Source organism: Xenopus laevis, chromosome 2S, assembly GCF_017654675.1.
Source record: "Xenopus laevis strain J_2021 chromosome 2S, Xenopus_laevis_v10.1, whole genome shotgun sequence".
Classification (NCBI taxonomy): domain Eukaryota; kingdom Metazoa; phylum Chordata; class Amphibia; order Anura; family Pipidae; genus Xenopus; species Xenopus laevis.
Window position 1 is genome coordinate 89,315,316 of NC_054374.1, and position 72,089 is coordinate 89,387,404.

Sequence of the window (72,089 nt, forward strand, 5' to 3'; positions counted from 1 at the left end):
AAATCTATTTTCCAATCAACAAATATAATTCATTATGGTGTGCTTTGTTCTGTTCATTCATATCATTCACATTATCACCCTCAATTCCTCACTCAAGTGCTACATATGTCTAGCTGCTTTCTTTCACACAAGGAAATGGTTCAGGTTTAGGACTTTTTATCCAAAATGCTTGTACTTACTACAGCCTGTTCGGGCAAATGCCCAATGACCTGCTCTATTTACTGTTAAGTTTGCCAGGGAAGCTTGCAGAATGGGAACCAAAGCTGCAGCCACGGAATGGAAGCCAAATCTGTCGAACTGGAACAGAAACCGAAGCTGCCAAAAAGAGCCAAAACCACTGAAAGGAGCCGAAGAAGCCAAAAGGACAACGAAGAAACTGGAAAGCTTTCCTTTAAAACTTGGCGTAAAACTTCAGTTACCCTCCATTAAAGGAACAGACTAACTCAGTTAGAGAGCTGAAAAGTAGGAAGTAGTGTTCTGGCTATTATGTTTGACATCCAGTCACTCCAGCCTTTATACATTACATTTTTGGATAACTAACTATATTAGAAACATTTTTTTTTTTTGCACAGCCTATCTATTTACCTAGTTTTTATTTTTACACCAAACTGTTCCATTAATGGAGGGCCACACAATGTCTGTTGACCATTACACTTGCAAAACCGATACCTGCACAAGTTTTCAACATGGTTTAAGATAGGCGAGGGGCTGGGGAGGGAGTACTATGATACAGTAGACCCAGATGCCTCCTGTTGCTTGCCTCCCTCCTTGCCAAGATATCTGTTAGGAAGGCTGCTGGAAAGAGCCCATACATGGCCAGGGATACTGTCAACTCAGTCTCAAGGGACCAAATCAGCGGCTTAAATCTGCCAATGTATGAGCAGTTTTCACTCCGCATATAAACATAGCATAAAAAGACTCATAGCATAAATATCATAAAAAGACTCATAGTCAACCAGAACGGTTTCACTCCAATGTTATACTTGTATTTTGATTTCACATCTTGTAAAAATAATCATTAAAAACATATAGTGAGACTCAAGCAAGTGGCAGCCATTTCCTCATTGACAGAACACTGGGGGCATTATAAGAATGCTCAAGCCTTCGGGGGGGGACCCCGCTCGGCAGGAAGGTGAAATATTTAAATGAAGAAAGCATGCAAAATTTTAGGAACTTATATGTGTTTTTGGACCCAAAAGCTCAAGCATTCTTAAGCTAGGCCCTATGTTAGATTTGTCACTGCAAGAGTGACCCTGCAGGAGCAACTGGTGCTGGTGAAGCTTCCTTATATAGTTATATTTATTGAGATTTGTTTGCTTTTTCTTACTATCCATTACTTTCCACCTGTGCTTGATCTATTAATATAATACACTATCATCTATGACAGGGTTGCCCAAAAGGTAGATCGGAATTTACCAGTAGACCTTTAGTTGGTGATCTCAAGATACTGTCCACAAACAGCTTGTCTAAATCACCCTTGGGAGGTCAAACAAAAGCTGTGATTGGCTATTTGGTAGGAGGCTCTACCTGGAAATGTACTTTGTGTTTATGCAATTAAAACTTTCCTCCACATCACTGAGAACAACATTTAAGGGGCTGGTGAACAACATGTTGCTTGCGAGCCACTGGTTTGGGATCATTGGTTCGGAAAGTCTAAACCATTTATTGTGCCTAATTGCTGGTAGTTAGCTGAACAATTGTCTAAATTAGATCTCTCTAGCACTGTAAAGCAAAGCTTTTAAACTAATGCCTCATGCCCCATGGCATGAACTGTGTACATTATATGTTTTTCCAAGTACAATATTTATGTACATGAGGCAGAAGTTCTGCTGCACAGAATTTGCACTGAGGGGGTAAGTAATGAGGTAGGGTCTTTATAATTAAGGGTTTGGTTTTCCTTTAATGACTGCCTATGCTTAATCTGTTGCAAGGTGCAGAGTGCAGCATACACAGCCTACTAAAGCAAGAGAAAATGATATATTAGCATCACAAACTATGAAAAAAACAAATAGAACATAGCACAATATTGCTAATATTCAATGCAATCACCAAGGTGTTGCAACACAAATTTGTTTGTCTTGAACCATAGAAAGTCTATATACAAATTTTTCTTATGTGATCTAAAGTGCTATAGTGATTTTTGCAAAGTGCTATCTCCGAAATAAAATTATAATTAAATAAAAAAGGTGCTTATAGTGCTTTATTCGAAATGTAGAATACATTAAAGCAAGGTGCGATGGTGTTTTCTTCAAACAATAAAACTCAGCATGTGGACTGTATGGTGGGATTAGCCATTTACAAGATTCCGGATTTCAAAACAGTATAGCAGTCTCGCCTTCTATTTTGTATTTCTTTTTCTGTAAAGACATTAAAAAGCATGGACAGTGCCCATAGTGAAATTTGCCTTTATTTTTATTTTTTAAAGGTTTTAAAACTTATGTGTACAGAAGTGTGACTTATGTAAGTGCAATATCAAACAACAATATTCTCCAGTGTTATGTTACAGATTGTGGAGGGGAAATTTGGCAATCCAAAGAGATACAAAGAGCAATACCAAGAGCCACATGCTGAGTTTTATTGTTTGAAGACCATTGCACCTTGCTTTAATTTGTTCTACCTTCATTTAAAATCACTATCACTTTAGAACGCACAAGAAAAATATGTACATAGACATTGTATGGTTCAAGACAAACACAGATTTGTGTTGCAACACCCTGGTGATTGCACTAAATATTAACAATATTGAGCTAGGTTCTGTTATTTGTTTTTTTTTTCCATAGCCTGTGGGACCGATCTATAATTTTTTTCTTGATTTGCTGATCCAGTAGAGGAAATTCTAAGGGTTTACTTTACATTTGTAATTTTAATTCTGTTATATATAGACTACTGTCGTTGGTGCAAACACGAAGGTCATAAAACATCTGTAATTACACTCTTTTGCGATCTAAAAATCAAAGGTTTACATTTTGTGACACAATTAAAAAATACCCCATAAAACCAAAAAAAGGATTTAAAAAATAGAATAAAATAGCCACACAAATAAAAAAAAAATTAAATTACCCTAAAAATGATTGTTTGCAGCAGTTTGATACTGAAAAAATTGTCCGTTTCAATTAAAAAAAAATCTCTCTGAAAAAGTTCTTAAAAATTAATATATGGGTAAATAATATTCTGCAGTTTTAAAGGAATACTTCTTCTAAGATTTCTCTTATTAGAGCAAGAGTGGACTTGTTCGCAAGATGCAGGCTATTTTTTTTTATTCACTGGGGACATTTGCATAATCTAAAGAGAATGGCTTTTTTTTTCTGGTGTGCTTTTGATAAATAGTTCTATTATACTGTAGCTCAAGGACTGTCTCTTCATCATTAATGGGAGGGTCATAAAGGGTGCAGTGCAGTTCATAAGCTCTTTTACAATGCTAAAATATGCACCTATGTTTTTCAGAAATTAAAGCATCTTTTAAGCAGTGAATGAAACAAATTCGATTAATGTGCTTTTATAGAGCATTAAATGACATGTTCCTAAGCTCTCACCTCCTAGTATTCTGTACTATATTGTATGTTTCTCAGATTTAATATATATGTTAATGCCCCAAGTGGACGCATGATTGCACAATCTGCTAATATATGTGAAAACTATGTCAACACACATACAATGACCTTCTATGGAGGGTGAACACTATAATAAGGACAATAGTGGTGGCCACACTTAACACGAGAAAGAGCTGGGCAATGATTAATTGATACTGCAGTCTAAAATTCAATTATGGTTGTCACTGTGTGCAACCATAATCCTCGCTTCTGTTGTGGACCCTCTTTACTGCACTTGCCTGTTTGGAAGCCAATACTATTTATCCTGGCTCTGGCTGCCTATGCCACCCGACTTGTGTTTAATTGTTTTATATATTTTTTTCTTTATATTTATGCTCTTGCACATTTAAATCTCATGTATGTGCGAACGCTGGCGCGCATCGCTCACCATTTTTTTAAGGGTTCAGCAGATTAGGGGAATTGGGCCAGTGGGGCCCCCCGGGATTTTTCCACGTGTCCTGCTGGCCCAGTCTGACCCTGAGTATTCAGTATATTGTACGTCGGTCACTAAGATCAGTAACTGACAGTTGCACAGAAAGAAAAGAAGATGGGTTGCACAGATTCCCTTCCTTTGGCTGGTACCAAAACATATTGTACAAATGTCTAGCTTCTACTTCTTTTGTTAAGATTTTATTCTTCTATAAAATTTTTACAACCTGTCCGATCACCCAAACGACCGATCTCCGCCGGAAGAAAAATGTCGGGACTCTTCTTCTGAAAATCATACGAGTCTTCGATTCATACGATCAGATCTTTGTGTCTATGGCCAACTTAAGGGTGTTGTGAGTTTGAACAATGTGGGCTTATTTTTTCAGGCACTTTATAAGCATGCAACATTTTTTCAAATCTGTACCAAACCTTCAGCCCTTATATTTATTGTACAGGTATGGTACCTGCAATCCAGAATGCTCTGTACCTGGAGTTTTCCAGATAAGGGATCTTTCGTTAATTTGTACCAGTGGTGTAACTAATGTGTGCTAGACCCTGAGGGGACCAGCAAACTGCAATCCCTACTCTTCTAAAAAGCAAAAATGTATTATAATGCAAAGGTTTCATGGTTCATACAATAGAGACAGCTATGAAATCTTTGGAGTCAATTTAAGAGCAGTTGTTTGGATAACTGGAATACAAAGCTGAGCAATACATCCATTACTATGCAACACATGCATATGGTTTGCATTAACTGATGCATGCACATGATTTATACATCTTTTTGTCAGGCCAAAGTTTAATTCAGGACATCTTGAACACAACAGTGACCCGTGTTTGCTGTTTGGTTATACATTGCTGCAAGTTTATATTTAAATACCATAAACTAGGCTTGGGTTCTTTCAACAACAAAGAGTTCCCTATTTATATAATGTTGTGTTTCATTTCTATATAACATTTAATTGGCGAGTTTTGATACAACTTCATATAAATATGAAATCCTTTTAAAGATCTCAGTGTCTTATTGCTATGAGAGCTTAATGGTTTTTATGGTGAGAGTCTTATTTAAACATGTCTCTGAAACTATTTGTCCACAAAACCAGTGTCCTCCCTCCAGCAACAGCCATCCCCTCACAGAAAGGGGGTTTGTGCTTGATGAGGTTTGCCTGGTCACATTGTCCCTTGGCCTTGTCCCTTAAGACAATTGGCTGCATTCCTGGAAGGATTTGCCTGCAGAGCCTGTACTGCCATCCTCCATTTGAAAGTTCTATTGTTTGCCCTCCATGTGATGGTTCTGACATGGGGCAAATTCACTAAACGGCGAAATGTCGCCAGCGAACGCTTCACCACACTTTGTGCAGTGTGAGCTTTTCAAAGAGAAATGACGCGAGATTGCTTCTGCCTAGCGAAACATCGTTAGTCCTCTAATGTACCCGCCCTATTCAAATTGAACTAAGCATTAAAGTGGTATGGACGTCTCTATTAGAGATGTTGATGCAAATGATTGAAGTGGCCACTTTTTATTATAAATGTCCAAGGAACCTGAATAAAGACAAAATAGATCTAATGCTCTACACATGAGCCCACCCTAAAACATATGTTCCATGCCCCTCAAATGTCTTGGGGAAAAATATTTAAACAAAAAAGTTTAATAGTTAAGACTTTTGCAGGCAATCCCGCTTAAAAAAAGGACAAGTCATCAGCGTGTTTACAACGTTATGTATTTCTGGCAGACAGGATATGATGTAACTGACATAAGATTGAGGCTTCATTTTAGCAGTTTGCCTGGTCTGAGGTGGCGAAGGAAACTCTGGCAAAAGAGGCAATGTTCAATAAAATTTTACTGAATTTGTGGAATAATGATCGTTTAACAGAGCGAAAAGTCGCCTGGCGATAGAGTTCGAACAAACGTTAATGACGGTCTTGTTTGCTAGCAAATTGTCCTCTATGCCTATTAGTGAATTGCCGATGTCCCTGCAGATGGGATTTCTGGCAAAATATTGATAGCGTTAAGCCACTTCACCCTTTAGTTAATCTGCCCCATGGACTGCACATTTGCTATAACTAGGGGAGGTATGTAGCAGAGTGAGGTGCTACAGGGTCTGATTAGCTTCAGGTGGCTAACCAAATGGGGGCTCTACCTGAGAGAGGTCTGGGATCCTGACGCAAAGGAACAAATGTGCCTTTGCAAATAAAGCCACACAGTGTGGAGGTCTGTAACTATGCTGCCTTCAAGCTGTTGTTTAAACAAAAATGGCTTTCGGAAGCAATAAGAGTTAAACTGTTTTTGTAAGAAAACTGCCTTTATTTTCCAACCTGTTTACTGCCAGCTAAATTTAAAGCCATTTTTAAAAAAAAAACAAAAAAAAAAACTTTTGCTCTCCAGACACTAAGGGCTCTTACACACGGTTTAATGAATGTTTAAACATTTTCTATTACTGTATCTGTGGTGCAATATCGGAGTAGGCCTGAAGATGGCAGTACTCTGCAAGAGATTTTTTGTTACAATGTATATGTACAGTATGTGTCTAGCCACATGGGAATGGACACACTTGTTTGTTTTGATGGTTTTAAAAGGGTTTGGGTTACCCACAGCATTTGTACAAGCACCTGAGGAAGGGCCACTGGGCCCGAAACATGTCGTGCACTGGTTTTGAATAAATGAATCACTAATCAGCAATTGGTTCTCCAGAGTTCATTCTTTATATTGTGAAAGTCACTAGGTCTGGCGGTGCCTAACTCTGAAGTTGAACCAAACTAAACAACGGAAGGATTACATCATCCAACAATTCATATCTCTAAAACACAACCGTTTTTGACTGCGCTCCCCTGCGTTGTGCTTTCTTCCATTCAACCGCAGGAGTAGACGCACTAAATTATTCTGAAGGGGGCTATATTCACACAGACACATGTATGCGCCAAATGCAGGTGAAATGCAACATGCTGCATCCCACCTGCGTTTGCCGCTTACATGGGAGTACAGCCCCCTTCAGAATAATCTACTCCTGCGTTTTTTCAAAGTCCACCAATTGACTCCAAATAGGTCATAGGAAGCCCCCCCATAGGCTAAAACAGCAATTCGGCATGTTTTAGATGGCGAATGGTCAAAGTCGAATTTTTAAAGAGACAGTACATGATAAATTTCGACATTCGAATTTTTAACTTTCAAATTCGAATCGTATTTGGACTATTCCCTAGTTGAAGTACACAAAAAAATAGATCGAAATTCAAAATTTTCTTCATTCGAAAAGTCACCTCGACTTTAGCTAAATCTGCTCCTATAGGTTTTTTCTATGTCAAAAACCTTAGCAAAATCATTAACGTTGGACTTGGCAAATAGGTTATGCCTGTATTCTTTTGCAATTCACTCTAAATAATAAATTGAGATCCAGGTGCTGCCATCTGTAATCATAGGACTCAGGTGCTGCCATCTTTAATTATAGGACTCTATATACATAGGAGTCCTAGGACTCTACACCCACTGGTAATCTGGGCCCTCTAACATGTGGCCCCATGATCAAGTAACATAGGGCCCCAATACAAAAAGCCTTGCTCACACAAACAACAAAACCCCTGATCTGCCATGGTCATGCCAAAAACTCCACCTATGAACCCACCTGCCCACTCCCACACACGCTCCATTATTTTAAAGGAACAGTTCAGTGTAAAAATAAAAACTGGATAAATAGGCTGTGCAAAATAAAAAAAAATTCTACTATAGTTAGCCAAAAATGTGATATTTAAAGGCTGGAATGACTGGAAGTCTAACATAACAGATCTTCCTGCTTTTCAGCTCTCTAACGCCGAGTTAGTCACCGACCTGAAGGGGGCCCACATGGGACATAACTGATCAGTGAGTTTGCAAATGATCCTCAGCATTCAGCTCAGATTCAAAAGCAACAGTTATGACCCATGTGCCCCCCCCCCTCATGTCACCAATTGGTTACTGTCTGGTAACTAATCAGTGAAAACCAAGAGAGCTGAAAAGCAGGAAGTAGTGTTCTGTTCGATGTCCAGTCACTCCAGCCTTTAAATATAACATTTAGCTAACTATATTAGAAACATTTTTTATTTTGCACAGCCTATTTACCCAGTTTTTAATGACATGCAAAACATTCTTTCATTTGGGGGGGGGGGCGCTCCCTCTGACAAGGAGCACTTGACTGCAGTAACCCTTATACCTCCCTGTTGTAACCATTTTTGCCTTGAAAAAGCAGATATGTGTTATATGATAAAAATTTGATCTACAGCACTAGAATAGATCACATGCCTAGTAAAAGACTGTAGTCCTTGCGGGTGAATGCAAATAACTGCCTCTCCCCTGTATACATACAATGGCACAAATCAAAACTAGGCTTAACTATATTCATGGTATGACATACCCGTCTGCATTGCTACTACATAAGGTAAGATCACATTTAATGATCAATATTCATGATTGTGTATATTCTATCTTTTCTCCCTTGACTTCCCTTAAGCTTTACCCCCAAAATGAATACTTAAGCAAAAGATAGTTTATATCATATTAGGTGGCATATTAAAGAATCTTACCAAACCGGAATATATATTTTAAATATTGCCCTTTTACATCTCTTGCCTTGAGCCACCATTTCATGATGGTCATCTGACCAGAAACACTACAACTCTTGCTTCCACACTTTCTTGTTACAGTTAAAGACAGAACTATGTCCGTTAATTGGCTCATGTGACCTAACATGTATGGTTTGTTTGTGTGCACCGTGAATCTTATGAACCCAGGGGGTGGCCCTTATTTTTTAAAATGGAAGTTTTATTTATGATTACCCAAAGGCCAGTACTACTAAACAAATGATATCATGAAAATGGTTTATTTACATGAGCTGTTTTATGCAATATATTTTTAAAGACCTACATTGTTTGGGGGTATAGTTTTCCTTTAAAACAAAAAAGAAAATTGTGAGTTATTCTAAAAAACTAGTTTTATAATCTAGTTTATAATCTAGTTTTTTTCCACCCAGTTTATGTTTTGGTACCACAAATACAATGGGCACATTTACCCATGGAATTCCTTGTTTGTGGATTTCTAATACTTTCTATGGATCATTTACCATACAAGTGCTATATGCAAAGTAGTTGGCCATTTTACCCACCTGCAGAATTCCAACAACATTGAGTGCTCCTGCTTAGTAACTTGGTAACAATTTATCCCACAGACACTAAGTTGCACCCCTTGTTAAACTGTGCACACGTATTTCTTTAAATGTATACTTGAATGGTGCCACTTCAGTGCACAGATGCACCACATGTGTAGGCACAACAAAACAGAAGCACCCTTGAAGCAACTACTCCTCAATGAGTTACGTTCAGGTCTCCCTTGCATGGTGGGTCCTAAAAGTTAAATATCTGGATGATTAAAATTATCCATGATTGTCATTTGTCCTATCAAAATTCTGTACCTTGAAGCTCATGCATGTCCAGCTGATCATGACTGCATTACTTAACGCACATTTAAAGAAGATTCCAGTTGTTTTATTTGCAAGTTCAATGAGTGCAGGAGAACACACCATTTAAAGCATTGGACCACACATAACAGCTGATTATAAAAAAAACGGATGGTATATATGGTAGAATAACAAAATAATGACAAAAAAGTAATAAATATTCACTCAAATAAGGAAATTCATTCTTTCTGAAAGTACATTTTAAACACATGAATATAATACAGTGTTTGAGTCTTTAGCTTGTGTATTTATCTCTACTGAGTTTCTTCAGTGGCCATTTCTGCCTGCTCTTTTATTTCCGATTCTGGGTCTCCTGGAAGAATGTTTGTTGTTGTCTGAATCAACTGCTCAATTTGTTCCTCTGTAAGTCTTTCCTCACTCTCTTCCACCATCTGTTTTGTAATAAGAGTTTTGATATTGTGAATTTATAGCAAAATGCAGTAAAGTGTCAAGTGCAGCTCTGCCACAGATATTTCCTATCCAATGACCATACACACTGCAAAGGAAGCTTATTCGACTAAGTGCTATGCTGCAGGACTGTACAATGTCAGTACAAGTATAGGATCAGTTATCCGGAAACCCGTTATCCAGAAAGCTCCGAATTATGGAAAGGCTGCCTTGCATAGACTCCATTTTATCCAAAATGTCCTTTTTCTCTATAATAAAACCGTACCGTGTACATAATCCACACTACGTTAATCCTTAATGGAATTAGAACCAGCCTGTTGGGGTTTTTATTTTTTTTTTTTACACTATTTTCTAGTAGACGTAAGGTATGAAGATCCAAATTACAGAAAGATCCTCTATGCAGAAAACACCAGGTCCTGAGAATTCTGGATAACAAGTCCCATACCTGTAATACATAACATGTCCATTGCAGCTCTGTGGACCGCTATATTTTAAAGACTAGTGTTGACAATTTCCAGCCATCACCATTGTGCTAGAACCACACCCTGCCATCTACCTATGGCAGTATTTCTTAACCTTATCATCTCTGGCAAGTGTTGACAATTGGAAAAAATGTCTAGCATGTGAATACTTCTGTTATAAAAAGGCTTTTACTGCAAGCAGCAAGAAAAGACAACAACAAGCTTGGTATACATCAGGGGTGTCCAAACTTTTTTACAACGAGGGCCAGATTTGGTGAAGTGAAAATGTGTGGGGGCCGACCATTCTAATTGTTCCATTATCTGGGAGCACAAAAGAAAGGGAGGCCCCAAAATGGACAGGGCAACTCTAATGTACAATAGTTTGTTTCAGCTTATACTTGAGGGGATAATAAATAATTATTTACCACAAAAATCAGCCCTGACAAGCTTCCTGCATCTGCACCAGAACGATTACATAACACTGTGCCTAACCATAATGCTCATACAGGCCTGGACTGGCAATCTGTGTACAGGCTACTTGCCTGGGAGTGGCAACCTTCCCCCCTTTCTCCTCCACCCCTCTGTAGCTCACTCTGACAGCCAGAGAGAGAAGTTGTGGAGGAGTGTGTTGTGTGAGTGCAGAAGAACAGAAGTCTCCTGCACAGACTGACTCTGACTGAGTTTTACCTCGTAGTCATGGTGAATGGCAGCACACTGCAGCAGGCAGCCTCTCTCAGTCTCCTGAGACGTCCACACGCTGTCTCCCCAGTCCCCACCCAGTTTCCAGAGGGCAGGCTTACAGTCTGACTCCAGCCAGCCAGCCAGAGTGAAGCCGTGGGGAGGGGGGCGTGCCTGGGCAGCACAGCTCTAGTGACGTCCACACTCTCACACACCCAGTCTCCTCACAGGCCAGCCAGCGAAGTGGGGGGCGGGGCATGCCGGCACAGCAGCAGCAGCAGCAGTCTCTCTCCTCTCCAGGGACTGTAATCAGAGGGAATGAGGTGCCTGCCGTGCTGGACGTGGTGACGTTTACAGCGCTGCGCCGCCTCCCAGTTAGTTAGTTGGTCTGCGGTCGCTGGGAGATTAGGTCTTGGCTTGCTCCCTGTATCTTTTAGGAATTTGATGCGGGCCAATTTAAAATGGATCGCGGGCCGCAGTTGGCCCGCAGTTTGGACACCCCTGGTATACATTTACTAAATATAAGTATCAGAGGTCTTAAAGGAACTGGATAAATAGATAGACTGTGCAAAACAAAAAATGTTTTTAATGTAGTTGGTTAGCCAATAATATAATGTATAAAGGCTGGAGTGACCAGATTTCTAACATAACAACACAACTTCCTGCTTTTCAGCTCTCCAACTAAGTTAGTCAGTGACTTGAAGGGGGGGGGGCATGAGCATATAACAGTTATGACCCATTTATATAACAGTTATGACCCATTTGGCCCCCCTCAAATCAGTGATTGGTTACTGTCTGGTAACCAATCAGTGTAAGCCAAGAGAGCTGCAAAGCAGGAAGTAGTGTTGTGGCTATTATGTTGCACATCAAGTCACTCAGCCTTTATACATTACATTTTTGCCTAACTATATTAGATTTTTTTTTTATTTACCCAGTTTTTATTTTTATACTGAACAATTTCTTTAAGGGAGCAATTATTAAAATAAATGTGAAACCGCTTCTAATCAGTATAGGATTTGTGAAACCGCTTCTAATCAGTATAGGATTTGCTCCAGAGTTTATTTAGTCACATGAAGGGATAAACTTGATTAGGAAATTAAGCCAGGCTCATCTACTCACAGCCAGACTTTAACAGAATAACCAATTGACTGTACAGGGGTTTGCCCTATAGCTTATGAGAAAGTACCCCATCGGGCATGAAACAACTTAGGCTATATGCCCTAATAAACCAAATTTAAATTTTTTTAATAACATTTGTAATTTTATAAATTGCTTGATTTCATTTGAAGTGTTCACACAACCTATGACTACATGGTCTGCATTTTATTCTCATTATAAAGATGTATATACCTACCAGTTGTATTTCAACTGCAGTCATAGGTCTGTGGTTAAGTAGCTGTAACTTTTCAGCTCTGTTGAAAAAAAGTAAAGCAGATTATAATTGCAAAATATGATGTTTTGGTATGTGCCTTGCTTTGCTTTACGTACTCACTGATGCATATTAACATACCACTAACTGTGCCCTGAAGGGAAGCTAAAATGTAGTACAATTGTGCTTCTGCATCACAGCAGTATAATCTAAGCAGATATCACCTAGTACATCACATGCAGCATATTTACAAAAGGTAAAGACATGGTGTAAGAATACACCACACATAACCATTTTAACACCATGCCATATACAGTGGTGTGAAAAACTATTTGCCCCCTTCCTGATTTCTTTTTCTTTTGCATGTTTGTCACACAAAATGTTTCTGATCATCAAACACATTTAACTATTAGTCAAAGATAATACAAGTAAACACAAAATGCAGTTTTTAAATGAGTGTTTTAAATGGGTTTTTATTATTTAGGGAGAAAAGAAATCCAAACCTGTGTGAAAAAGTAATTGCCCCCTGAACCTAATAACTGGTTGGGCCACCCTTAGCAGCAATAACTGCAATCAAGCGTTTGCGATAACTTGCAACGAGTCTTTTACAGCGCTCTGGAGGAATTTTGGCCCACTCATCTTTGCAGAATTGTTGTAATTCAGCTTTGAGGGTTTTCTAGCATGAACCGCCTTTTTAAGGTCATGCCACAACATCTCAATAGGATTCAGGTCAGGACTTTGACTAGGCCACTCCAAAGTCTTCATTTTGTTTTTCTTCAGCCATTCAGAGGTGGATTTGCTGGTGTATTTTGGGTCATTGTCCTGCTGCAGCACCCAAGATCGCTTCAGCTTGAGTTGACGAACAGATGGCCGGACATTCTCCTTCAGGATTTTTTGGTAGACAGTAGAATTCATGGTTCCATCTATCACAGCAAGTCTTCCAGGTCCTGAAGCAGCAAAACAACCCCAGACCATCACACTACCACCACCATATTTTACTGTTGGTATGATGTTCTTTTTCTGAAATGCTGTGTTACTTTTACGCCAGATGTAACGGGACGCGCACCTTCCAAAAAGTTCAACTTTTGTCTCGTCGGTCCACAAGGTATTTTCCCAAAGTCTTGGCAATCATTGAGATGTTTTTTAGCAAAATTGAGACGAGCCATAATGTTCTTTTTGCTTAAAAGTGGTTTGCGCCTTGGAAATCTGCCATGCAGGCCGTTTTTGCCCAGTCTCTTTCTTATGGTGGAGTCGTGAACACTGACCTTAATTGAGGCAAGTGAGGCCTGCAGTTCTTTAGATGTTGTCCTGGGGTCTTTTGTGGCCTCTCGGATGAGTTGTCTCTGCGCTCTTGGGGTCATTTTGGTCGGCCGGCCACTCCTGGGAAGGTTCACCACTGTTCCATGTTTTTGCCATTTGTGGATAATGGCTCTCTCACTGTGGTTTGTGGATAATGGCTCTCTCACTGTGGTTCGCTGGAGTCCCAAAGCTTTAAAAATGGCTTTATAACCTTTGAAATTGAACTCAGGTGTGATAAACCACAGTTAAGTTATTTTTTAACAAGGGGGGCAATCACTTTTTCACACAGGCCCATGTAGATTTGGAGTTTTTTTTCTCCCTTAATAACGTAAACCTTCATTTAAAAACTGCATTTTGTGTTCAATTATGTTATCTTTGACTAATAGTTAACGGTTTTTGATGAGCAGAAACATTTAAGTGTGACAAACATGTAAAAGAATAAGAAATCAGGAAGGGGGCAAATAGTTTTTCACACCACTGTAAATACATGAGTATTTATAATTAGAATTAAAATGTTAAGTAGCATCTCTTTTTTTACTCGACTCTCTTAATGAACTTGCCCCATTGACTTGACTCTCTAGTGAACTTGTCCTAATAGGTAATATGTATACCTCAGTAACAGTGAGCTGAGCATCACGTTAAAATGCACTTGATTAACACTTACTTGGTCAGTTTATGCCCTTTCATTGCCGTTAGAAATTCCTGTAAAATTTCAGGGGTTTGATAGTGGCATGGACTGCTTGACAAGTATTTCAGGGTCTGGAAAAGTATGAGGGTTAAAATTTAACCTGGTTTTTCTAGATAGAACATTTAGCATTTTCTATAGGTCTTACAAAGAACTTACATTTTATTAAATAGCTTTTTTGATTGTCTCTTTAATTGTATCAGTTTGCAGATGACACAACACTATGCAGCCCAATTAATTCTAGCCAGGATGTGGCATCCTTGTAGCAGGATCTTGACAAACTGGGCAGCTAAGTGGCAAATGAGATTAAATGTTGATAAATGTTAAGTCATGCACCTGGGATGCAAAAGTAACCAAGCCACTTATACCCTTAATGGGACTGCACTAGGCAAATCCATTATGGAAAAGGACCTTGGAGTCCTTGTAGACTTGGCTGTAACAAGCAATGCCAGTCAGCAGCATTGAGGGCAAATAAGGTCTTGAGCTGTGTTAAAAGTGGTATTGATTTATGGCAGGAAGTGATCATTCTTCCACTGTATAGAGCACTGTAAGGCCCCATCTAGAATATGCCATACAGTTTTGGTCTCCAGCAAACGGGACATTATTGTATTAGAGAGGGTACAGAGAAAGGCAACTAAGCTGGTAAATCTCAGCTATGAGGAAAGACTGGCCAAGTTGGGGTTTGATTTTAATTCTTTGTTTGGCTAGCCCTGCATGAGAGTGCTAGATTAGCTAATTTCTAGTTACAATGTCTATTTAAAAGAGTGGTTCACCTTTAAAGGAGAAGGAAATGTTAAAACTAAGTAAGCCTTATCAGAAAGGTCCATCTAAATATACCAGTAAACCCCCAAAGTAGTGCTGCTCTGAGTCCCCTGTCAAAAGAAACAATGCATTTCTTTCCTTCTATTGTGTACACATGGACTTCTGTATCAGACTTCCTGCCTTCAGCTTAAACCTCATTGCCCTGGGCAAGAGCATGCTCAGTTTGCTCCTCTTCCCCACCCCCTCCCTTTTCTACTGTAATCTGAGCCCAGAGCAGGGAGAGACAGGAAGTGATGTTACACCATGTTAATACTGCAGCTCCTATCCTAAACAGAGAGTTTTAGAGCTTTTTACTCAGGTATGGTAAAACATTCTAAAGAATAAATATAGCATTCTAGCTTGCACTATTGCAGCTAATCTATTGGCAATAAAATGCCTCCGTAGCTTTCCTTCTCCTTTAAGTTAACGTTTCTTTTTTTTTTTATAGTTTTTGAATGAGTTGCCTTTTACTTCTCTTTCCAGCTTTCAAATAGCAGCCACTGACCCGTCTAAAACAAATGCCCTGTAAGGCTACGAATGTATTGTTATTGCTACTTTATATTCCTCATCTTTCTATTCAGGCCTCTCCTATTCATATTCCAGTCTCTTATTCAAATCAATGCATGGTTGCTAGAAGAATTTGGACCCTAGCTGAATTGCTAGAAGAATTTGGAGCCTAGCTGAATTGCAAACTGCAGAGCTGCTGAATAAAAAAAAAAACAACTTAAAAGCCAAAAATAAAACCAATTGCAGATTGCAAATATAAATTTACATACTAAAAGTTGAACAACCCCTTTAACAAATGTCTACTGATTGATGCAGTTTGCACTGCAATTTTTTTAGGTGTTGCTGAATAAAGGGGCCATATTAATGTATCTGCAAGTGCTTCTTTATATTACTTTACTGTTGACTAGATCTTTGATTGCAGCAGCACACAAGAAAAGTATCAGAACTTACTTCGTACATGATAGTGTTAAGATTTTGTTGTCCGACACTATTCTTGTTTTTTCGTACTTCTCTCTGCTTAGCTTTCAGCTCGGTAAGGAGGTGAAAAACCTTAGAGGTAAAAAAATGACTTTAGTTAACAGAAGGATTCTAAATCAGATTACCTAAAAAACTGCCTTCTGTATAGCCAGCACATTCATCTAATCACAGCAATTGCATTCCAAAGCCCAAAATGCATATTCTAAATGTCAATATATGGAATCATGGCTCTTTCCTCACTCTCCCTATGGTCTGCTAAGTTCTACGGCTCCTGCCACACTAGGCAACAGAACTAAGAAGCATCGGAAAACAATGCCTTTATTACTTACTTAACCTGTCTGAAGGACAGTAAAGAAAGGAGTCCTCCTGTAATAATTTCATGATATTAGCATTGTAAAACTGCTATCATGACAACTACAGAAGAAAAATAATTAATGTAAATTGAAAGGATACTCAAAGGGCACACTGAGCAATTGTAAATTGAGTTGTTTGTTAGCCCCCATTTACTAATTTGTACGCCTTATACACTTATAGCATTCACTCCCACATGCTGAGTGCAGCACACTTTATCATCATGCTCCTTAAAATAATATATACTTGACTCATGGGTGGTACAACTGTTTGTGAGCTTGAAAGCAGACCCCACATTTTAATAGGCCCTAGAGTGAAAAGCGGTATTCTGGGGCAGCTCTGCACACAGCCAACATCTTTAGACCCTAGCTAATGCACTGTGGGTTACATACAAATGAAGCAGGCTCATGGTGGCACACTTATGAATGGGTGCTATGTACATTAAAAGAAAAACAAACTCAACTAAGCCAAAATGAGGCAATGGAATAAAAATTTACTGAAGTATATAGGCAATTCAAACGAATTTGAAAAGTATTTAGTGAGCTACCAATATAGAAAATAAATGTGCATATTGCAGTTTGCACCAGTGAGCAGTGTGTGAAAAATCAGAATGTAAACTGTCCAGTGAACACGCTTACATTGCAAATGCAAACTTTTGTTCCTAATTCGCATTTTTTCCAATTATAGCTTTTAATACATTTATCCATATGCACTGAACTTAAAATGATGAAAACATATTATACCACGAACATGTTTAAATATTCAGTTTTACAAACCTCATAATTGCTCAGGAGTGCAGCATTTGCATCTATTCTGGAAAAAAACCCAAATGTAAATAAAATTATGAAAACAATTCTATACATTGCATACACAAAACAAAGAGAAATCACGAGTGCTAGGTCTAACCCACGCTGTAGTGCTGACCACACAAAAGAAATAAACTTTAAGAACTTCATTTCATCCTATGTAGATCCCTTGAAATACTTTTTATAAAAATTTCGGTGTTGTACCAAATTTTGCCTAAAATATGTAATCTTGCCATGTCAAGTTTCCTCATTTAACGTGTGTCCTACACTGCCTCCTGTTTACTAAATATTAAGTTGCATTTAAAACCCATTAAAGGGGTTGTTCACCTCCCTAACACTTTATTTCTGGGGAACAATCTGAAAAACTGAAGTAAAAAAGGCATTTTTTAAATTACCTTTCTTTCCATTCCTGTCTCTGGTGTTTCAGTCTTGCAGCTCAGTAATTCAGGTTCAGATTCTAAACTGTTAAACATTTTGCAACATTTAGTTGATACATTTCTTAGTAGCATTTCTGGAGTATTAGCAAATAATATATCAATCCTAACAGCTGCCTATAATGAAACCCAGAGATTCTGTTCAGCAGGGACAAATATAAGAAATGTAGCAATTAAATGTATCAAGTAAGAACAGTGACCCCCCTCCCAGAGCTGCTTTAGAAGGTGAAAAATTACACTTCAATATTATAAAAACAGTCACACATAGAAAACAGAAAGTAATTGGAAAAAGTCATTATTTCTGGTGATCTATCTGAAAACAACTAGCTGTTTGAAGGTGAACATCCCCTTTAAAGCTAGGCAGAAATGTGCTTTATTAATGACTATGTGGCAGAATAGAATTGTGTTCACTTACCCTTTGTTCAGAGACTATAGTGAGACCATCAAGGAATTAATTGAGCTAATTAACTGTGCCTGGTCCCTTTTTCTTGGTCTAAATGTGGTACGTGAGCTTACATATTTTGGCTAAAATGTGGTACTAACACCTCAATTTTTAAAACATATTTAAAGGGATTAACACAGACTGAATTTGAACACTGGTTGAACACAAGTTTTACTCTTTTCTATACATCATCTGTTACATCAGTCAATAAAATTCTCAGCAACAGAAAGTAATTCATAGAGCTCATTGATCATTTATAGGTCTATCAACCCCGAGAGCGCTGAATTCAACTGACCAATATAGTTAAGTTTGGTTGAAAAAAGTCCATCAAGTTCAACCCCTTAAAATGAAACCCAGTGGCGCACAAACACACTCTGACCCCTTCATGCACCCACATAAATTATATATACCCAAATCTATATTATGTCTGTCCATGAAATCATCCAAGCCACTCTTAAAAGTATTAACAGAATTGGCCATCACAACATCATCCGGCAGTGCATTCCACAACCTTTCTGTGACGAAACACCTACATTGTTTCTACGGAAAGTTCTTTTCCACTAGTCTAAAGAGGTGGCCTCTGGTTCAGACCTCAAGTAACTAGAGACTGAAAACAGATTTTAAAGGGGGTGAGACCATTTTTCTATAAAGGCAGTTGGTATTTACCAATATTCAACAATGCTGCTGCTGCTGAGAAATGTGTCAAATGTAACAGTACAGAATATGCGCCTGGATTTGAAGAGACTGGAATATGAATAGGAGAGGGGCTTAATAGAAAAAGGAGTAATTAAAAGTAAGATATATTCTTATGGATGATGTGATCCTTTTGTTATTTTATATGGTTCACCTTCAGAGTAAGGCACCGCCAGACCTTTAGACTTTTACAATTCTAATGAATGAATCACTGAATCAGCAACTGGTTCTCCAGAGTCCTATTTAAGAATTGAGCAATTTAAAGTAACAATAACAATACATTTGTAGCCTTAAAGAGCATTTGTTTTTAGGTGGGGCCAGTGACCCTCATTTGAAAGCTGGAGAGAGGCAGAAAAAAGGACAAAAAATATAAAAACCTAATAAAGGCCAATTGAAAAGTTTCTTCGAATCAGCCATTCTATAATATACTAAAAGTTAAAGGAAAACTATACCCCCCAAACAATGTAGGTCTCTATTAAAAGATACTGAGTAAAACAGCTCATATGTAAAACCCTGCTTCATGTAAATGAACCATTATCATAATAATATACTTTTCTAGTAGTATGTGCCATTGGGTAATCATAAATAGAAAATTGCCATTTTAAAAAAATAAGGGCCGCCCCCTGAGATCGTAAGATTCACTGTGCACTCATACAAACCACATGTAAGGTCACATGAGCCAATTAACAGACAGAGTTCTGCCTTTTGCTTCCTCACTTCTTCCTGTTACAGTTAGTGTTGTAGTATTTCTGGTCAGGTGATCTCTGAGGCAGCACAGATACAGTCACGAAATGGTGGCTCAAGGCAAGAGATGTAAAAGGGCAATATTTATGTAAATATATATTCCAGTTTGGTAAGATTCTTTAATATGTCATTCAATTTGATATAAACTATCTGTTGCTTAAGTATTCATTTTGGGGGTATAGTTTTCCTTTAAAGGTGAACCAATCTTTAAATTTAAATTTTGGACAAACTATCATAATAAAATATGGGAAGGAACTGAAAAAAAGTCTTCATTTCTGACGTACAATCTGAAAAAACGGAACCAAAAGGCGGACAACCTTTTTGAAGATAGTGACAGAAACCCAAAAAATTGGAATGTAGTTTTCAAAGGTCAGTTGTTGTGAGTTACTAGCTAACACTACTACATACAGTAGTCACCATATGCAAGATTTTTTTTGTTTTGTTTAAGAAAACATCTTTTGCCCTATAGCAGTTGGTAGTTATAACCCCTGTGCCAAATGAAGTATTTAAGACAACAACAAGGGGGATATTTAACTACTATGGTTAAGTTCCCCTCAAACTTCATTATTTTGTGCTCTATGTAGGTTTTATATTTCAAGGTAAACATTGCTATTATGTTTGAACACATGTTCTAAAGGCACAGTTTACATTGATGCTCCAGTGTATGGGATCATTGTTCCACCATCTATATTACTGTTGCAAAAACCAAGGCTAATGTGTTGTTGGGGCATCCAAGATAGGTAAGTAACGATGGGCTGGGAAAAAACAACTTTTTTACACTCCATATTAGTGCAGATCAGCTACACAACACACAATACTGTAAATATCTATAATATATTAATATCAAGAACCCAATGAGGGAGTTGTTAAGCAAAGTAATAATGAACAGTAATAAAACTCTACATGCCATTTCTACTGGTTGGTACAATAATTCAGCCATATCAACAAAATAGTGGTTAAAAATCCAAATCTAAGAGTTGCAGAAGAAAAATAAATGAAAATAAAAATTGCAAGCAATGGTAAAATATTACTGTCTCTAGGGATGGGCGAATTTTTTCGCCTTGTTTCACCGCAAAAATGATGCCCATAGACTTATATGGAGTTGTGCGTCAAAAAAACAAAAGACGCACGTCAACAAAAATTTCGCCACGCAAGAAAAGTTTTTGACGCCCAAATTTCCAAATTCAAAACGGGTCGAATTCGCCCATCCCTACTGTCTACATGTTTTAATAACATGTCCATAAAAGACAATTTTGACAAATGTATGCTGAATGCATCAAAACATACATTATGCTTATATGCTTTTCATATATATATAATATTCCACAGTACCAGCACTCAGACAGATGTTGCCAGTGGTGCACGATCAATAAATCATATACATTCTTGCGAAGGATCAGCACACACTGTCCTTTTTCAAGGATAAAAGGTCCCCAGGTGGGACCGAAACGTCGGATAAAAATGTGAAAAATGTGGTTTGTTTGAGAATAAACACTATTACTTCACTACAGAACAGTGTGTGCTGATCCTTCGCAAGAATATATATATATATATATATATATATATATATATATATATATATATATAAAAAAAAATCAACCTAGAAAAAAATGCACATACAGGCCTTGTAAGTTGTGCAAACGAAAAAGTGTTTTTATTCCGATGTTTCGGCTCCTAAACTCGAGCCTTCCTCGCGGAGCTACGGCCCTACGGCCGAACGTTCAGTTTACCCCAGATATAGCCATGCCCATTAGTGGCATATCAGGGAAAGATCGGCTCGTTTGGCGATGTCGCCAAACGAGCAGATCTCTGTTTCTATGGCCACCTTTACTCGTCTAAGCTCCTGCACACACTTTTCTCAGAAAGCAAAGAGAGAAAATGCTTCAACTCCCCAGTAAAGAGAATCATGACTGCATATTTCCATGATATAATCCCAGCAGGAAAATTGCAGTAATGTGGCACTGGCTCCACGAGGTGATTTAGGTGGTATCAGCAAGAAAGAAGTAGGGGGTCGCTGACCCCCTCCGTGTGCAGGTGTTAACTTGTATTTTTGTTAATGGCTGCATATTTTGGATGTTTTATAAATATACAATATCTACAAAGAAAGCAGCTTGTGCAAAGGATAACACTCATTTTAAAAATGCTCACATGTAAGTGTCCCCTGTAAAATAATCTGAAATAAAGCCTTGAAGGTATTGTACTACATATGTTATGTACTGTCACTTGGCAAAATGAACGCCACGGGCCCCTATTTTTCTGAAGGTGGCAATCCTAAACGATTACAATTCTACTACTGCTGCCTACCCAGCTAGCACGTACAGTGCGTGTTCTTTAGCAGCTGGAAAGCAAGTGGCAGACAATCTCTTACAAAAACAAAATAAAATGACACATGTACAAACAATATTCCTTACACTTCCATGCTGTTTTTTCACTGCGGTGAAGAAAAAGACGAGCAGAAACTCAAAACAGCGGACGTCAGACCACGTGACACCTTCCGGAAATAAATTCAGAGAAGACGCTGAAACCGGAAACGGAAGTCTATTCTCATAGACCCATGTAGCATGTGTAATTACTGTTCGCAGGTGTTAATTGTAGTTGAGTATCTGATGCTACACTGGGTCCCTTCGCCGTCCCAAACGACAGCTTTGCGACTTGCTTTACACTCACACACGCTCCCCCGCCAATAAAACATCACCAGGCTGAAGATAGGCATAAATGATGTGGCTCAAACCTTTTCACGCCCATTAAAATGTCTTCGCTCATATTTTAGGAGCATTGCAGCGCTAGTACATACGTCTTGTATACGATCCTGGCACAGGGACACAGTAAAACTCATAGAACTCCAGAGATGTCCTCTGGACAGCAGTTTCTAGCTGTCTTGACATGATGCAGGACATAGTCCCAGTCTGTATGACTTTTGAGATGTTCTGCTTGGAAATATTTCTCCCAAAAACTGTCATTTGGAGCAACAGTCATGCAGTTTTCCCATGTATGCTATCTGGGTAATCAGTAGTATTTAGGATAATTTAGGATTGCCACCTTCAGAGAAGTAGGGGCAGGACTGACCGTCGGGGACCTAAAGCATACCTCCCAACGTTTTGGAAATAAAACGAGGGACAAAAAGATGTGCCAATTTTTTGACCATGCCCGTTTTGTGGACACCCCCCCTAATTAACATATTCATTTTACAACATTTGGCAGGTTATGAAAGTTTGAACATATTTCTGTTTTTTTTTTTTTTCAGTTTTGTTAATGAACGTGAATTGCCGTTTAAGAAGTGAGTCTAACTTTTCCCAAGGGACCTCCTTATCTAAATTGTATAAATGAATTAATAGTATAAATAGTATAGTAATAGTATAAATTAATACTAGAGATAAAGGGGCAAACACGCCAAATAGAGGAAGGATCAGAAAGCATTGGCAACCAATTGGGGCACTGCAGATTTGTGAATAAGCAGTATCACTTTAAATGGGCAGGGAGAGCTCTATGGCAGTCCCCTACTAAGGGGATGTAGAAAGTTGTAGTGCAACCAGCTTCCCTCCACTGGTTATTGATCTACAACTCACAGAACCAACACCCGGAGAGCTACAGCCTTGGCCCAGGGCTAGGGGAGAGAGGAGGGGAAAGAACCTGAGCCTGGAACTTTGATGTCAGACAGAGTGAGTTTATTGCTTGTGCACTGTGTGAATTGAGTTTATTGCTTGTGCACTGTGTGAATAGAGTTGGGATAAGGAGCATGAGTGTGTCGGCACAGCTGGCATCACACACACAGCAGCAAACTTACCAATCACTCACACACACAGTAATACACACACAGTAACACACAGAATAACTTACACACACACTCAGTAACATACACACACACAGTAACACACACAGTCAGTAACACACATAAAGATACAGTAACTCACACACACAGTCAGTAACACACACACAGACACAGTCAGTAACACACACACACACTGTAAAGCAGGAAGCCAGTTACTCACTGTCACAGATGCACAGTAACTTCCAGCACAGGCAGGCATAGAAAGATGTTGGCAGCAGTGTAGAACATGAGGTGCCATATTTCAGCTCCAAGTTTACCAAGCCCCCAGCACTACACTAACTCCAGTCACGGGGGGCGGAGTTTAGGACCCATCCGAGCAGCCTCTCAGACACTGAAGCACCACCCTGTAGGTTCTGCCCCCAATGATGTCGTGGTTAGAAACTTCAATTTTTTTTTCTTAAATTCTGGCTGTCAGTGCAGAGAAAGTCGGGAATTTTAAGTAGAAATGCAGGACTGCGGTTGGGCAGTCAAAAATGGGACTGTCCCCCTGAAAACAGGACAGTTGGGAGGTATGGCCTAAAGGGGGACCCAGCTAGGGTTGCCATCTGTCCGGTTTTGGCCCGGGTCAAAACTTCCTGCCCGGTTTATCAAATAAGGAAAACCGGGCAGGATTCTCCATGATTGACACGACGATCCGCCAATCCTCAATCACTGCGTCATAGCCCTGGCCCCTCACTTCACGCACCCACACCTCTACATCATGCCCTGCCCCCTCTCCACCCGTTAGAAAGGTGGCAACCCTAGGCCCAGCTGTGCTGCACTTTTTGAATTAATCAGCGCCCCTTGTTAGAGTCGCGCCCCCAAACCACCGAAGTCGTGAAAAGACCCGAAGCTACGAAAGCAGCAGAAGCCCAGAGGCCACAAAAAGACCTGAAGCCACAAAAGGTAAGTTCCACTGAACACCAATGTGTTTTTTTATTTCATTAAACCTCTGGCCACCAATGTTTTAACACTATATAGGCCCCATGCCACCAATTTTTTTTGAAAAACTTTTATGGGGATCCCTGGCTCCACTTTTTTTTTTTAACTTATAGGGGGGCCCAGAAAATTTTTTGTATGGAGTCCGTGATTTCTGATGGTGGCCCTGAGTAGGGGGCATGGCTTTAATTTTGCTCATTGACAGTGCATAACATATGTAGTAAAACAGCTGCAAAGCTTTATTTCAGATTATTTTACAGTAAAAAAAAGCCTCTACTGTACTCGCTCTGTTATATGAAGTTATGGAAAAGAGAGGGGGTAAAAGAACTCTTTTTATAATGTGATATATGGTAATTTTATCATTTAAAGTAGAAAAATACCCAACCCCATCAAGTGTTACTGTCAACCCCATCAAGTGTTACTGTATATTTGTAACTACTATAAAAATGCAGAGCTGCAGGGCAGTATTGATAGGGGCCATCTTGCTTCACTTTGGATTTCACGGGAGATTTGTAGGATGTTGTCAGATGGACAAAATGCAACCTACAAGTCAGATGTAATGTGTTAAAATATAGTGGAACTGATGCATCATCAAACTGCTGGGTCAGGGCTCACCAGGGATGGAGAATCAGAGGCCCCTGACCCCCCTGTGCCACCTCCATGGGCCCCTGGGCAAAAAACACAACTGCCCCCACTAGAGAGTTTGTGAATTTAGTCATTGTTTCAAAAGCCACTAAAAACCAACCAATAAGCCTCCAAGTTTTCCATACATTTTACCAGCTTAGTTTCCCTTCTCTGTACCCTCTCTAATACAATAATGTCCTGAGCTGGGGACCAAAATGGTACTGCATATTCTAGATGGGGTCTTACCAGCGCTCTGAAGAGTGGAAGAATAACCCTCTCTTCCTGTGAATCTATGCCCCTTTTAACACATCTCAATATCTTATATGCCCTTGATGCTGCTGACTGGCATTGCTTTCTACAGCCAAGTTTATTACTTCCTGGAAGTGACATCACAGGGAGGGAGAGCCACGGGGGGAGTTACATACCCTCCATAGAAGCTGCAATAGCCTGTGCAACACAGATGTTGATATGTGATTTTACTTTAAAGACAAGTTTGCACTCACATTTGTTTTGAAGTATATTTTTAATATATGGTGTTATACTATTTTGGATTTATATCTTTCTATATTGGGATTCGTGGAACTGAGCTAAAGGGCACTACAATATACCTTAATTTTGGCTTGTAAGTAGGTATTTTAGCCACATGATGGATACAACTACTTGGATATAAAGGGATCTTTCTTTTGCATGCTTTCAACAGCAGTGGAAGATTTAAAGTGGAAGCACACCTTATAAAGATATTCCTTGATGTCCTAAACAGCAGCACATATGGGTTAAATACCCTCCCCTATTCTGATAGGACAGACAAGAGCCAATTAAAAACAGCACGGATCCATAAGACCACTCCCCCAATCCCCTCCATTGTGTTTTTTTCTGTCCTACCTGCTGGTAGGAAGGCAGAGCCTTTTTTTCTGTTGATACAGTGGAGTATCACGAAGATTCCGGGACAATGGATCCCGATGGCCGTTTGGGGAGTCAATTCTGGTTGGCTACTCCGGAGGGGGATTCCCTCAGGCAACAGGTAAATCGGCTAAAATGGTTATGAAGTTGCGCAGGCGCAAACGCGCAATGGAACGCACCAACACGCTGACACGCAGCGTAAGGACGCCGGCGTGAATACACAGCGTAATAACGCTAGCGTCAATTCCCTGGCGTTCAACCCGGAAGCTTAAAAAAGCTGAAAACTTAAGCCGTGCTGCCCTTGTCTTGCGTGAGCTACACGTTCTGAGGGCTGCAGTCGCCTGTGGAAGCCTATAAGGTAGGATGCCTTTGGATCCTCTGGGGTTTTTTCTCTTTTTTCTATCTCATTATTTATTACAAGACATATATTTTTTCCATAGATGTCCAATGAAGAGAATGTGGTCAGGAAAAGAATTTCCAAATCTAAGCATTTGGTCTGCAGGGAATGTGAAATCCCTTTACCGGATAACTATCCTAGAGGCAGATGTGAGTCCTGCTTAGCCAAAGAAAATTCTGCTAATTCAGATCCTATGGAGTCGTCAGTCCAGATATTTAAGGATATTCTGCAGCAGACCTTCAAAGAATTTAGAGAATCCCTTTTTAAGGAAAAATCTCCCGTGGATCCAGGTAATACCCCTTCTTCTGTGGAGGGAGATTATGTAATCCTGGATGAAGTCTCTTCCTCATCAGAGGAGGAAGTTGATACCTCAATTTTTCAGGTCGAAAATATTCCAAAGCTTATTAAAGCTGTTAGAGGAGAAATTGAGGCACATGAAGGGAAAGATGATTCTAAGAAAGATGAAAAGCAAAAAAGTGGAAGATGCTTTCCTCTTCATCCGGTCATAAAAGATTTAATTCAGTTTGAATGGAAGAATCCGGATAGAGCTCCTGTGGTTAATAAAAGGTTTAAAACCTTATTTCCCATTGATGAGGAAGTGGAAGCTTGGGAAACTCCACCAGCAGTAGACGTGGCGGTGGCGCGTCTTTCCAAAAGAACGACTATACCTGTGGAGGATGGGTCGGGACTCAGAGACCCGATGGATCGCAGAGCTGAAAGTTCGTTAAAACGAGTGTATTCAACAGCATCAGCCCAATGCAAGCCATTGGTGGCAGCTTCAGCGGTTTCAAGGGCTCTAAGAAATTGGTTAACTCAATTAGAAGAAGATATTGAATCTAAGACACCTAGAGATCAACTCAAGAAATCATTGAGAATGCTGAAGTCAGCTACAGAATTTCTATGTGATTCCTCTATAGAATCATTGAAGTTAGCCTCAAAGAATATGGCTTTATCAACGGCCGCCAGAAGGGCAATCTGGCTCAAACCATGGTCGGCGGACACCACCTCTAAGGCTAATCTATGTAATATGCCCTATGAACCTGGACATCTTTTTGGTTCTAAGTTAGACACATTGATGGAGAAAATGTCTAACGAAAAGGGTAAAAACCTGCCTCAAGATAGGCAGAGGCTGAGATGGAGAGGCTCTTTTTTTCGCCGGCAAAAAAGATCACCAGTTAAAACCCCACAAACCAGGTTTGATGAGAGGGGAAAAGAGAAAGAGAGGAACCAACCTACTAGGAATCAGGGAAGATTCCAAAGATCCACAAGAGGGGGATTTAGAGGTGCCTCTTCTGCTCGTAAGTGGGAGTTCTGACGCCAGAAGTCTGCCGGTGGGAGGAAGACTTGCTTTTTTTCTAGACCACTGGCAAGAGTTAGTATCAGACACATGGGTCATACAACTAATACAGTGGGGATATCGCATAGAGTTTCGAAGTTTGCCTCCTCCAAGATATATTTTCACGCCAATAAATCTTTTGCACAGGAAACAGGCGGCCCTGGAAGAATTGATACAATCTTTTCTCATAAACAGAGTGCTGGAAAAGGTTCCAAAATCAGAAGAAGGAAAAGGTACCTATTCCATCGTTTTTTTGGTACCCAAGCCAGACGGGTTTTTTCGTATGATAATAGATTTAAGATTTGTGAACCAATTCATCCAGAAAAAGAGATTTCGAATGGAAACAGTCAATTCAGTGATTCAGATTCTGGAAGCCGGAGATTATCTAGCAACTATCGATCTGAAAGATGCGTACCTACATGTACCGATGTGCACTGCACACAGGAAATATCTAAGGATTGCAGTTTTTATTCAGGGTCAACTAACTCATCTTCAGTTTCGAGTATTGCCATTTGGAATTACCTCCGCTCCCAGAGTGTTCACAAAGATTGTAGCATCAGTCATGGCTATACTGAGAAGAGAAGGAATCCATGTGGTTCCATACTTGGACGACTGGTTACTGAGAGCTGTATCAGCCACTCTTCTCCAGAAAAATCTACTGAGAACCCTGGAAATACTTCGGTATCTGGGTTGGATTGTCAACAAGGAGAAATCTTCTCTTCAACCTTGCAGGGAGAAGCAATTCCTAGGAATGTGCTTCAACACAGTAAGGATGACAGTTTCTTTAAAACCAGAAAGAATGAACAACCTTCAAAATCAGGTGGAACGCTTGATGGATCCCTTACCAGTCTCTCTGAGACAAATGATGAAGATTCTGGGAATTATGGTTTCTTGCATAGAAGCACTTCCATGGTCGAGGTTCCACATGCGTCCCTTACAGCAGGAAATTCTGTCTCTGTGGGACAGAAGACTGGAATCACTAGACATGACATGGATCATTTCCGAGGAAACAAAGTCTGCCCTACGTTGGTGGTTACACCCAGACAGACGGAGGGAGAGCAGACCAATTCTGGAACCGAAATGGCTGTTGGTTACTACAGATGCCTCTGCTACTGGATGGGGAGCACATTACAGAGATCGAACTGCTCAAGGCCTTTGGAATGCTATGGAGAAATCCCTGTCGTCCAATTTCAGGGAGATGAGAGCAGTATTAAATGCTTTGCTGGCCTTCCAAAAACTGGATCTTTACTGCCTTGCCCCTGACCTGTCGGACAATGTCACAGTTGTGGCATATTTAAACCGGCAAGGAGGAACGAGATCTCAACTTCTTGTCAGGGAAGTGCAGAGAATACTGACATGGAGCGAAGCAAATCTATTGGCAATATCTGCAGTCCATATCAAAGGACGGGACAATGTCCTAGCGGATCACCTGAGCAGATCCAGCATAGATCCCAAAGAATGGTCTCTGAAAACATCCATATTCCAGGAGCTAGTCCAGAAATGGGGAAAACCAGAAGTAGACTTGATGGCAACGAGGAGCAATGCCAAGCTTCAGAGGCTTTGTTCCCTATACAAGAACGATCATCCATGGGCACTAGACGCAATGTCAAGCACATGGAATTTCAGTCTGGTGTATATTTTTCCACCAATCCCAATGATCTGCAAAGTTATCAAAAAGATCCGACAGGATCAAACGTCAGCCATAGTGATCCTTCCATTTTGGCCGAAGAGAATATGGTTTTCGCAGATAATGCAGATGAGCCAGGGGAATTACTGGATTCTTCCAAAGATAAAAGACTTGATCTCTCAAAACCAGAATCATTGTCCAGATTTGGAACGCTTGAACCTCACTGCTTGGAAGTTGACGAGCCCTTATTAGCCAATTCTGGGCTTTCAGAAAAAGTTATTTGTACACTTCTTCATTCTAGGAAACCTTCAACTTCTAAAACATACAGTAGAGTGTTGAGGATCTTCAAGCGTTGGTGTGGCCAACAAAAGGTAGAACCCAACTCTCCATCTATTAAAAATATACTGGATTTTTTGCAAGAGGGTCTAGAGAAAAAACTAAGACCTAGCACTATAAAGGTTCAGATATCGGCTATCTCAGCTTTTCTAGGAATTTGTCTATCCTCGATTCCGCTTATCCAGAGGTTTGTTAAAGCTGCACAGGTACTTGACCCTCCGGTTGTAGATCCAGTACCTCAGTGGGATCTGAACTTGGTGTTGGAAGGTTTATGTGATCCTCCTTTTGAACCGCTTGAGAATGTGGATATTAAACATTTATCCTTTAAAGCAGTTTTCCTTGTTGCTATTACTTCAGCAAAGAGGGTCAGTGAGATTCAGGCCTTAGCATGCCGAGAACCTTATCTACGTTTTTTTCCAAATCAGGTTATCTTGAGAACTTTGCCAAACTTTACACCTAAAGTAGCATCTAAAGTTAATATTAATCAAGAGATTATTCTACCTACATTCTGTCCAGATCCACAGTCAGAAGAGGAGAAAAGATATCATTCCCTAGACCTGTGCCGTGTTCTTAAAGAATACTTATCCAGAACTGAGGGATACAGAAAGTCTGAAAATTTGTTCCTAACTTTTTCAGGGAAAAACAAAGGAAAAACGGCAGCTAAACTTACTCTAGCCAGATGGATAAAGGACACAATTCAGACATGCTATATATCCGCAAATCGGATACCTCCACCTCTTCTACGGGCACATTCAACTCGTGCAATAGCAACATCCTGGGCGGAACGATTGTCCGTCTCACCCGATCAAATCTGCAGAGCAGCAACATGAACTAGTCTTCATACATTTGCTAAACACTACAGATTGCACATTGAGGCTTCCCAGGAAGCAGCCTTCGGTAGAACGGTTCTCCAGTCGGTATACCAGAAGCAATAGTCCCACCCTGTTACTTGCTATATCCCATATGTGCTGCTGTTTAGGACGTCAAGGAAAGATGAAATTTTACTTACCGTAATTTCCTTTTCCTTGAAGTCCATACAGCAGCACATCTGATTCCCACCCTAATAAATATATATTGAAGCAGTTGTTCCGTGTATTCTTGTTACAACACAATGGAGGGGATTGGGGGAGTGGTCTTATGGATCCGTGCTGTTTTTAATTGGCTCTTGTCTGTCCTATCAGAATAGGGGAGGGTATTTAACCCATATGTGCTGCTGTATGGACTTCAAGGAAAAGGAAATTACGGTAAGTAAAATTTCATCTTTTTTAAACACTGGGTGCCTTCCAAATATCCAAACATACTGCACTATTTTGGTTTTCTGTTTTTCTTTTCTCTTTTGCCATAGGCGCTGATCTATTTACAATTTTTGGAGATTTTTTTGGATACAGCTAAATAGACTGTGTGAAGATCGGCAGGAGAAAGTTAAAGGACCCAAACTTTTTTTCCTTGTCACTTTTTGTTTTTTTTGCCCTGATTGCCAGTTTGTCAAGGATGCCACATCCTGGATGGAATTAATTGGCTGGATAGTTTTGTGTCATCTGCAAACACTGATACATTACTTACAATACACTCCCCTAAGTAAATAATGAACAAGTTAAATAAAAGTGGACCCAATACTGAGCCCTGAGCGACCCCACTAAGAACCTTACTCCAAGTAGAGAATGTACCATTTACAACCACCCTCTGTATCCGATTCTATAGCCAGTTTCCTATCCATGTGTAAACGACTTCATGATGTCCAACAGACCTTAGATTTGCTTTGGCAAAATCCAAATAGATCACATCCACTGCTCCCTCACTGTCCAGCATCTTGCTTACCTCATCATAAAAAGCAATCAAATTTGTCTTATCCTTCATAAAGCCATGCTGTTTGCTGCTCCTAATGCCATTTAATAGGACAACATTTTGAATGTGATCCCTTCAAATAATTTGCCCATCACAGATGTCAAACTTACTGGCCTACAATTGCCAGGCTGAGATCGTAATCCCTTTTTAAATATTGGAATGACATCAGCTTTTCTCTAATCCATTGGTACCATACCAGTCTAAGACTGATACCAGCTATTAATTTTTATAAATCATATACAGTCAAGGTGTTTCAAAGGCCTTTTTTCAGAGAAAACTGGTTCACAAGCAGCCATACACTGTCCAAACTGTTGTTCCTATGGTGATAATGAGGGACCTTCCCCATGGGATTCACAGTGCAACGACAGTGGCTTACTCTGATGGTCTAGTGGCTGATGGGGAAGCCCGCCGTGCCTCCGGTGGGGACGCCCGCTGCATGTTTCCTTGCTCCCTCTGCGCGGTGCCTCTATGGCGCGCACGATGCGCACTTCCAGGTTTTACGTGCCGTATTAATGATGTGAAATTCAAAGGTATTTAAAGGGGCTTTGAATGAAAACTGATTGCCTGTTGTTAGGTCTAACTCGGTTAGGTCTGGTTTCGTTTTCCTTGTGAATCCTGCTTGTTTATACTGGTATTGACCCTAGCCTGCCTGACTATTCTGAACTCTCCTGTCTGACTATCCTGTGAATTCAGCCTGTACCGAACCCTGCCTGTCTGACCACGCTATTCCATTTGGTTTCTCCTGAGTGTGGCCTTCCTTCAAAAATCCTTCGTAAACAATTGTGCCCCTTTGCTCATCCAGAACTCTTGCTTGGCTCCTTTCTTATTAAGACCTGGCAGCATCCGATTAGCAGAGTGCTCCTCCCGAAGTGAAAGGTGGCTGTTACAGGCAGAAGCAGAGCGGAGATCAGGGAGCCTAGCACTGGATCTGGATTTAGGGTGCCGATCGTGACACACAGTCAGTGCTGTCATATTGCATCTGTAGATACTCCAGAAAATACCACCTGTGTTAAGTGCATTGCTCTTTCTGTGATTTGTTTCATACAAAAAACATTTATATGAAATTACATAGGTAAAAATGATGACATCAGATATTCAGATACTCCTTTTTTCTAAGAGTCCTATTTTTCATTTGTCCTATGGTACCTCTGTCTATTTTATGCCCTGTCCCTGCTGAGCTGATCCATCAATAGGAATCTAGGGGTTTAAATAAGTTGATTTGAGTTTTTCGTCCATTATTTCTCAGATATTCATAGTTTTAATTATGTTGTCATGGGGATGTCTAAGGTTGGTAAATCAGAGGGAAAGAATCACATATTTGTCTTCTTGGTGAACCAATGGGACAATTTAGTGTATTGTCTTCTTCTCCATAGTGGGATATGGGGAGATTGCATTTCCATGATCGGCATAAAACTACTTCCTGTGTTTTTTTTTTCCTATGCAGTTAATACAGTTTACTCTGCAATAACATTTTGAAATGAAAATAATTAAAATGTCTCACTTTCATTTGCAAAAGGTAATCTAAATGTTATTCATTTCAGTCAATGGTCACATACATGCTGCATCTGCGATACCTCTATCATCTGTTACCTCTACCTATTCTTTGACCAACCAGAGGTTCTTGAGTGACCTCTTTTGTCCTGTTCTTTCATTATATGTAACGCATATATGAATGAAAGATGTCCTTTTTACCTGGCAGCCCTTGAGAGAGGACTTCTGAAAACCCTGCAGAAGCTTGATGACTACCTGAATTGCCCTCTGCCCAATGAAATTGATGAGAACAGCATGGATGATATCATATAATCCAACCGCAAGTTCTTGGATGTGGAGGAAATTACTTTAGCTGATTGCAACTTCCTGCCTAAACTTCATATCATCAAGGAAAACTAAGCTCAGCAGTTCAAATGTTACGCATTATGTATCAGTCAATGGGAAAATGTAGCCATGGTTTTTGACTTGATGTCATTCAATTGGGCTGATGTAGTAAAGGTGCATAAACACAATCTGGACTTCCAGATACATTTTTTATCTTCTACACAGATATTCCTTTCAATTTGTGAAATCCCATAATCATTATTATTTGGGACAAGTCCCAGAATCTATGCTTAAAAGAACAGTAAAAAAAAAAGCATTTAAAAGTTATTAAAATATAACGTACTGTTGCTATGCATTGGTAAAAATAATATGCTTTAGAACAGGTATGTCCAAAGTCAGGCCCGGGTGCCAATTGTGGCCCCTTTTCAAATTTACACTGGCCCTGAGCCCCCATCATGAAATTAATAATAATGAGCCCCCCCCCCAGCACAGTGGAATCAGGAATTGCCTAGCCTCAGCAGTAATATTTGGGCACATTAGTGAAATGATCTGCCACTTGGTCTATACTGCTGCCTGAGTGCTGAAGGTGTCCGTGCCAATACGTGTCTATTACTGAGTGACATGCCGCTAGATTACATGTACCTAGAATGTGATCCAAAATGTTTCATAGGTTGTGCAGAAGAAGGTATAATGATACATGTTTGGTGGGAATGCAGAGTAGTAGCTACCTTTTGGGACTTTGTGCATTTTCTATTTCAAATCTTACATGCTGGGGCTGATTCACTAAGGGTAGAATATCGAGGATTAATTAACCCTCGATATTCGACTAGGAATTTAAATCCTTCGACTTCGAATATCGAAGTCGAAGGATTTAGGGCAGATAGTTCGACATCTAAAAGCTACCGAAGTCAATGTTAGCCAAGCCTATGGGGACCTTCCCCATAGGCTACCTTTTTTTGATCGAAGGATTATTCCTTCGATCGAACGATTAAATCCTTCGAATCGAACGATTCGAAGGATTTAAATCCAACGATCGAAGGAATATCCTTCGATCAAAAAAAGGTAGCCAAGCCTATGGGGACCTTCCCCATAGGCTAACATTGACTTCGGTAGCTTTTAGATGCCGAACTAGGGGGTCAAAGTTTTTTTTAAAGAGACAGAACTTCGACTATCGAATGGTCGAATAGTCGAACGTTTTTTACTACGAATCCTTCGATTCAAAGTCGTAGTCGAAGATCGAAGTAGCCCATTCGATGGTCGAAGTAGCCCAAAAAAACCTTCGAAATTCGAAGTTTTTTTACTTTCGAATCCTTCACTTGAAGTTAGTGAATCAGCCCCATAATGTTTCCTAGAAACCCGTTTGTATTATTATGAGGGGGGGAAACGAAAAAATTTAATAGATCAGCACATACATTGAGTTAACATATATTAATAATATATTAAAAGCTAATAATTGGAAAAACCCTACTTTGCCATTAACAAAGCTGAAATCTTAAATAATTAATATTGCTACCAATGAGAAACTATTAAAATTATAACATTTGATTACCATGGATAGTATAGGAACATGATTCTGAACTTATCTCAGTTCTCCGTGTGTAATACGTCTGTACCTCTACAGCTATGTACCAATGGTTTTAATATATATTAATAAGTGATTGTATATCCCAGCTGTAATTTTGTTCTTTTTCTCTTTTCTTATGATCTTTCTCTTCTTTATTGTAATGTGAAAAATGTAATAAAGCTTGTTAGTATAAAAAAAATACCAGATACACTCTGTAGAATCCCATTGTATCTGCTATGTATCCTGAACCTTGAATGGCTGCCCCCATGGCTACACAGCAGCTTGTTTATATAAACTATAGTAGTCTTTCCAAAGCTAACACACCAGTATTAGACTTTATGCTGGGGCCATACATGTTTTACATGACTTTTGCACTTTTTTACTTGTAGATAATACAGAGCTTTATGCCAGACATTCTTCCCATCAAGGTCTACCACTGCAATGCAATTGCCTCAACTCTGTCACAGTTTCATGACAACATGTAATTTGATAATTTGAAAAAGCTGCTGTAGCAGCAGGCAATAGCAGAAACCACATCACTTCTATTTCTTTGCCTGTCACTTCTCTCTCTTCTCCTGTCAGCAATGGCAACAGAAACAGGTAAAACAAAAGATGTTATGGGATATTTCCTGCCCCTTGAGAATTTTCTGGAGAAAAAATACTTTTACGGCACTACATAGGTGGCGGTAAAATTTTGCAAATTTTGTCTTTTGCACAGTTCGCTGTTTAGTAAACCTGCCATTAATATGTACGTAGCATTATTTTCAGCGGATGCGATAAAATGCGATCACATATTCTTATGCAAAATAATTTGCAACTTAATATTTAATGAAAGTTAGTAAACTGGCGATAACATATTTGGCGAATATTCTGTCAATAATTTATGCGCATATTTTTACTGTGCTTTAGTAAAGGAACGACTTCTAATTTTACACTAGTAGGTTAAGAACCACGGCATGCCTACAGTATACTGCACCTGTTATTGTTACTAGTGAAGCAATGGTGGTGCCCTGTGTTAATTTTTATAACTTGGGTACATCATTGTCACCTACCTGGCAGGGCAGTCAATAAAATATGCTTCATTAGTGGAATTTCATTATCCTCCATAACCAAATCCCAGGATTTGAAATCCTTAAATCCATGACTGGGATCTGGTGATACCTGAGCAATGCACACTGCAGGGATCAGTTCACCAACATGTGCCCAGGAGACCGGGAGATTGAAAGAGCCTATGCTGATGTAGCCAAGCAGCTTGCCAAGTGACCTATATATGGAGACTGAATTAAGGCCTTCATTTCTTTTTTTAATGTTTTTTTTTCACCATCATTGTTCTTTTCTGGAGACACTTGGAGAAAAATAACCTTTTTTTTAAAATGTTAATTATGTATAATAGTAACTTCTTGAAACGCATCCAGAAATGATGAAGGCATTTCTTTGGTAAAAAATGTGGCCTGACAAAATAATTATTGAATTAAAGCAGTTATCAATTTAAAGTGTTAAACAGTTCTTACAGTTATAATTCCTCTCATTTTCAAATTGACCTTTAAAGTAATGGAACACCACCTCCTGAAGAGTTACCAGCAGTAATGAGTTCAATCAACATTAATCTGCTCAATAACTCTGAAGACCATGGGGCAAATTCACTAAAGGGCGAATTTTCATCAGCCGTTAATTCGCTACCACTACGCTAATTCACTTAAATGCAAAGTTGTGTCTCTGCAGCCGAACCCTGGCGAAGGTTCGCTAGCGTTAATTCATTTTATATTGTTCTTTCACTAACATTAGTTTCTGCCTAGCGAAACTTCATTAGGTCAATTTGAATAGGGCCGGTACATATAGGTCATATAAATGTCTTTATTAGAGATGTTCGTGCAAATGCTTGAAGAGTCCACTTATTATTACAAATGTCCAAGGAAACAAAATAAAGACAAAAGAGATCCTTTAATGCCCTAGACCTGAGCGCACCTTAAAACAAACATGGCATGTCCCTCAAATGGTTAAAAAAATTATCAAAATCTTTTAGCAGTTCGTTTTAAACCCAAACCTGCAAGAAACCTTGGCTACAGAGCAGGGCCGGACTGGGAGTAAAAAGCAGCCCTGGCAAAAAAATCAAGGCAGCCCACACATAAATGCGTGCTCGTGTTTAACTTATACACACACATTTTATATATGTATAGTAGGATATGGGTGTCAAAAGGCCCCAATATTGTGTGTATTTTACCAGCATTAGGCTGGTGAAGTATAAACTCCAGGGAAAAGTCTGTGTGGCTGCAGCAAGTAACGCTGTTTAATTCTATTCTGGATTGGGAAAAGCTGGATAGTGGGTCCCTGGAGTGAATGTAAGAGAGCAGGGTGGGCTTCCATTCCTTGCTTCATGTAAGGGTTTTCAGCTGCCAAGCTAGAGGCAGTGAACTAATTAAGCTACAGGTGAGCTGTAGTTAAAAGGAGTTGTGGAGCAACACCTCATGGCTTCTTCCCCTGGATATCTCCTGGAGCTGGAGGAGGGTGAGGGGGCCATGTGAGGACCTTCTTGAGTAAAGGAAGGTGCCTGTATATAGCTGGGAAGGAGAGTGATTCCCTGCTGACCTGTGTTCGAGAGAGAGCTCTAAAGGACTGGAGAGGAAAAGAGAAACCCCTCCCAGGAGACAAGTGTGTCTTGCGTGTGCCCAGAGAGGATTCTGGGATTTGCGGTCCACCCAAAAGCCAGTTTGGGCTAAGGAAACCGTGAGTTAAAGTTAACACCAGTGAAGGTGTGAATTTGGGCTGTTAATGCTAATATGAAGCTAATGTTATCCCCAATGTGAAGCCAGTGGGCTGATTTGTGCTTGTGCCAAATAAAAGTCAGCAAAGCTGCATTTAAACTTAAAGGCGGTGTCAGTCTCCATTCTCTGTGCTGAAAACTGTGCCGGGGCCTTGGGTTTTGCTACCTGAAGCTCACAGTATATATTGCTATCCGTATCATTTACGGTAGGGGGTACATTATTCCTTATAATACATGAGTGATACTCATGGCACTTGTGACATATTCTAATATGGCATGTTCCTGCTGGTAGAGAAGTACCTGAATGCAGGCAAGCAGTCTGTAATGTTATATAATAATCTGTGACCATGTTTAGGACTGTAGGAATACTCACACTGGTTCCTTGTACGGGGTTGAATAGTTTAGTGGTTAAAGGAGGCTTAATAGGTGGTTTGGTAGTTAAAGCAGGTGGGAAGGGAGAGCCTATCAGAGATCTGGTGAGGGCGCTTAAGGTGTCCATACATGGGCAGATACTGGCTGCCAGTTTGAGCATTAAGGATGACATTGGCAGCCCAAAATGATTTGTTTTTCCCAATAAATATCATCACAGGCTTTTTATAATTGTGGTGGAACTGCCAGAGGGGCTGATGGTGGGGCCGCGAGCGAGCGGTGGGGGCGATTTATTCGGCCGGGTTGCTTAGGGTGCAAGGTTAACTTGGCCCGGCACTGATTACAAGCATTTCTTGCCATTTAGCATCCAATAATATAGGATATAAATCTTACTGAATTCTATCTATACAGCATATACCAGGGGTGTCCAAACTTTTTTACAACGAGGGCCAGATTTGGTGAAGTGAAAATGTGTGGGGGCCGACCATTCTAATTGTTCCATTATCTGGGAGCACAAAAGAAAGGGAGGCCCCAAAATGGACAGGGCAACTCTAATGTACAATAGTTTGTTTCAGCTTATACTTGAGGGGATAATAAATAATTATTTACCACAAAAATCAGCCCTGACAAGCTTCCTGCATCTGCACCAGAACGATTACATAACACTGTGCCTAACCATAATGCTCCTACAGGCCTGGACTGGCAATCTGTGTACAGGCTACTTGCCTGGGAGTGGCAACCTTCCCCCCTTTCTCCTCCACCCCTCTGTAGCTCACTCTGACAGCCAGAGAGAGAAGTTGTGGAGGAGTGTGTTGTGTGAGTGCAGAAGAACAGAAGTCTCCTGCACAGACTGACTCTGACTGAGTTTTACCTCGTAGTCATGGTGAATGGCAGCACACTGCAGCAGGCAGCCTCTCTCAGTCTCCTGAGACGTCCACACGCTGTCTCCCCAGTCCCCACCCAGTTTCCAGAGGGCAGGCTTACAGTCTGACTCCAGCCAGCCAGCCAGAGTGAAGCCGTGGGGAGGGGGGCGTGCCTGGGCAGCACAGCTCTAGTGACGTCCACACTCTCACACACCCAGTCTCCTCACAGGCCAGCCAGCGAAGTGGGGGGCGGGGCATGCCGGCACAGCAGCAGCAGCAGTCTCTCTCCTCTCCAGGGACTGTAATCAGAGGGAATGAGGTGCCTGCCGTGCTGGACGTGGTGACGTTTACAGCGCTGCGCCGCCTCCCAGTTAGTTAGTTGGTCTGCGGTCGCTGGGAGATTAGGTCTTGGCTTGCTCCCTGTATCTTTTAGGAATTTGATGCGGGCCAATTTAAAATGGATCGCGGGCCGCAGTTGGCCCGCGGCCGTAGTTTGGACACCCCTGCTCCAAGTGAAGACATGAGGAGGAAAAGCCTCATGAATTGACAACTAAAGGCAGGTTAAAAAATGGCAACCCATCTGTTTTCTCGTGGGTACAACTATTACGTCAGTCTGGCCTCAGGGCTGGATTTACATAGCGGGCGCCCCTAAGCCCATTGCCATTCATCACCCCTGTCCCCTCCCCTTTATTCATGTAAAAAAAAAAAAAATCATGTAGGTTTTGCTATACTGTACTTAACATGAACCCACAGCTTTAAATGGGAACTAAAGCTTAACTAAAGTAGGGTAGAAATGTTGTACTGTAAGGGGGTTATTTATCAAGGTCCGAATTTATCTCAATATCGGCTGTTACAAACTCAGATCTGACCCGCTTATTTATTATTACATTTTCCCGAAAATTTGCTTTGCGGAAAAAACTCAGATTTTCATAATTTTTTTTGTGAAATTTCCCCGAAAGCTCAGAATTTTTCGGAGTTTTGACCCAAAAGCTCCGGAAACCTAGTGAAATTGCCCGGAACCCCCGACACAACCAAAAATCAATGGGACTGTTCCCATTGACTTTTATGCAACCTCGACAGGTTTGAGATGCCGTGTTTTTATATTTGGGCTTTTTAGCCCTCTGGGTTTAATAAATTACGAAAAATTCATGATTTTTTTTAAGCCTATTATAACAAAAAAAATACAATTTTGGGTATTCTGAGCTTAGTAAATAACCCCCTAGGTGTTGGGCTTCTGTACCAGCCCAAGTCAACCCCAGCCCTTTAGTAGTAAAGATCTGTGTCTCCAAAGATGCCCCAGTAGCTCCTCATCTCATTTTCTACTGATTCACTGCCCATGCTCTGTGCTGCTGTCACTTACTGAGCTTAGGGACTGACTCACAATATACAGTACACATAGAATAGAAATGTCACAATATACGGCTGTTTAATAATTAATACAGATAATTACTACATGTCAGCACAGAAACCAGTGCAACTAGCATCCAAATGTTATAATCCGCCTTGTAGCATCAGCTTATATTACAGATCAACCTCATTTTCTCATGGACTGTGGCGACCTCTAACTTCACTCTTTGATAAATATACCCTCATAGTGTTGTTGTGTAATAACTGCAAGCACTGGGCCAAAACCTTGATTGAACTGGAAAGCCCTGCAGCAGGAAGCAGCACTCATCCAAACACTGTGTGTGCTATAGCCTTAACACTTTATGCCATTTCTTATCTTTGTTATAAAAAAACTTACACTGTAAGATCAGTTGACAGGAGTTTATTTTGACAAATGTGTAAAAGCAGTGCTTTATAAGAATAAAGTATTTTGGCATCCTGAGTTCTCTGTAGCAGATATTTATTGAACCTGTGTATTCTGTTTGAGCACTGGCTTGTAATGTCTCTCTCTCTCTTTCTCTCTCTCTCTCTCTCTCTCTCTCTTCCCCCCCCCCCGTATACATTTCTCAGCAGCATCTGTGTAATATGAGCAACTACTGTATTAATTATATAGCTGCCTTAAATGGAATTTAGGGATTCTACTCAGCAGGGACAAAAATAAGAAATGTATAATGTTATCAATGACCCCCACTAGTGACGTGTAGGTCGACAAAAATTCCCTGGCCCTTACCCTCTGCTCCACCACCCACACCCAGCATGCACCCACCCACCCCAATGTGATGTCACAGAAGGGGCAGGTGCAAGTCTATAAAAGGTGTTGGTTGGAGCTGGAAGCCAGCACTGTAAGGTCACGACCCGACAATGGTGTGCCCATAGTTACTCCAGAGAGACAAGAGAAGGTGAAATATGATCTTTAAAATGCAATAAAAGTATAGAAGTTGATGCAAATAAAGTTTGGCACAACACAGGGCTTGATTTTATAAAAAAAATTTGTAGGAGCATTGTAGGTCTTTGAGGACTGAAACTTTGGCTGCTTAAAAGAACTTCTTATCATAAATGTTCTTGCTGTGTTATGACAAACCCCTAGGGTTTATGGTTCTTTTCAGACAAATAATCCACACATGTATATTAAAGTGACTATATTGTATAATAAATCAATGTTATGCAAAAACAATTACACTGAAACAATATTAACATTTACAAATGTTTGATATAGTCTACATTGTTGTTGTCAGGCCCTTATTGCATTTCTTTTGTCCATCTGATGGCTCCTGTTCCCAGGCTGCTTCTCATCTATCCCAGGCTGCTTCTGTCTTCATTCTCTCTTCCCAGGCTCCCCCCTGGCTAACCCCAGGGTTCTTTTTATGCCAGTCCTCAGCCACTGCCCCACAGCTCACCTCCCAACTGATGAGATGGAGGAGGTAAAATTCCACAACTTGTCCACATCCTGTCAAGCGGGTTTTCTCACATACAGTAATTCCCAGGTAACCCTTTGATATATAGAAGTTGGATCAGGGTGTGACTTGGTATTCAAGCTACAAAACTGACTTTGTAATTCATCCCCCATACACAGTGTATTATATAAATATGGCCCCAAACATATATAAAAGTAAATGGCATGCATGGGAATACACTGTTAGGAGAGTGCAGTAGTGATCTCCCCACTGCTCCGCTGAAGTGGCCCTGTTTGCTAAATTGAAACCATGCTCGTGGTGAAAAATATGCAAATCTGGTCACCAGGGGGTACCCACTTTATTTTACTTTACTTGTCCTATAACATCTTCTCCCTTTCACTTATTTGTGACATTTGTGTCAGTAAAACATGTTTAATGCACCTTCAACAGCCAACCTGCTAAACTATAGATAGAGCATGAAGCTCTTAGAATAAAGAATGGAAACAGGTACCACTTTTTCCCCATGATCAAGTTTAGGATGCATTTGTTTGTTCCTACATCCCTTGAAAGATAATTGAATGGGGAAAGAATCTAATGTAAAGACAGAGAACACCAGGGTGCCTAGCACTAGATGGGAATAAAAGAAATTTCAAAAATGTAATAGAAAATCCTCTTATTTATTACCTCTTAGTGATTACATAGTTTTGGGGTAGAATGATTTTATATTAAAGGGACAGTTCAATGTAAAAATAAAAACTGGATAAATAGATAGGCTATGAAAAAGTAAAATGTTTCTAATATAGTTAATTATCTAAAAATGTAATGTATAAAGGCTGGAATGATTGGATGTCTAACTCAGAGCTGCAAAGCAGGAAGTAGTGTTCTGTTATGTTAGTCAGAGAATTTAAGGGGGTCACATGGGACATAACTGTTCAGTGAGTTTGCAATTGATCCTTAGCATTCAGCTCAGATTCAAAAGCATCAGGTATGACCCATGTGGCCCCCCCTCAAGTCTCTGATTGGTAATGGTCCGGTAACCAAACAATGAGACGCAAGAGAGCTACAAAGCAGGAAGTAGTGTTCTGGCTATTATGTTGGACATCCGGTAACTCCAGCCTTGTAGATTATATTTTTGGCTAACTAACTATATTAGAAACATTTTTTATTTTGCACAGCCTATGTATCCAGTTTTTATATTGAACTGTTCCTTTAAAAGCCAATAAATCACAGATGGAACACATGTCCATTTTATCCCCAGTGTAGTCTGGTAGTGCTGCCTATAGATAAGTCCAATACTTGAGAAGTCCAAAGCTAAAAAGGAAAAATACCAGACTCCACTGCAAACATGAATAGAATGTATTTAAGGCCTAAGGAAAAGTCATTAAGAATAATTTAAGCATAAGGTCAGCTGCTGCAATCATAATATCTCTGGTATATGAAAGTAGCAATAAGGTAAAGTTATTAAGTTATTAGAAGTCATCATTCAATCCAGAGACACAGATTAAGTGGCCTTTAAAGATCTTTTACAGATAAATAATGTGCAAATGTTAGAGGGGAGTAGAATTATTACAAAAAAACATGGAAAGTAACAACTTACTCGTTTTTGAGCTGCATTAATCACTAAATATGCTCTGTGCATGATAAAGGATGTTCATTCAGTGAGGGGCACTATGGAATTAAGAACCTGGAAAACTGAAATAGAACTGTAAATCCCTTTGGATTAACCCAAAGGTCAAGTCAGTAAGAGAGTTAGTTCTCCCTGTAGAAGGGTGCAAAAAAGGTGCAAATCCATGTTTTCCCTCTTCCCATCAACTGGAAAATGCTAAAGAAGAAGAGCTTTCATCTTATGCCCTGGAGAAAGACACCCAGTTGGATTCCTCTGGTGTTACTTAACATGGAGGTGCAGGAATCAGTGCAGTTGCTAAAAGCCTGGATAATCAGATATCACAGAAATACAGAGAAAAAAACACTGCAAACTGAAATGAAAATGTACAGAATTTTATTTCAAGGGGTAATGCATAGCTGATTACAATCACTGTTAAAATGTTAAACAAGTTAAAAATCAGACATTATTAAAAAATCATTGACAATCACATTGAATATGACAATTTACATTCAATTTCAGAATAACCATTTTTCTTAAAACTAATTTCAAAACAAAATTGTTAAAACCAATTTCAGCGGGCAATTGGGAAATAGTCTTAGCAGTGACATGAGAATTATACATAAGTAAAAAAACAAATCAATCTGTGGCATTGTCACAAACAATATATAGAATGACAATAGCAATGACTTTCATTTATGAAACAAAATATACTAAGGAACAATTAAATTGCTAAGGACCCCAAGGAAAATGCTACCCTTTCCCTCTTGTTGGGGGTCACATGCTTAACTAAAGAGATCCATCATACCCAGCCTCTACCTAAACTAGGTAGCGATTTTTACCTACTACTTCTTAGAGAGAGAAAAGTCAAGTTAAAGGTATGCTCAGTTTGGCGTCTGAGCCGACTAGAGCTTTTTACCTACTACTTCTTAAGAGAGAGAAAAGTCAAGTTAAAGGTATGCTCAGCTTGGCGTCTGAGCCGGCTAGCGATTTTTACCTACTACTTCTTAGAGAGAGAAAAGTCAAGTTAAAGGTATGCTCAGTTTGGCGTCTGAGCCGACTAGAACTTTTTACCTACTACTTTTGAAGAGAGAGAAAAGTCAAGTTAAAGGTATGCTCAGTTTGGCGTCTGAGCCGACTAGATCTTTTTGCCTACTACTTTTTAAGAGAGAGAAAAGTCAAGTTAAAGGTATGCTCAGCTTGGCGTCTGAGCCGGCTAGAGCTTTTTACCTACTACTTCTTAAGAGAGAAAAGTCAAATTAAAGGTATGCTCCGTTTGGAGACTGAGCCAGCTAGAGCTTTTTACCTACTACTTCTTAGAGAGAGAAAAGTCAAGTTAAAGGTATGCTCCGTTTGGAGACTGAGCCGGCTAGAGCTTTTTACCTACTACTTCTTAGAGAGAGAAAAGTCAAGTTAAAGGTATGCCCAGCTTGGCGTCTGAGCCGGCTAGCAATTTTTACCTACTACTTCTTAGAGAGAGAAAAGTCAAGTTAAAGGTATGCTCAGTTGGGCGTCTGAGCCGGCTAGCGATTTTTACCTACTACTTATTACAGAGAAAAAAGTCCAGTTAAAGGTATGCTCAGTTTGGCGTATGAGGCGGCTAGCGATTTTAACCTACTACTTATTACAGAGAGAAAAGTCAAGTTAAAGGTATGCTCAGTTTGGCGTCTGAGCCGACTGGAGCTTTTTACCTACTACTTTTTAAGAGAGAGAAAAGTCAAGTTAAAGGTATGCTCCGGTTGGAGTCTGAGCCGGCTACAGCTTTTTACCTACTACTTTTTAAGAGAGAGAAAAGTCAAGTTAAAGGTATGCTCAGCTTGGCGTCTGAGCCGACTAGAGCTTTTTACCTACTACTTCTTAAGAGAGAAAAGTCAAATTAAAGGTATGCTCCGTTTGGAGACTGAGCCTGCTAGAGCTTTTTACCTACTACTTTTGAGAGAGCTTTTTACCTACTACTTTTTGAGAGAGAGAGAAAAGTCAAGTTAAAGGTATGCTCAGCTTGGCGTCTGAGCCGGCTAGCTCTTTTTACCTACTACTTCTTACAGAGAGAAAAGTCAAAATAAAGTTATGCGCAGCTTAGCGTCTGAACCGACTAGAGCTTTTTACCTACTACTTTTTAAGAGAGAGAAAAGTCAAGTTAAAGGTATGCTCAGTTTGGAGTCTGAGCCGGCTAGAGCTTTTTACCTACTACTTTTTAAGAGAGAGAAAAGTCAAGTTAAAGGTATGCTCCGGTTGGAGCCTGAGCCTGCTAGAGCTTTTTACCTACTACTTTTTGAGAGAGAGAGAAAAGTCAAGTTAAAGGTATGCTCAGCTTGGCGTCTGAGCCGGCTAGCTCTTTTTACCTACTACTTCTTACAGAGAGAAAAGTCAAAATAAAGTTATGCGCAGCTTAGCGTCTGAACCGACTAGAGCTTTTTACCTACTACTTTTTAAGAGAGAGAAAAGTCAAGTTAAAGGTATGCTCAGTTTGGCGTCTGAGCCGACTAGAGCTTTTTACCTACTACTTCTTAAGAGAGATAAAAGTCAAGTTAAAGGTATGCTCCGGTTGGAGTCTGAGCCGGCTACAGCTTTTTACCTACTACTTTTTAAGAGAGAGAAAAGTCAAGTTAAAGGTATGCTCATTTGGGCGTCTGAGCCGACTAGAGCTTTTTACCTACTACTTCTTAAGAGAGAGAAAAGTCAAGTTAAAGGTATGCTCAGCTTGGCGTCTGAGCCGGCTAGCGATTTTTACCTACTACTTCTTAAGAGAGAGAAAAGTCAAGTTAAAGGTATGCTCCGTTTGGAGTCTGAGCCTGCTAGAGCTTTTTACCTACTACTTTTTGAGAGAGAGAGAAAAGTCAAGTTAAAGGTATGCTCAGCTTGGCGTCTGAGCAGGCTAGCTCTTTTTACCTACTACTTCTTACAGAGAGAAAAGTCAAAATAAAGTTATGCGCAGCTTTGCGTCTGAACCGACTAGAGCTTTTTACCTACTACTTTTTAAGAGAGAGAAAAAATAGATTTTTGTACTTACCGTTAAATCCTTTTCTCTTGTCCTACATTGGGGGACACAGGCACCATGGGGATGAAGATCCTGTTGCTTGGAGGATGGACACTAAACGGTTAATAAGCTCCTCCTCCTGCACTGGTTCTCATACCCTGCCTACTTCCTTTCCCCTCAGTTTTCGGGCCGAAGAAGGAAGGACAACCCTACTATCGCCACGTGCAAACAGAAGAGGAACTCACACCCCCTATGAACTATATACAGTCACACCTATACAGTGTGCTAGAAGAATTTTGAATTTTGAACCTATTCAGGGAGAGAAGGCCTTTGTCCCCCAATGTAGGACAAGAGAAAAGGATTTAACGGTAAGTACAAAAATCTATTTTTCTCTTGCCTAGATTGGGGGACACAGGCACCATGGGGATGTCCCAAAGCTACCCATGAGGGCGGGACTTGCACCCCAGTGCTCAGCTTACAACGGTCTGTAGTACCTTTCTCCCGAAGCTTGCCTCAGCTGAGGAGAAAGTGTGTATCTTGTAGAACCTGGAAAAAGTGTGTACTGAAGACCACACTGCAGCTCTACAAACCTGTTCAGCGGAAGCCTGGTGGCGTACTGCCCAGGAAGTACTCATCGACCTGGTCGAGTGAGCTCGAATCCCGAAGGGTGGAGGTCTATCCTTTGCTACATAAGCCTTTGAGATGGCCGACCTGATCCATCTGGAAATCGTTGCCTTCGATGCCCGGAGGCCCTTTCTTGGTCCCTCCGGAATGATGAAAAGACTGTCAGTTCTTCTTATACTTTTGGTAACGGATACATAAATACTTAGCGTACGGACCACGTCTAGCTTGTGCAGCTTTTTCTCTATCTGTCTCTTGGGATGAGGACAGAAGGAAGGCACTACAATGTCCTGGTTTAGATGAAATTCGGACACCACCTTAGGCAAGAAATCCGGTGTTGGCCTTAGAATTACCTTGTCCTTATGGAAAATTGTAAACGGCACTTTACACGATAATGCTGCCAACTCTGACACTCTTCTAGCCGACGTGATGGCTAATAAAAATACTGTCTTAATGGTCAGTGTAAGTAAGGGAATGTCCATAATAGGTTCAAAAGGCTGTTCTTGCATTGCTGAGAGTACTAGGTTAAGATCCCATGGAGGGATCGGGTGACTGTATGGTGGTGTCGAAGAGCACCCTGTATGAAAGTCTTAATGTTAGGCCGCAATGCCAACTGGTGTTGGAAGAAGATAGATAGTGCAGATACTTGGACCTTCAAGGAACTGATGGCTAGACCCTTATCCAGTCCCTCCTGCAGAAAACACAGTACGTTTGCTTCGTTTAGGACCTGTGGGTCTTTGGAGTTCGTCTCGCACCATGAAACAAAGGACTTCCAAATCCTATGATAAATCCGTGCAGATACAGGCTTTCTGGCCTTCAATAAGGTAGGTAAGGCCTCCTGTGGAACTCCTGACCTGGAGAGTATCAAGGCCTCAAGAGCCACGCCGTTAAATCCAGCCGTGGAGAATTTGGGTGGACGATAGGTCCCTGTGTTAACAGATCGTCCCTGACTGGAAACCGAAATGGAGTGTCTGCTGCTAGCCGCATGATCTCTGCGAACCAAGGTCTGCGGGGCCAGAATGGAGCCACCAGTATCGCCTCTACTCTCTCTTCCCTTATTCGTCTGATGACTCTTGGAATCAGAGCAAGAGGCGGGAACATGTATACCCTGTGAAACGGCCAAGGTGCTACTAGCGCGTCTACCGCCACTGCTAGAGGATCCTTGCTTCTTGCCATAAAGCTTGGCAGCTTGTTGTTGTATCTTGACGACATTAGGTCCACCTCTGGTATACCCCACCCATTAGGTCCACCTCTGGTATACCCCACCTTCTTACTATCTCTCGGAACACCTCCGGATGCAGACTCGACTCGCCCTGATCTACTGTCTCCCGACTGAGGAAGTCTGCTATCCAGTTATAATCAGGAGAGTAGTCAGGAACAAGCCGTAGTCGTAATCAGAATAAATCATCAGTAGAAATACGCTTAGTGTCAGTAGAGACGATCACCTCGCATTGAGCCTAGGCCGGAGTGACCTTTTAACCCCAGGACGCATGTTGGCCCGAACGCGCGCACGTAAATGCGCGCTCGCGTCAAAACGCGCGCCCGCGAATCAGAACACACGCCTGAACTAGCAACAGGCGCCGGTGTGGGGATATTGGCCCGAGGAGACGTCGGCTCAGCTTGAGCCAGATCTGCTGGGACCTGACATTGCCCCCCCTCAATATGCAACCTCCGGGTGCATGTGGGAGCCGGCCTGTCAGGATGAGATTTATGAAACAACTCAATAAGTTGAGGAGCATGTAAATTACTCACGGGTTCCCAGGAATTTTCTTCTGGAGGAAAACCTTTCCACTGGATCAAGTATTGAAGCCGACCTCGCCGGAATCTAGAGTCCAAGACAGCCTCCACTTCAAATTCCTCGACACCTTCAATAGATACTGGAGCTGGAGGACTGTGATCTCTCCCCGAAAAAGTGTTCTTCACCACTGGTTTCAATAAAGCGACATGAAAAACAGGATGAATTCTGTAAGTAGCTGGCAATTTGAGCTTGAAAGTTACCTCGTTCACGCTTCGAATAATGGAAAAAGAACCCAAAAATCGTTGACCCAACTTCTTAGACGGACACGGAAGTTTGATGTGCCGGGTAGACAACCACACCAAGTCTCCAACTTGAAACTCAGAACCCTTCCTCCTCTTACGATCAGCAAAAACCTTGAAGTTGTTCTTTGCTTGAGACATTGCTTGTTGAATTCTTAGGGTATTATCAAGAAGAAAAGAAAGTCTCTCTTGAACCGCGGGCACCTCTATTCCCTTAGGAAGGTTAGGAAGCACGTGTGGATGGAAACCATAGTTAGCGAAAAAAGGAGTTTGCTTGGTGGAGGAATGAAGAGCATTATTGTAGGAGAACTCAGCCAACGGTAAAAGTTCACTCCAAAGGAGTTTGCTTGGTGGAGGAATGAAGAGCATTATTGTAGGAGAACTCAGCCAACGGTAAAAGTTCACTCCAATTGTCCTGGAGGAAGGACGAGAAACAACGGAGGTATTGTTCCAACGTCTGGTTAGTCCTCTCTGTCTGCCCATTGGATTGTGGATGAAAAGCCGTGGAAAAGGCCAACTTGATTTTTAGAGCTTTGCAAAATGCTCTCCAAAATTTAGACGTAAACTGTACTCCCCGATCTGACACAATATCATCTGGAACTCCATGGAGCCTGACAATTTCTTTAATAAACACCTCAGCCGTAGAAGATGCCGAAGGTACTCCGGAGAGGGGAACAAAATGTGCCATCTTGGAGAGTCGATCCACAATTACAAAAATTGTATTGTATCCTTGCGAGGGAGGAAGCTCTACAATGAAATCAACAGAAATGGAACCCCACAATCGAGTAGGCACTGGTAAAGGACGTAGCAACCCCAGAGGTTTAACATGTGAATCCTTAAACCGGGCACAAGTCTCACAAGAGGATACGTAATCTTTGCAGTCCTTAGCCATGTGAGGCCAGAAGAAAAATCTCTGAGCAAGATCCAAAGTCTTGACATAACCCATATGACCCGCCAATGGGTGATCATGAAGTAATTTTAGAGTCTCCAAACGAAGCGATTCTGGAATGAAGACCTTGTCTTTCAAAAAAAATAACCCATCACAAACTTGTAACTCCCCGTGTGGAGATAAAGAAGAGGACGCCTCCTTGATCTTTGACAAAAGTTCACTCTGTAGAAGAAAGAAATTTTGAGGACGTAATATCGTATCCGGAGGAAAAGGATCCTCTTCCTGACTGTGTAACCGTGAAAGAACATCAGCATTCTTGTTCTTAGAGCCAGGCCTATAGGTTATATGGAAATTAAAACGAGAAAATAAACAATGCCCACCTGGCTTGTCTTGGCTTAAGACGTTTGGCGGTCCGTAGATATTCCAGATTTTTATGGTCTGAAAAAATAATGATCGGGTGCAACGCTCCTTCCAACAGATGACGCCATTCTTCAAATGCTGCCTTAATGGCCAAGAGTTCCCGGTCAGAAACATCATAATTCTTCTCCGAAAGGGAGAGTTTCTTAGAAAAGAAAGCCACAGGATGAAGAGCGTTGTTATTGCCGGTCCTCTGAGATAAAATAGCACCAATAGCAGTTTCAGACGCATCAACTTCCAGAATGTATGGCAGTACAGGGTTAGGATGTTTTAAGACAGCAGCAGATGTAAAAAGATGTTTCAATTGATCGAACGCCGCTTGTGTAGTCCACTGAAAGGTTTTAGTGGAACTAGTTAAATCTGTGATAGGAGCGATGATCTTAGAAAAGTCCTTAATAAACTTTCTATAAAAATTAGCAAATCCGACGAAACTTTGTACTGCTTTCCGGGAAGAAGGAACAGGCCAATCTAGAATAGCGGACACCTTCTTCTTGTCCATGCAGACTCCATCAGAAGAGATCACAAACCCTAGAAACCCTTGGGGCCACTGTAGAGAAATAGGAACAATGAGCATAGGCAATTCTTGAGAGATGGAAGGTGAGGGTGGAAGACAGGTTGGATGAATATGCTTACCCCCTGGCCGGGTAGGACAGTTCCTCAGGAAATGACCAGAAAGACCGCAGTAAAAGCATAAATTGTTCTCTCTTCTGCGAGACCTCTCCTGGGCTGAGATGGCTGTTCTAATAAGTCCAATCTGCATAGGTTCAGGAGCACTTGTCATAGAAGCAGGGGAGGAGATGAACGACGAAGTTGCAGAGACATGTGGAGACAGAGGGGCCTTAGGTAATACCCAGGATGCTCCAAAAGAAGGTGTTGCAGCTCTCTCTCTGCGCGTCTCTCCCTTAGACGACGATCAATCTGTACACACAGATCAATCAAGGACTCCAATGAATCTGGCTAACTCCTACTCTGGCTAACTCGTTTGCCCTGACAAAGAGTCCTGATCATAGTTTCAGCAGTGTCGGACCTCTTAGGATCGTCATAGATCTGAGCCATAGCTGAAAAGAATATATCCACACTAGCCAGTAATGGACTTTGGGTTTCAAAAAGACGATGAGCCCAAGTCTTGGGTTCTCCGGACAATAGGGACATAATCACTCCCACCCTGATTTGTTCTGTAGCATAAGATTGACTTTTCAGGGAAAACATGAGTCGACAGTCATTTTCAAAAGCTCTGAATTTAGCTCGATCTCCTGAAAAGCGTTCAGGAAGTGGTATCTTGGGCTCGGGCGTCGGATGTGTGGAAGAAGAAGCTACACCCGGAAAAGCAGCTGGAACTGGGGGTCCAGGAGGAAGAGCAGCAGCAACAGTCATGTCTTGCATCTGGGTCTGCAGTTGTTGATAGCCCCCTGTAAATCTCTTCAGACTCCATGGCGAGGTGATACTGTCAGGAATCAAGGCGAGTCTGAAGGTATGAGCCTCCCCCACGCTTCCCACTGAGTTGCGCCCTGAAGGTTGGTACAGGACGGTCCCAGATAAGGAATAGCACGAGTGCTAAGTGAGCCCGCAGAAATAACAGTTCGTAATAAGGACTCAGCACTTATCTGCAGTAGAAGAAGCGAAGTCAGGAACAAGCCGGGTCATACACAGGAAACAATCAAGAAACAGGCGCCAGTTGAGGGAAATCCAGTAGAGTAGTCAGGGAAGCCAAGGTCGAGATCAGGAGAAGCAAATACAGGAATCCAGGGATAATCAGGAGAGTAGTCAGGAACAAGCCGTAGTCGTAATCAGAATAAATCATCAGTAGAAATACGCTTAGTGTCAGTAGAGACGATCACCTCGCATTGAGCCTAGGCCGGAGTGACCTTTTAACCCCAGGACGCATGTTGGCATCAGAACGTGCGCCTGCGTCAGAACGCGCGCCTGCGTCCGAACGCGCACGCGCAGGTAAATGCGCGATCGCGTCAAAACGCGCGCACGCAAATGCGCGCCCGCGTCAAAACGCGCGCGCGAATCAGAACACGCGCCTGAACTAGCAACAGGCGCCGGTGTGGGGATATTGGCCCGAGGAGACGTTGGCTCAGCTTGAGCCACATCTGCTGGGACCTGACACTGTAAGTGGTTTGTCGTTAAGGAGTGGGACGGAGTTTTGACTAGTAGGTCGTCCAAGTATGGTATGACTCCTATTCCCTGCAGCCTCAAATCTGCTAGAGCTGCTGCCATGACCTTTGTGAAGACTCGCGGGGCTGAGGATAGGCCGAATGGAAGTGCCACAAATTGCCAATGTTCTCCTGCAGCGAAGCAACGAAGGAATCTGTAGTGGTTGGGGTGTATTGGCACGTGAAGATACGCGTCCTTGATATCTATTACTGTCATAAATTCTCCCATCTCCAGGGACAGCAGAACCGATTGAATGGATTCCATCTTGAAATGTTGACGCTTGACATATTTGTTTACTGCCTTTAGATCCAGCACAGGACGGTAGGATCCGTCCTTTTTGGGGACGATGAACAAATTGGAATAAAAACCTCTGCCCCTGTCCAGAGGTGGAACCTGCTGTATGACCCCTGAGCTCGTGAGATCTTTGAGAATTTTTCGAAATGCTGAACGCTTTGGTTCCCTTGAGGGCAGACGTGACACAAAGAATCTTCTTGGAGGAATTTGTATAAAGTCTATGAGATAGCCGTGGGAGACTACCTTCAGGACCCAAGGGTCTTGGACTTTTTGTTCCCACACCGTCCGCCTACGAAGACACTCTCGGGGGTGGGTTTCTCCTGCGAAGACTTGGCGGTTTGTCTGTTTGAAGACCAGTTGTGGCCTTGTTTGATTGGGTATCTGGAACGGCTGGAAGATTGGTGCTTTTCCGTTTGTGTTCTCTGCCTTTGGCCTTGACTTTGACGAAAGGGCCGCAGAAATGGTCTTCTTTTAAATGTGGTGCGCTTGGGTCTGTTTTGCGGTAACAGGGTACTCTTTCCACCCGTCGCTTGTGATATAATCTTGTCGAGCTCTGCTCCAAAAAGTTGTTTCCCCACAAACGGAAGACTGACTAGTGATCTCTTTGATGTGAGAGCTGCAGACCAGTTCTTTAACCATAGAAAATGTCTGGCTGCAATGGACTGTGCTGAAGCTCCGGCAATGAGTTTTGCTGCATCCAATGCTGCTTCGCAGATATAGGAGTTTGCATCAGCTATTTGTGACAATAAAAGATCCGTAGACGGGTCCTCAGACCCAATAAGTTGTTCTACCTGCTCAACCCATATTTCTATTGCTCTTGACACCCACGCTGTGGCAAAGATTGGTTGAAGCGCAGCTCCTGCTGCTGAAAAAATGGCCTTACAGAAGCCCTCTAGACGCTTGTCTATTGGGTCCTTAAAAGAAGCTGCGTCAGCTACAGGTATGTTTGTGTTCCTAGAAAGATCTGACACCGGAGGATCCACCACTGGTGGGGAGGACCAGAGGTCTGTATTTTCCGGAGGAAATGGATAGGACTGTGAAAAGCGTTTAGATAGTTGGAGCTTGCGGTCTGGAACTTTCCACTGAGCCTTAACAATGTCATCTAAGTGCTCATAAGCCGGGAAAACATATGAAGTCTTCTTCTGCCTTTTGAAAATGTTTTTGCTAGGCTCAGCTGTAGCTGCTGTGTCTTCAATGTTTAATGTTTGTAACACCAACTGTATCAGTGATTCTACCTCCCTTTGTGACCTGGGAGTATCCTGCTCCTGATCCGACTCCTCCCCGGACAACACTTGCCCCTCTTCCCCTGACTCTTTCTCTTCAGGTGACTCAGGTGTCGGGGAACGAAACCGCTTAGAAGTAGTAGCCTGCGCGCTCATCCTTTGTGGCTGACTAGAGAGGTGTTCCAAAACCTTGTCTAAAGTCTCTGAAATCCTGGCTAGATTCTGTAGACCAGCCAGTGAGAGGGAAAGTGCACGCACCAATTCAGAATCCGAGCTCGCCTGAGAAGCCGAAGCTATCGCTGAGCCGGGTTGTAGGGTTGCATTGGGTAAGCTAGGAGCAGGTATATTACCAGTACTACAAGCTACACACTTTGGGTCAGAAGAGGCAATATCAAATTTTGTTTTACATGACGAGCATGCAAGGAATGCAATTTGAGATGGGGTGCGGGACTTAGTCTGTCGCTTAGAGTAGAGGAAATGCCTTCTTCTATCAGTCATGTTATAGAAGGTTGGCCATTCCTTAAGAAAGGAAGCAGGCAGGGAACTGAGAAAGTCCTGTGTCACCTGGGCTGTCCCTGTAGGGGCGACCTGCATGGGTGAAATTGACATGCTTAGTGTCAAAATAACTAGACTGCCTAGGGAAGTACAGCAAGAATACTTACTCTGGTTGCTGTGCAGTAACGCCGCAGTAAGGTAGAGGGAGCGAGTGCGCCGTTCCAGCTTGTGTCCCAAGATGGCGGCCGGAAGTGACGCACGCGTCGGCAAGGGAAGGGAAATGCGATTGCGGGAACCCCCAAAGAAAATGGCCGCCGCAAAGAGTGCATCCGCCGACGCCCACTTCCAAGATGGCAGCCGGAAGTGACGCGTGCGTCCAAGACTGGGAACGCGATCACGCAGTATGCCCCCAAGGAAAAATGGCCGCCGCAGAGAGTGCGTCCGCCGAAGCCCTCTTCCAAGATGGCGGCCGGAACAACCTGCGCAGAAGAAAAAGACCAACACGAGGACGGTCCCTCCGTGTGTCTAAGCTGTTTAAAGCCAGAGCGGGTAAGAAAGCTATCCTACCCGACTCTGCTCCTGCCGGGGAACGCGAGTAATCCGCATGTAGGGGCTTTACCCTGTCTAGAAAGTGGGAAGGTATAAGGGGGTGAAAAGGGGATAATAAACACTTACCCCTTTCGTTGCCAGCCTTCCTGCCCTATTTTGGTGCGTACCCTGTTCTGGGCTGCTGGTGCAGCCTCCGTGGAGCGGGAACCAGCAGCCCCAGGGTGTTGAGGGAGCCTCTGCCTGCAGACCTCCGTAGAGCGGGAAGGCAATCAGGGCACAATCAGGGCACAACATTATTTGGCTGGTGGGGGGCTCGGGAAAGTGAACTCAGGCCCCACTGCTGGCATGGCACATGAATAAATCGGCACATTGCTCCCAGCCAGTAGCATCCGTCGTCCTTCTGAGGACACTTAAGTAAAACTGAGGGGAAAGGAAGTAGGCAGGGTATGAGAACCAGTGCAGGAGGAGGAGCTTATTAACCGTTTAGTGTCCATCCTCCAAGCAACAGGATCTTCATCCCCATGGTGCCTGTGTCCCCCAATCTAGGCAAGAGAAAGGTCAAGTTAAAGGTATGCTCAGTTTGGAGTCTGAGTCGGCTAGAGCTTTTTACCTACTACTTCTTAAGAGAGAGAAAAGTCAAGTTAAAGGTATGCTCAGTTTAGCGTCTGAGCCGACTAGAGCTTTTTACCTACTACTTTTTAACTTGACTTTTCTCACTCTTAAAGTATGCTCAGCTTGGCGTCTGAGCCGGCTAGCAATTTTTACCTACTACTTCTTAAGAGAGAGGAAAGTCAAGTTAAAGGTATGCTCAGTTTGGCATCTGAGCCGACTAGAGCTTTTTACCTACTACTTTTTAAGAGAGAGAAAAGTCAAGTTAAAGGTATGCTCAGTTTGGCACCTGAGCCGACTAGAGCTTTTTACCTACTACTTTTTAAGAGAGAGAAAAGTCAAGTTAAAGGTATGCTCAGTTTGGCACCTGAGCCGACTAGAGCTTTTTGCCTACTACTTATTACAGAGAGAAAAGACAAGTTAAAGGTATGCTCAGCTTGGCGTCTGAGCCGGCTAGCAATTTTTACCTACTACTTCTTAGAGAAAAGTCAAGTTAAAGGTATGCTCAGTTTGGCGTCTGAGCCATCTAGAGCTTTTTACCTACTACTTTTTAAAAGAGAGAAAAGTAAAGTTAAAGGTATTCTTAGGTTGGCGTCTGAGCGGCTAGAGCTTTTTACCTACTACTTCTTAAGAGAGAAAAGTCAAGTTAAAGGTATGCTCCGTTTGGAGACTGAGCCGGCTAGAGCTTTTTACCTACTACTTCTTAGAGAGAGAAAAGTCAAGTTAAAGGTATGACCAGCTTGGCGTCTGAGCCAGCTAGCAATTTTTACCTACTACTTCTTAGAGAGAGAAAAGTCAAGTTAAAGGTATGCTCAGTTGGGCGTCTGAGCCGGCTAGAGCTTTTTACCTACTACTTTTTAAGAGAGAGAAAAGTAAAGTTAAAGGTATGCTCAGCTTGGCGTCTGAGCCGGCTAGCGATTTTTACCTACTACTTTTTAAGAGAGAGAAAAGTCAAGTTAAAGGTATGCTCAGTTTGGAGTCTGAGCCGGCTAGTGCTTTTTACCTACTAATTCTTAAGAGAGAGAAAAGTCAAGTTAAAGGTATGCTCAGTTTGGAGTCTGAGCCGGCTAGTGCTTTTTACCTACTACTTCTTAAGAGAGAGAAAAGACAAGTTAAAGGTATGCTCAGTTTGTAGTCTGAGCTGGCTAGTAATTTTTACCTACTACTTCTTAGAGAGAGAAAAGTCAAATTAAAAGGTATGCGCAGCTTGGCGTCTGAGCCGACTAGCGTTTTTTACCTACTACTTCTTAGAGAGAGAAAAGTCAAGTTGAAGGTATGCTCAGCTTGGAGTCTGAGCCGGCTAGAGCTTTTTACCTACTACTTCTTAAGAGAGAGAAAAGTCAAGTTAAAGGTATGCTCAGCTTGGCGTCTGAGCCGGCTAGCGATTTTTACCTACTACTTCTTAGAGAGAGAAACGTCAAGTTAAAGGTATGCTCAGTTTGGCGTCTGAGCCGACTAGAGCTTTTTACCTACTACTTTTTAAGAGAGAGAAAAGTCAAATTAAAAGGTATGCGCAGCTTGGCGTCTGAGCCGACTAGAGCTTTTTACCTACTACTTCTTAAGAGAGAGAAAAGTCAAGTTAAAGGTATGCTCAGTTTGGCGTCTGAGCCGACTAGAGCTTTTTACCTACTTTTTAAGAGAGAGAAAAGTCAAGTTAAGGGTATGCTCAGTTTGGAGTCTGAGCCGACTAGAGCTTTTTACCTACTACTTATTACAGAGAGAAAGGTTAAGTTAAAGGTATGCTCAGTTTGGCGTCTGAGCCGACTAGAGCTTTTTACCTACTACTTATTACAGAGAGAGAAAAGTCAAGTTAAAGGTATGCTCAGCTTGGCGTCTGAGCCGGCTAGCACTTTTTACCTACTACTTCTTAAGAGAGAGAAAAGTCAAGATAAATGTATGCTCCGTTTGGAGTCTGAGCCGGCTAGAGCTTTTTACCTACTACTTTTTAAGAGAGAGAAAAGTCAAGTTAAAGGTATGCTCAGTTTGGCGTCTGAGCCGGCTAGCGATTTTTACCTACTACTTATTACAGAGAGAAAACACAAGTTATAGGTATGCTCAGCTTGGCGTATGAGCCGGCTAGCGATTTTTACCTACTACTTATTACAGAGAGAAAAGACAAGTTAAAGGTATACTCAGTTTGGCGTATGAGCCGGCTAGCGATTTTTACCTACTACTTATTACAGAGAGAAAAGTCAAATTAAAGTTATGCGCAGCTTGGTGTCTGAGCTGACTAGAGCTTTTTACCTACTACTTTTTAAGAGAGAGAAAAGTCAAGTTAAAGGTATGCTTAGGTTGGCGTCTGAGCCGGCTAGCGATTTTTACCTACTACTTATTACAGAGAGAAAAGACAAGTTAAAGGTATGCTCCGTTTGGAGTCTGAGCCGGCTAGAGCTTTTTACCTACTACTTCTTAAGAGAGAGAAAAGTCAAATTAAAGGTATGCTCAGCTTGGCGGCTGAGCAGGCTAGCGATATTCACTTACTACTTCTTACGGAGAGAAAAGACAAGTTAAAGGTATGCTTAGGTTGGCGTCTGAGCCGGCAAGCGATTTTTACCTACTACTTCTTACAGAGAGAAAAGTCAAATTAAAGGTATGCTCAGTTTGGGTTCTGAGTCGGCTAGAGCTTTTAACCTACTACTTCTTAGAGAGAGAAAAGTCAAGTTAAAGGTATGCTCCGTTTGGAGTCTGAGCCGGCTAGAGCTTTTTACCTACCACTTCTTAAGAGAGAGAAAAGTCAAGTTAAAGGTATGCTCAGCTTGGCGTCTGAGCCGGCTAGCGATATTCACCTACTACTTCTTACGGAGAGAAAAGACAAGTTAAAGGTATGCTTAGGTTGGCGTCTGAGCCGGCTAGCGCTTTTTGCCTACTACTTCTTAGAGAGAGAAAAGTCAAGTTAAAGGTATGCTCAGTTTGGCGTCTGAGCCGACTAGAGCTTTTTACCTACTACTTTTTAAGAGAGAGAAAAGTCAAGTTATAGGTATGCTCAGTTTGGCGTCTGAGCCGGCTAGAGATTTTTACCTACAACTTATTACAGAGAGAAAAGTCAAGTTAAAGGTATGCTCAGCTTGGCGTCTGAGCCGGCTAGAGCTTTCTACCTACTACTTTTTAAGAGAGAGAAAAGTCAAGTTATAGGTATAATACGCTCAGTTTGGCGTCTGAGCCGGCTAGAGATTTTTACCTACTACTTCTTAGAGAGAGAAAAGTCAAGTTAAAGGTATGCTCAGCTTGGTGTCTGAGCAGGCTAGCGATTTTTACCTACTACTTCTTACAGAGAGAAAAGTCAAATTAAAGGTATGCTCAGTTTGGGGTCTGAGTCGGCTAGAGCTTTTTACCTACTACTTCTTAGAGAGAGAAAAGTCAAGTTAAAGGTATGCTCAGTTTGGCGTCTGAGCCGGCTAGAGATTTTTACAAACAACTTATTACAGAGAGAAAAATCAAGTTAAAGGTATGCTCAGCTTGGCGTCTGAGCCGGCTAGAGCTTTTTACCTACCACTTCTTAAGAGAGAGAAAAGTCAAGTTAAAGGTATGCTCAGCTTGGCGTCTGAGCCGGCTAGCGATATTCACCTACTACTTCTTACGGAGAGAAAAGACAAGTTAAAGGTATGCTTAGGTTGGCGTCTGAGCCGGCACGCGATTTTTACCTAATACTTCTTACAGAGAGAAAAGTCAAATTAAAGGTATCCTCAGCTTGGCGTCTCAGCCGGCTAGCGCTTTTTGCCTACTACTTCTTAGAGAGAGAGAAGTCAAGTTAAAGGTATGCTCAGTTTGGCGTCTGAGCCGACTAGAGCTTTTTACCTACTACTTTTTAAGAGAGAGAAAAGTCAAGTTATAGGTATGCTCAGTTTGGCGTCTCAGCCGGCTAGAGATTTTTACCTACTACTTTTTAAGAGAGAGAAAAGTCAAGTTAAAGGTATGCTCAGCTTGGCGTCTGAGCAGGCTAGCGATTTTCACCTACTACTTCTTACGGAGAGAAAAGACAAGTTAAAGGTATGCTCATTTTGGCGTCTGAGCCGGCTAGTTCTTTTTACCTACTACTTCTTAGAAAGAGAAATGTCAAGTTAAAGGTATGCTCAATTTAGCGTCTGAGCCGGCTAGCGATTTTTACCTACTACTTCTTAGAGAGAGAAAAGTCAAATTAAAAGGTATGCTTAGGTTGGCGTCTGAGTCGGCTAGAGCTTTTTACCTACTACTTATTACAGAGAGAAAAGACAAGTTAAAGGTATGCTCCCTTTGGCGTATGAGCCGGCTAGCGATTTTTACCTACTACTTATTACAGAGAGAAAAGTCAATTTAAAGGTATGCTCAGCTTGGCGTCTGAGCCGGCTAGCGATTTTTACCTACAACTTATTACAGAGAGAAAAGTCAAGTTAAAGGTATGCTCAGCTTGGCGTCTGAGCCGGCTAGAGCTTTTTACCTACTACTTTTTAAGAGAGAGAAAAGTCAAGTTATAGGTATAATACGCTCAGTTTGGCGTCTGAGCCGGCTAGAGATTTTTACCTACTACTTTTTAAGAGAGAGAAAAGTCAAGTTAAAGGTATGCTCAGCTTGGTGTCTGAGCAGGCTAGCGATTTTCACCTACTACTTCTTACGGAGAGAAAAGACAAGTTAAAGGTATGCTCATTTTGGCGTCTGAGCCGGCTAGTTCTTTTTACCTACTACTTCTTAGAAAGAGAAATGTCAAGTTAAAGGTATGCTCAATTTAGCGTCTGAGCCGGCTAGCGATTTTTACCTACTACTTCTTAGAGAGAGAAAAGTCAAATTAAAAGGTATGCTTAGGTTGGCATCTGAGCCGGTTAGCGATTTTTACCTACTACTTCTTACAGAGAGAAAAGTCAAATTAAAGTTATGCGCAGCTTGGCGTCTGAGCCGACTAGAGCTTTTTACCTACTACTTTTTAAGAGAGAGAAAAGTCAAGTTATAGGTATGCTTAGGTTGGCCTCTGAGCCGGCTAGCGATTTTTACCTACTACTTCTTACAGAGAGAAAAGTCAAATTAAAGGTATGCTCAGTTTGGGGTCTGAGTCGGCTAGAGCTTTTTACCTACTACTTCTTAGAGAGAGAAAAGTCAAGTTAAAGGTATGCTCAGTTTGGCGTCTGAGCCGGCTAGAGATTTTTACAAACAACTTATTACAGAGAGAAAAATCAAGTTAAAGGTATGCTCAGCTTGGCGTCTGAGCCGGCTAGAGCTTTTTACCTACCACTTCTTAAGAGAGAGAAAAGTCAAGTTAAAGGTATGCTCAGCTTGGCGTCTGAGCCGGCTAGCGATATTCACCTACTACTTCTTACGGAGAGAAAAGACAAGTTAAAGGTATGCTTAGGTTGGCGTCTGAGCCGGCACGCGATTTTTACCTAATACTTCTTAGAGAGAGAGAAGTCAAGTTAAAGGTATGCTCAGTTTGGCGTCTGAGCCGACTAGAGCTTTTTACCTACTACTTTTTAAGAGAGAGAAAAGTCAAGTTATAGGTATGCTCAGTTTGGCGTCTCAGCCGGCTAGAGATTTTTACCTACTACTTTTTAAGAGAGAGAAAAGTCAAGTTAAAGGTATGCTCAGCTTGGCGTCTGAGCAGGCTAGCGATTTTCACCTACTACTTCTTACGGAGAGAAAAGACAAGTTAAAGGTATGCTCATTTTGGCGTCTGAGCCGGCTAGTTTCTTTTTAACCTACTACTTCTTAGAAAGAGAAATGTCAAGTTAAAGGTATGCTCAATTTAGCGTCTGAGCCGGCTAGCGATTTTTACCTACTACTTCTTAGAGAGAGAAAAGTCAAATTAAAAGGTATGCTTAGGTTGGCGTCTGAGTCGGCTAGAGCTTTTTACCTACTACTTATTACAGAGAGAAAAGACAAGTTAAAGGTATGCTCCCTTTGGCGTATGAGCCGGCTAGCGATTTTTACCTACTACTTATTACAGAGAGAAAAGTCAATTTAAAGGTATGCTCAGCTTGGCGTCTGAGCCGGCTAGCGATTTTTACCTACTACTTCTTAGAGGGAGAAAAGTCAAATTAAAGGTATGCTCAGTTTGGCGTCTGAGCCGACTAGAGCTTTTTACCTACTACTTTTTAAGAGAGAGAAAAGTCAAGTTAAAGGTAAGCTCAGCTTGTAGTATGAGCCTACTTGAGCTTTTTACCTACTACTTCTTAAAGAGAGAAAAGACAAGTTAAAGGTATGCTCAGTTTGGCGTCTGAGCCGGTTAGTACTTTTTACCTACTACTTCTTAGAGAGAGAGAAAAATCTAATTAAAAGGTATGCACAGCTTGGCATCTGAGCCGACTAGAGCTTTTTACCTACTACTTCTTACAGAGAGACAAGTCAAATTAAAGGTAAGCTCAGCTTGTAGTATGTGCCTACTTGAGCTTTTTACCTACTACTTCTTACAGAGAGGAAAGACAAGTTAAAGGTATGCTCAGTTTGGAGTCTGAGCCGGCTAGTACTTTTTACCTACTACTTCTTAGAGAGAGAGAAAAATCTAATTAAAAGGTATGCGCAGCTTGGCGTCTGAGCCGGCTAGAGCTTTTTACCTACTACTTTTTAAGAGAGAGAAAAGTCAAGTTAAAGGTATGCTCAGCTTGGCGTCTGAGCCGGCTAGCGATTTTCACCTACTACTTCTTATGGAGAGAAAAGACAAGTTAAAGGTATGCTCAGTTTGGCGTCTGAGCCGGCTAGTTCTTTTTACCTACTACTTCTTAGAGAGAGAAAAGTCAAGTTAAAGGTATGCTCAGTTTGGCGTCTGAGCCGATTAGAGATTTTTACCTACTACTTATTACAGAGAGAAAAGACAAGTTAAAGGTATGCTCAGTTTGGCGTATCAGCCGGCTAGCGATTTTTTACCTACTACTTCTTACAGAGAGAAAAGTCAAATTAAAGGTATGCTCAGTTTGGGGTCTGAGTCGGCTAGAGCTTTTTACCTACTACTTCTTAAGAGAGAGAAAAGTCAAATTAAAGGTATGCTCAATTTAGCGTCTGAGCCGGCTAGAGCTTTTTTCCTACTACTTTTTAAGAGAGAGAAAAGTCAAGTTAAAGGTATGCTTAGGTTGGCGTCTGAGCCGGCTAGTGATTTTTACCTACTACTTCTTACGGAGAGAAAAGTCAAGTTAAAGGTATGCTCAGTTTGGCGTCTGAGCCAATTAGAGCTTTTTACCTACTACTTCTTAGAGAGCGAAAAGTCAAGTTAAAGGTATACTTAGTTTGGCATCTGAGCCGATTAGAGATTTTTACCTACTACTTATTACAGAGAGAAAAGACAAGTTAAAGGTATACTCAGTTTGGCGTAAAGTCAAGTTAAAGGTATGCTCAGTTTGGCGTCTGAGCCGGCTAGAGATTTTTACCTACAACTTATTACAGAGAGAAAAGTCAAGTTAAAGGTATGCTCAGCTTGGCGTCTGAGCCGGCTAGAGCTTTTTACCTACTACTTTTTAAGAGAGAGAAAAGTCAAGTTAAAGGTATGCTCAGCTTGGCGTCTGAGCCGGCTAGCGATTTTCACCTACTACTTCTTACGGAGAGAAAAGACAAGTTAAAGGTATGCTCAGTTTGGCGTCTGAGCCGGCTAGTTCTTTTTACCTACTACTTCTTAGAAAGAGAAATGTCAAGTTAAAGGTATGTTCAATTTAGCGTCTGAGCCGGCTAGCGATTTTTACCTACTACTTCTTAGAGAGAGAAAAGTCAAATTAAAAGGTATGCTTAGGTTGGCATCTGAGCCGGTTAGCGATTTTTACCTACTACTACTTACAGAGAGAAAAGTCAAATTAAAGTTATGCGCAGCTTGGCGTCTGAGCCGACTAGAGCTTTTTACCTACTACTTTTTAAGAGAGAGAAAAGTCAATTTAAAGGCATGCTTAGGTTGGCGTCTGAGTCGGCTAGAGCTTTTTACCTACTACTTATTACAGAGAGAAAAGACAAGTTAAAGGTATGCTCCCTTTGGCGTATGAGCCGGCTAGCGATTTTTACCTACTACTTATTACAGAGAGAAAAGTCAAGTTAAAGGTATGCTCAGCTTGGCGTCTGAGCCGGCTAGAGCTTTTTACCTACTACTTTTTAAGAGAGAGAAAAGTCAAGTTAAAGGTGTGCTCAGCTTGGCGTCTGAGCCGGCTAGCGATTTTCACCTACTACTTCTTACGGAGAGAAAAGACAAGTTAAAGGTATGCTCAGTTTGGCGTCTGAGCCGGCTAGTTCTTTTTACCTACTACTTCTTAGAAAGAGAAATGTCAAGTTAAAGGTATGTTCAATTTAGCGTCTGAGCCGGCTAGCGATTTTTACCTACTACTTCTTAGAGAGAGAAAAGTCAAATTAAAAGGTATGCTTAGGTTGGCATCTGAGCCGGTTAGCGATTTTTACCTACTACTACTTACAGAGAGAAAAGTCAAATTAAAGTTATGCGCAGCTTGGCGTCTGAGCCGACTAGAGCTTTTTACCTACTACTTTTTAAGAGAGAGAAAAGTCAATTTAAAGTCATTCTTAGGTTGGCGTCTGAGTCGGCTAGAGCTTTTTACAGAGAGAAAAGACAAGTTAAAGGTATGCTCTCTTTGGCGTATGAGCCGGCTAGCGATTTTTACCTACTACTTATTACAGAGAGAAAAGTCAAGTTAAAGGTATGCTCAGCTTGGCGTCTGAGCCGGCTAACGATTTTTACCTACTACTTCTTAGAGGGAGAAAAGTCAAATTAAAGGTATGCTCAGTTTGGCGTCTGAGCCGACTAGAGCTTTTTACCTACTACTTTTTAAGAGTGAGAAAAGTCAAGTTAAAGGTATGCTTAAGTTGGCGCTTGAGCCGGCTAGTGATTTTTACCTACTACTTCAAGTTAAAGGTATGCTCAGTTTGGCGTATGAGCCGGCTAGCGATTTTTACCTACTACTTCTTAGAGAGAGAAAAGTCAAATTAAAGGTATGCTCAGTTTGGGGTCTGAGTCGGCTAGAGCTTTTTACCTACTACTTCTTAAGAGAGAGAAGTCAAATTAAAGGTATGCTCAGTTTGGAGTCTGAGCCGGCTAGCGCTTTTTACCTACTACTTCTTAGAGAGAGAAAAGTCAAGTTAAAGGTATGCTCAATTTAGCGTCTGAGCCGCCTAGAGCTTTTTACCTACTACTTTTTAAGAGAGAGAAAAGTCAAGTTAAAGGTATGCTTAGGTTGGCGTCTGAGCCGGCTAGTGATTTTTACCTACTACTTCTTACGGAGAGAAAAGTCAAATTAAAGGTATGCTCAGCTTGGCGTCTGTGCTGGCTAGCGCTTTTTACCTACAACTTCTTAGAGAGAGAAAAGTTAAGTTAAAGGTAAGCTCAGTTTGGCGTCTGAGCCGATAAGAGCTTTTTACCTAATACTTCAAGTTAAAGGTATGCTCAGTTTGGCGTCTGAGCCGATTAGAGCTTTTTACCTACTACTTTTTAAGAGAGAGAAAAGACAAGTTAAAGGTATGCTTAGGTTGGCGTCCGAGCCGGCTAGCGATTTTTACCTACTACTTATTACAGAGAGAAAAGTCAAGTTAAAGGTATGCTCAGCTTGGCGTCTGAGCCGACTAGAGCTTTTTACCTACTACTTTTAAGAGAGAGAAAAGTCAAGTTAAAGGTATGCTCAGTTTGGCGCTTCAGCCAGCTAGTGATTTTTACCTACTGCTTATTACAGAGAGAAAAGTCAAGTTAAAGGTATGCTCAGCTTGGCGTCTAAACCGACTAGAGCTTTTTACCTACTACTTTTTAAGAGAGAGAAAAGTCAAGTTAAAGGTATGCTCAGTTTGGCATCTGAGCCGGCTAGCGATTTTTACCTACTACTTATTACAGAGAGAAAAGACAAGTTAAAGGTATGCTCAGTTTGGGGTCTGAGTCGCTAGAGCCTTTTACCTACTACTTCTTAGAGAGAGAAAAGTCAAGTTAAAGGTATGCTCCGTTTGGAGTCTGAGCCGGCTAGAGCTTTTTACCTACTACTTCTTAAGAGAGAGAAAAGTCAAGTTAAAGGTATGCTCAGCTTGGCGTCTGAGCCGGCTAGTGATTTTCACCTACTACTTCTTATGGAGAGAAAAGACAAGTTAAAGGTATGCTTAGGTTGGCGTCTGAGCCGGTAAGCGATTTTTACCTAATACTTCTTACGGAGAGAAAAGTCAAATTAAAGGTATGCTCAGCTTGGCGTCTCAGCCGGCTAGCGCTTTTTGCCTACTACTTCTTAGAGAGAGAAAAGTCAAGTTAAAGGTATGCTCAGTTTGCGTCTGAGCCGGCTAGAGCTTTTTACCTACTACTTTTTAAGAGAGAGAAAGTCAAGTTAAAGGTATGCTTAGGTGGCGTCTGAGGCCGGCTAGCGATTTTTACCTATACTTATTACAGAGAGAAAGACAAGTTAAAGGTATGCTCGTTTGGCGTATGAGCCCGGCTAGCGATTTTTACGCCTACTACTTATTAAGAGAGAAAAGTCAAGTAAAGGTATGCTCAGCTTGGCGTCTGAGCCGGCTAGCGATTTTTTACCTACTACTTCTCAGAGAGAGAAAAGTCAAGTTAAAGGTATGCTCAGTTTGGCGTCCGAGCCCGACTACGAGCTTTTTACCTACTACTTTTTAAGAGAGAGAAAAGTCAGTTAAAGGTGATGCTTAGGTTGTCGTCTGAGCCGGCTAAGCGATTTTTCCCTACTACTTATTACAGAGAGAAACAAAGTCAATTTCAAGGTATGCTCAGCTTGGGCGTCTGAGCCGGACTAGAGCTTTTTACCTAACTAACTTTTAAAGAGAGAGAAAAGTGCAGTTAAAGGTATGCTCAGTTTGGGCGTTTGAGCCGGCTAGCGATTTTTACCTACCACTTATTACAGAGAGAAAAGACAAGTTAAAGGTATGCTGCAGCTTGGCGTATGAGCCGGTTAGCGATTTTACCTACTACTTATACAGAGAGAAAAGACAAGTTAAAGCGTCTACTCCAGTTTGGCGTATGAGCCGCGGCTAGCGATTTTTACCTACTAGCTGTATTACCGAGAGAAACAGTCAAAGTAAAGTTATGCGCAGCTTGGCGTCTGACCGACCCCAGAGGCTTTTACCTAGCTACTTTAGAGAGAGACAAGGTCAGTTAAAGGTATGCTCAGTTCGGCGCCTGAGCCGGCTAGCGATTTTTACCTACTACTTATTACAGAGAGAAAAGTCAAGTTAAAGGTATGCTCAGCTTGGCGTCTGAGCCGACTAGAGCTTTTTACCTACTACATTTTAAGAGAGAGAAAAGCCAAGTTAAAGGTATGCTCAGCTTGGCGTCTGAGCCGGCTAGCTATTTTCACCTACTACTTCTTATGGAGAGAAAAGACAAGTTAAAGGTATGCTTAGGTTGGCGTCTGAGCCGGCAAGCGATTTTTACCTAATACTTCTTACGGAGAGAAAAGTCAAATTAAAGGTATGCGCAGCTTGGCGTCTGATTCGACTAGAGCTTTTTACCTACTACTTTTTAAGAGAGAGAAAAGTCAAGTTAAAGGTATGCTTAGGTTGGCGTCTGAGCCGGCCAGCGATTTTTACCTACTACTTTTTACAGAGAGAAAAGTCAAATTAAAGGTATGCTCAGTTTGGCGCCTGAGCCGGCTTTAGCGGATTTTCACTACTACTTCTTAGAGAGAGAAAAGTCCAAGTTTAAAGGTATGCTAGTTTGGGGTCTGAGTCGGCTGAGCTTTTTATCCTATCTAGCTTTTTAAAGAGAGAAAAGTCAAATTAAAAGGTATGCTTAGGTTGGCGTCTGAGCCGACAGTAGATTTTTACCTACTACTTTATTACAGAGAGAAAGTCAAATTAAAGGTATGCTCAGTTTGGCGCTGATGCCGGCTGCGATTTTTCACCTACTACTTTTTAGAGAGAGAAAAGTAGTAGGTAAAAAGTCTAGACGGCTCGACGAAAACTGAGCATACTTTACACTTGACTTTTTCTGCTCTTCTAAAGAAGTAGTAGGTGAAAATTCCGCTAGCACGGCTTTCAGGGCCAAATGAGCATTAACCTTTTAATTTGGACTTCTCTCTGTAATAAGTTAGTAGGTATAAAATCTTAGTCGGCTCAGACGACAACCTAATGCATATCCTTTTAATTTGACTTTTCTCTCTTTTTAAAGAAGTAGTACGGTAAAAGCTCTAGGCCGGACCAGACCCAAACTGAGCAATACCTTTAACTTGCCTTTTTCTCTCTCTAAGAAGTAGTCGGTGAAAATCCGCTAGCCGGCTCAGGCGCCAAACTGATGCATACTTTAATTTGACTTTTCTCTCTGTAAAAAAGTAGTAGGTAAAAATCGTGGCCGGCTCAGACGCACCTAAGCAAGTACCTTTAACTATGACTTCTCTACTCTTAACAAGTAGTAGGTAAAGAGCTCTAGTCGAATCGCCGCCAAGCTGTCGCATACCTTTATTTGATCTTTTCTCGTCCGTACGAGTATTAGGTAAATCGCTTTGCCGGCTCAGACGCCACCTAGCATTACTTTAACTTGTCTTTTCTCTCCAATAAGAGTAGTAGGTGAAAATAGCTACCGGCTCAGACGCCAAGCTGAGCATACTTTAACTTGGTTTTTCTCTCTCTTAAATGGTAGTAGGTAAACGCTCTAGTCGGCTTCAGACGCCAAGCTGAGCATACCTTTAAATTAGACTTTTTCTCTGTAAAATCAGTATAGGGTAATAATCGCTAGCCGGCTCAGGCGCGAACTGAGCATACCTTTAACTTGAATTTTTCTCTCTTAAAAAGTAGTAGGTAAAAAGCTCTGTCGGATCAGACGCAAGCTGCGCATAATTTTACTTTGGACTTTTCTTCTGTAATAAGTAGTAGGTAAAAATCGCTAGCCGGCTCATACGCAAACTGAGTATACTTTAACTTTCTTTTCTCTCTTAATAAGTAGTAGGTAAAAATCGTAACCGGCTCTATCGCCAAGCTGGAGCATACCTTTTAACTTGTCTTTTCTCTCTGTAAATAAGTGGGTAGGTACAAATCGTAGCCGCTCAAACGCAAACTGAGCCATACTTAAACTTTGACTTTTGCTCTCTCTTAAAAAGTAGTAGGTAAAAAGTCTAGTCGGCTCAGACGCCAAGCTGAGCATACTTTAAATTGACTTTTCTCTCTGTTTAATAAGTAGTAGGGTAAAAATGCTAAGTCCGGCTTCATGCGCCAACCTAGCATACCTTTTAACTTGACTTTTCTCTCTCTTAAAAAGTAGTAGGTAAAAAGCTCTAGTCGCTCGGACGCAAAACTGAGATACCTTTAACTTGACTTTTCCTCTCTTGAGAAGTAGTATGGTAAAATCGCTAGCCGGCTCAGACGCCAAGCTGGAGCATACCTTTAACTTGACTTTTCTCTTCTGTAAAATAAGTAGTAGGTAAAATCGCTAGCCGGCTCATACGCCAAATCGGAGAATACCTTTAACTTGTCTTTTCTCTTGTCAATAACGTAGTAGGTTAAAAAATCGCTAGCGGCTCAGACGCCAACCTAAGCATCCCTTTAACTTGACTTTTCTCTCTCTTTAAAAGTAGTAGGTAAAAGCTCTAGCCGGTCAGACGCTAAAACTGAGCATACCTTTAACTTGACTTTTCTTCTCTAAAGAAGTAGTAGGCACAAAAGCGCTGCCGGGCTTGAGACGTCCACAGTGAAGCATGACCTTTAATTTGGACTTGTTCTCTCCGTAAGTAGTATTAGGTTAAAAATGCTTTACCGGCTCAAGACGCCAACCTAAGCATACCTTTAACTTGTCTTTTCTCTCCATTAAGAAGTAGTCCAGGTAAAATCACTAGCCGGCTCAGAAGCCAAAGCTGAGCATACCTTTAACTTGACTTTTCTCTCTCTTAATGAAGTAGTAGGTAAAAAGCTGCTAGCGGCTCAGATCCAAACAGAGGGAAAACAGAAGCATATCCTTTTAACTTGACTTTTCTTCTCTAATTGAAGTATAGGTAAAGGCTTAGCGACTCTAGACCCAAACTGAGCATACCTTTAACTTTGTCTTTTCTCCTGTAATAAGTATAGGGTAAAATCGCTCAGCTCGGCTCAGATGCCAAACTGGAGCATACCTTTAACTTGACTTTCTCTCTCTTAAAAGTATAGTGTAAATAAGCTCTAGTCGGTTTTTGACGCCAAGTCGAGCATGCCCTTAACTTGAGCTTTCTCTCTGTAATAAGCAGTAAGGTAAAATTCATAGCTGGCTGAAGCGCCAAACTGAGCTACCCTTTAACTTGTACTTTTCTCTCTCTAAAAAGTAGTAGGTAAAAAGCCTGCTAGTCGGCTCAGACGCCAAGCTGAGCATACCTTTAACTTGACTTTGGTCTTCTCTGTTAATAAGTAGTAGGTAAAAATCGCTAGCGGCTCGGACAGCCAACTAAGCATACCTTTAACTTGTCTTTTCTCTCTCTTAAAAAGTAGTAGTACAAGCTCTCAATGGCTTCCAGACGCGCAAACTGAGCAATCCTTTCACTTTTGGAAGTATTAGGTTAAAAGCTCTTATTCGGCTCAGCAACGCAAACTGAGCTTACTTTAGACTTAACTTTTCTTCTCTAAGAAAGTTTAGTAAAAAGCGCTAGCCAGCACAGACCCAAGCTGAGCATTTACCTTAATTTGACTTTCTCTCCGTAAGAATGTAGTAGGTTAAAAATTCACTAGCCGGCCTCAGACGGCAACTAAGCATACCTTTAATTGACTTTTCTCTCTCCTTAAAAAGTAGTAGGTAAAAGCTCTAGGCGGCTTCAGACGCTAAATTGAGCATACCTTTAACTTGACTTTTTCTCTCTCTATAGAGTAGTAGGTAAGAGAGCGCTAAGCGGCTCAGACTCCAAACTGAGGCATACTTTAATTTTGACTTCTCTCTCTTAAGAAGTAGCTAGGTAAAGAACTCTAGCGACTCAAGAGCCCCAACTGAGCTAGCCTTTAATTGTGACTTTTCTCTTCTAAGAGAGTAGTAGGTAAAAATCGCTAGCCGGCTCATACGCCAAACTGAGCATACCTTTAACTTGAAGTTAGTAAAGGGTAAAAATCACTACCGGCTCAAGCGCCAACTTAGCATACCTTTAACTTGACTTTCTCACTCGCTTTAAAAAGTCAAGTAAGTAAAAGTCTAGTCGGCTCAGAGCAAGAACTGACAACCTTTAATTTGACTTTTCTCCCTCTTAAGAAGTAGTAGGTAAAATCGTTTAGCCGGCTCAGACGCCAAGCTGAGCATACCTTTAACTTGATTTTCTCTCTTAATAAGTAAGTAGGTAAAATCGCTTAGCCGGCTCATAACGCCAAAGAGTTTAGCATACCTTTAACTTGGTCTTTTCTCTCTGTAAAAAGCTCTGCCGACTCAGACGCCAACCTAAGAATGACTTTAAATTGACTTTTCTTCTCTTAAAAAGTGTGTAGGTAAAAAGCATCTAGATCGGCTCAGACGCCACTGCGCATAACTTTTAATTTGACTTTTCCTATCTGTAAGTAGTAGTAGGTAAAATCGTAACGGTCAGATGCCAACCTAAGCATACTTTTATTTGACTTTTTTCTTCTAAGAAGGTTGTTAGGTAATAAATCGCTAGCCGGCTCAGACGCTAAATTGATACATACCTTTACACTTGGACATTTCTCTTTCTAAGAGTAATTAGGTAAAAAGAACTAGCCGGCTCAGACGCCAAACTTGAGCATACCTTTAACTTGTCTTTTCTCTCCGTAAGAAGTAGTAGGTGAAATCGCTAGCCGCCTCAGACGCAAGCTGAGCACACCGTTTAACTTGACTTTTCTCTCTCTTAAAAAGTAGTAGGTAAAAGCTCTAGCCGGCTCAGACGCCAAGCTGAGCATACTTTAACCTTGATTTTTCTCTCTGTAAATAAGTAGTAGGTAAAAATCGCTAGCCGCTCATACGCCAAGGGAGCCATACTTTAACTTGGTCTTTTCTCTCTGTAATAAGTAGTAGGTTAAAAGGCTCTATGCCGACTCAGACGCCAACCTAGAGCATGCCTTTAAATTCGACTTTTTCTCTTCTTGAAAAAGTAGTAGGTAAAAAGCTCTAGTCGGCTCAGACGCAAGTCTGCGGCATAACTTTAATTTGACTTTTCCTCTCTGTAAGTAGTAGTAGGTAAAAATCGCTAACCGGCTAGATGCCAACCTTAAGCATACTTTTAATTTTGGACTTTTCCTCTCTCTAAGAATAAGTAGGTAACAACGCTAGCCGGTCAGGTAGCTAAGATTTGGGAATCATATTTAACTTGACATTTCTCTTTCAAGAAGTAGTAGGTAAAAAGAACTAGCTCGGCTCAGACGCCAAACTGAGCATACTTTAACTTGTCTTTTCTCTCCGTAAGAAGTAGTAGGTGAAAATCGCTAGCCGGCTCAAGAGCCAAGATGAGCAAATACCTTTAACTTTTGACTTTTCTCTCTCTTAAAAAGTAGTAGGGTAAAAAGTCTATGCCGGCTCAGACGCCAAGTGAGCATACTTTAAACTTGACTTTTCTCTCTGTAATAAGTTGTAGGTAAAATCTCTAGCCGCTCAGCGCAAACGCTGAGGCATACCCTTAACTTGACTTTACGCAATGAGTATACCTTTAACTTGTCTTTTTCTCTGTAATAAGTATAGGTAAAAATCTCTAATCGGCTCAGATGCCAAACTAAGTATACCTTTAACTTGACTTTTCGCTCTCTAAGAAAGTCGGTAGGTAAACAAGCTCTAATTGGCTAG

General features: G+C 41.3%; 1 protein-coding gene across 2 annotated transcripts; it reads right to left on the reverse strand.

Moving 5' to 3' along the window:
* Window positions 1-9,505: 9,505 nt before the first annotated feature.
* On the reverse strand, window positions 9,506-39,309 carry crcp.S (CGRP receptor component S homeolog). 2 transcript variants are annotated; one of them, NM_001086435.1, is given in 6 exon segments: window positions 9,506-9,891; window positions 12,401-12,458; window positions 14,379-14,473; window positions 16,158-16,256; window positions 17,312-17,348; window positions 22,066-22,141. In NM_001086435.1, coding segments are annotated over 6 exon segments (435 nt in total). In that variant the 5' UTR covers window positions 22,074-22,141; the 3' UTR covers window positions 9,506-9,753.
* Between the last annotated feature and the right edge of the window lie 32,780 nt (window positions 39,310-72,089).

Excerpts from the sequence above, each read along its gene's own strand:
- crcp.S (XM_041582978.1), bottom strand. Across the intron at positions 16,257-17,311 it reads CACTCCTGAGCAATTATGAG|GTTTTTCACCTCCTTACCGA; the intron begins GTTTGTAAAACT and ends TTTACCTCTAAG. Across the intron at positions 12,459-14,378 it reads AAAGGGCATAAACTGACCAA|AGCTGAAAAGTTACAGCTAC; the intron begins GTAAGTGTTAAT and ends TTTTTTCAACAG.